General features: G+C 32.1%; 4 protein-coding genes across 4 annotated transcripts; 1 reads left to right on the forward strand and 3 right to left on the reverse strand.

Annotated features, from left to right (window-relative positions):
- Positions 1 to 22,666: 22,666 nt before the first annotated feature.
- On the reverse strand, positions 22,667 to 23,515 carry LOC140433759 (uncharacterized). Its single transcript, XM_072521736.1, has one exon. It carries the CDS (start codon positions 23,513 to 23,515, stop codon positions 22,667 to 22,669), a length of 849 nt encoding a protein of 282 aa, XP_072377837.1.
- A 7,950-nt stretch (positions 23,516 to 31,465) lies between these two features.
- LOC140433762 (uncharacterized) lies at positions 31,466 to 32,518 on the forward strand. Its single transcript, XM_072521739.1, has one exon. The coding sequence runs from the start codon at positions 31,466 to 31,468 to the stop codon at positions 32,516 to 32,518; it is 1,053 nt and encodes a 350-aa protein (XP_072377840.1).
- A 3,352-nt stretch (positions 32,519 to 35,870) lies between these two features.
- On the reverse strand, positions 35,871 to 37,088 carry LOC140433767 (uncharacterized). The gene has a single exon (XM_072521747.1). The coding sequence runs from the start codon at positions 37,086 to 37,088 to the stop codon at positions 35,871 to 35,873; it is 1,218 nt and encodes a 405-aa protein (XP_072377848.1).
- Positions 37,089 to 37,309: 221 nt separating this feature from the next.
- Positions 37,310 to 39,550, reverse strand: LOC140433774 (uncharacterized). Its single transcript, XM_072521752.1, has one exon. The coding sequence runs from the start codon at positions 39,548 to 39,550 to the stop codon at positions 37,310 to 37,312; it is 2,241 nt and encodes a 746-aa protein (XP_072377853.1).
- Between the last annotated feature and the right edge of the window lie 32,539 nt (positions 39,551 to 72,089).

Here is a 72,089-nt window from a genome sequence, read left to right on the forward strand (position 1 = left end):
TATTATTTTGACAAATTAATCAACCAATATCAAATATTATAGGGTATGTATATGATTACAGGGAAAAATAGTGCGATGCGCTTGGCCAAGCACCTAAGAGGTGGAGGCCAAGAGAGGTGTCAACGAGTACAGTCTGTGGAAAATCATTACACTTTCAACTTATTCGACGAATAACTAACTGTGGATTACAAATAGTTATTGAAACGGAATAAAATTTATTCTACTAATAAGTTTTATTCGACGATTAACTATTCAGTGATTTATTTGTTGTTGGTGAAACCGGCCCTAAGTGTTATTTAAAAAATAATAAGTCATTCACGGGCGTACAGTTAAAAACAAAAGTTTTCAGTGTTCTATTGCTTGATTATTATTATCTGGTATTCTGAAAATGTTGACATTTTTTCCTGGTCTGATCTCCCTCAACTAACGTCATCTTTCTTAATTGGTGGGTTGTATTGATCAGGTCTCTTTAAGTGTTTTGTTGCTATCCATAGTGAATGATCTTCTTTAGATAATGTACTACCTCTTGCTCTTTATTTTTCGACTATTAGTTGTATAATATAATTCGGAGTGTTATTTGTCTTTTCTTGATTTGGAATTGTTAATCGTGTAGCTCCATATGAAATAGTAGGAGATGAAAACGTCAGCATATTCATCCATAAAAAAAAGGAAACGCGATAAAGATATCTGAAACAACTGTTTTATGTTATAAGAGATGAAATAGTCCGAAATTACCAAGACAGGTGAACAGGGCACTATAAAGAGGAAGTAAAATTAGCTATGAAACAGTTTGAATGAGAAAAAGAAGTAAGCTTAGACCAAATACCAGCAGGAATTATTCAACTGAAGAAAAAAATTAAATCGATAACAATATTCACTCCATTTACAGAAAAGGCAGTGACCCGCAATTATTTTAAGAACTTCTTTAATAGCCTCCAGTCAACAATTTCCTAACCATGTTTAAAAAACGTACGGAATACACTGTATATACTAACCCAAGTCGTCAACATACTTGTTGTTGCAGTTATGTATTACGATCAACTTAAAGGTTATGCACGACTCCCCTTGTATAGGTACACAGGCAAGCACATGCGGGAGAAAAAAGATTTGTCATACCGTTACATTATGTCAAATTTTAACGTTGAATATTTTATGGTCCCCTTTGGGTTATAAAACGAATGATCGACTTTTTCTCGCACAGATCCCTGCTATGTAACTTTACAAAGCGAGTTTGCTGGGTATTAAAGAACCGTCTATGGCATCATATAATTTTACGCTAATATTTCACGTTCTGCGACGCATTCCACGTTTGACACATTGTCTTTTTTAGTTTTCTGTCATTCTATTTGTTAAATCCTATCTCATTCTCGTCACAGCGTCAAGGAGCAGTAAATGTGTGTACTGAACGGGAGGCATATGTCTAACAGTGAACGTTGGAGATTTTTCGAGTTTATCATATATTCTTCTTTGAGTGCCTCTGCTATCGGAGATTGGATATCATTAGGGCGATTCTAATTTTATTTACTGCTGTTTTGAATAATTCGTTAGTGGTACAGCCAAACCACTCTCTTAAATTTCTCATCCAGGACATTCTTCTACGGCCTGGATTTCTGCGTCCTTGGATTTTTCCATGCATTATATTTTGTAGGAATGTGTACTTTTGTCCTCTCATCAGGTGGCCAAACTATTCAAGTTTTCTCTTTTTTATATTCAGTATAACTTCTGGATCGTTATTTATTCTGCGTATTACCTCTTCATTTGTAATTTTAACCACCCAACTTATTTTTAGTATACGGCGGTAGCACCACATCTCAAAGCTTTCAAGATTTTTAACATTCTTCTGTTTAAGAGTTAATGCCTCAACAACCGTAAAGCAAAGTACTGAATACATACTAAGTAGTTAACTAAAAGTGGACGTATGCAAAGAGATGTATGACGTAATCGTATGGTATTCGCTAATAATCCTGTCACGTAATATGCCACACACTTCTGTGCGTTAATTCGTTTACGCAACTAAGCCTCTTTTGACATAACATATATAGGAGCAAAGATATATACCTATAGTCCTTTTAGTGTTGATGTATTTGATTTGTACGTCGTAGTATTCTATTAGTTAAATGGTACCATTTGAGGTACTTTACGTCACGATTGGACTAATAGGATCGAAGATACATAACTAAGGCCCTTTTGCCAAGCTACTCTATTTAATTTTTATATCTCATTGTATTATATTAGTTAAATTCTATCATTTAAGGTACGAAACGTCATGATTGGACTAATAGGACCGCAGATACATAACTTAGGCCCTTTTGACAAGCTGATGTATTTTATTTTTCTATCTTATTGTATTCGATTGGTTAAATCCTATCATTTGAGGTACTGTACGTCACGATTGGGCCACTAAAAACAAAGATACGTAACTAAGGCCCTTTTGACGTGATGCTGTATTTGATTTCTATGTCATTGTATTCTATTGGTTAAGTGCTATCATTTGAGGTATCGTACGTCACGATTGGACTAATAGGACCGAAGATACATAACTAAGGCCATTTTGACATGCTACTCCATTAAATTTTTATACCTCATTGTATTTTATTTGTCAAATCCTTTCATTTGAGGTACTGCACGTCATGATTGGACTAATAGAACTAAAGATACACAACTAAGGCCCTTTTGACATTGTTCTGCATTTGATTTTTCTATCCCATTGTATTATTTATGTTAAATCCTATCATTAGAGGTACTATACGTCACGATTGGACTAATAGGACCGAAGATACGTGACTACGGCCCTTTGGACATGTTGCTGTATTTAATTTTTTTATTTCATTGTTTTTAATTGGTCATTTGAGATACTGTACGTCACGATTGGACTTATTGAAACGAAGATATATAATTAAGGCCTTTTTGACATGCTGCTATATTTGATTTTTCTGTCTTATTGTATTTTATTGGTTAAATCCTATCATTTGAGGTGCTGTACGTCGCGACTGGACGAATTGGAGTGAAGATACAATAGGTAGTTGCAATATATCATAACCCGTTACTTTTAACCAAACATGATGCCAGAATGATTTGTAGATGAAAAAAATATATATATATTCTTAAATTTACTATTTCGTCGTGGGTAATATTATATTCAACAACGATGCCAAATTTCTGATGCTAAAATGATTGATAATGAAAGTGGGATATACATTTTCATGTATATAATGGCAGCGAGTAAACGGTAAAACCCTGAACTAAATATATATAATATTTTCACTGTACCATCATTTTAGACTCAAACATTTTCTGGAATAAACTTATATGACTCAGTAAGGGATAAAAAGAGAAAGCGGATATTTTAAAATACCAACACGGTATCAAGACTAATCAATGAGATGGTTAAAATTCTTGTAACAAGTACGGGAAAACAGTTATTAAGGTCTTGTAAAGTAGCGTCGATACACAGATGCTACTTTGCAAGACGATGCTAAATTGATGGTAAAAGCATAATGTATCGATGCGAAAATGATAGTAGGATGTATATATATATATATATATATATATATATATATATATATATATATATATATATAGGTATACAGATTGAACGAATTTAAAACGGAACATACAATTTAATATATGTCTGTTTGAACTGCATTTGAAATAGTGGACCAATATAAAACTTGAACAAAAATAAATCCATACACAGTGATAGACATTGTATAAAATATCGTTCAACTATCTGTCTCCTTTAAAGGAAAGAGGAGCTTGCCTAATAGTCGGAGAGATACAGCCGAAATTTTGGAATGGTCAGTAATATGACATTTCTCTATTGGAATATATTCATTGTAACTGGGTTAAGACTTTGCCTTACAGGCGGACGCCCCTCGTGGTACAGGGGGTGGCTATACAGGGATGAAGTTGTCATTTTTTTCGGAAAAATTAACGATCGATAATATGGCTGAAAATTTGCCCAGAGTAAGATCTTGGTATAACTAGACGAAATCCCAAAGGGCGGACGCGAGAGTGGATACATAAAGGGTGGCGGACAGGGGTGAAATTGCAATTTTTTGGGGAAAAATTAACGATAAGTAATATGTCTGCCATTTTAATGGCTCATTATTTAGCCCCTAAAAACTCTAAATCCAAAAGAGCGGACAGCTGGGTTGGTACAGAGAGCCATAAAACGGGGTCAAATGTACCACTTGCCTGCGCATTTTAGGTCTCGGTAACAATTTTCAAACTGATTTTATTATATTTTTATACCCATTGATTTGAAAATTTGTATGCCCACTTCTGTTACTATTCTGAAAAGCGTCAAGTAGAGTTTTCCTCAAAATTTTTCAAAAAAATTTCAGTAAATGAAAATTTTCGTAATTTTTTGAGGTAAAATCTAATTTGTAGAATCCTTTCGATTTTCTGTAAGTTATACCATGATTTTTTTCCAAAAATTTTCAAACGATTCTTCCGATAAGAAAAAAAAATTTAGAAAAACTTTAAAAATTTCGTCATTTTTCTCACTCTCATTGATGTCATCACATTTATCATCTTCGTCACTTTCACTTTCAATAATATAACATTCATTATCTGCTTCATTTTCAATCACTACTTCTCGAACTGATTCTGGCATCTGAGGTCCACTAAACCATTTGAATTTATATGTTTCATCTTAAAACTCCCAACCATGTTCTTCAACAATCAATTCTGTTGGTACATTTTTATGAGCATTAGATATTCGTCCAAATATTTGAAATATAATGGGCTCGCAGTAGATGTTGGTGTAATTCATCTTGACATGGTGGTAAGCTTGAAGCATCGAAATTTTTTAGTTTTTTTTTTAAAAGGCTCGTTTACATCATGCAACTTATACTGCCGGTTAAATAGTGAAAATCTGACATCGTTTACTTTTCTTTTTGGAATTATTCTCGTCAGTCCTGTTTCATATAAGTGACATATGAAAGTTTCTAAGGTTTCAAAATCTTCATTACAATCGAAGTCAGTTTCACCAAGTTGGATAAAAGCATCTTGATACTTATTACATTTAGCGCATGCGTCTAGAATTACTGATCTAAATGGAACGCGCATCATTATTTTTTTAATATTTTAAAATAATAATGATGCAAAATTAATGTCCAAACAGAATTTGTAAAATTATAATTAACTAATGAAAAAAAAATTCAATCAATTTGAAAGTTAAAAAAAATATTGAAAATATCTAAGTACAAAGTAAATTTCAAAACTTAAAAAATTGATAATTCCACTATTAAATTGATTTTTATTAATAATTATTTGTAAAATGTTAAAGGAATTCTACAAATTGAACTTTACCTATTGATAAATAGAAATAATATATTTTGTATTTGATTATTAATGTAATAATAAATCAAATTTTTCTTATATCTGAACAACCATTATTTATGCAATATAAATTTAAAAACCTTTTTATTGTAATAAAAAATAAGTAAAATTACTATTTGTTATACAAAAAAATATTTAATAGTTAACATTATAAAATTACTTTAATTTAATAAAATATCAAATATCAAACATTTATTCAATTAAAAATTAATTCGTAAAATATTTATATTTAAGAAAAAAATGTGATTTGTAAAGTAAATATGACTTTAGTTTGAAAAAACAACATTATCATAATATCATTTTAAAACTACAAAATATTCTACAAAAGATTCAGACGATGACGTAGAGTTTTATCAAATGTTTTAGAAAAGTTTTTCTAATTTTTTTTTTCTTATCGGAAAAATCGTTTGAAAATTTTTGGAAAAAAATCATGGTATAACTTACAGAAAATCGAAAGGATTCTACAAATTAGATTTTACCTTTAAAAATTACAAAAATTTTCATTTACGGAAATTTTTTTGGAAAATTTTGAGGAAAACTCTACTTGACGCTTCTCAGAATAGTAACAGAAGTGAGCATACAAATTTTCAAATCAATCGGTATAAAAGTATCATAATAAAATCAGTTTGAAAATTGTTACCGAGACCTAAAATGCGCAGGCAAGTGGTACATTTGACCCCGTTTTATGGCTCTATGTACCAACCCAGCTGTCCGCCCTTTTGGATTTAGAGTTTTAGGGGCTAAATAATGAGCCATGAAAATGGCGGACATATTACTTATCGTTAATTTTTTCCCAAAAAATTGCAACTTCACCCCTGTCCGCCACCCCTTATGTATCCACTCTCGCGTTCGCCCTTTGGGATTTTGTCTAGTTATACCAAGATCTTACTCTGGGCAAATTTTCAGCCATATTATAAATCGTTAATTTTTCCGAAAAAAATGACAACTTCATCCCTGTATAGCCACCCCCTGTACCACGAGGGGGTCCGCCTGTAAGGCAAAGTCTTAACCCAGTTACAATGAATATATTCCAATAGAGAAATGTCATATTACTGATCAGTTCAAAATTTCGGCTCTATCTCTTGGACTATAAGGAAGCGATAAGTGGTTTGACAGCATAATAACTGCTTGTGTAGTCTAGTTTTTTCAGTGATTCTAGGCAACCTATTTGGGTGGAGTTTTGATTTGTTCTTGAATGAATTCAAAATCCAGCAGCCCGCTGAAGTATTGGATTTTTATAATATAATTATTTACAACCTTTTGTTGGCCAACCACCTAGAGCGGAGTTGAGCCGAAATACATTGATTTCGTATGTTCCGTTTTAAATTCGTTCAATCTGTATATATATATATATATATATATATATATATATATATATATATGTATATATATATATATATATATATATATATATATATATATATATATATATATATATATGTCATACTTTTTCTTTCCCAACCAAAGAAAAATAAATAAAAATATCCATCGGAATAAAATTTTAAGATATCATTATAAACAAAAATGTATATATTAATTTAAGATAAGATTTAGTGTAGATAAGAATAGAAATTTGTTTGGCAAACGACCTTTTTCCGTTTCAAACAAAATTATCAAAAAACCTTTGTTTGGAATTAGAAGACATTTTACCTGTAAGTTAATCTTTTCATTGTTTGTATAGTCGAGTATTAAATGACCATATTCTAATCTTTTGAAATATGTATAAATGATGTATTAAAAAAACCAATTTTAAAGAAAGCTATTTAGTTTTCTCTGAAACCGAAATTAGGCTTTTCCAAAGTCATGGTATAAGTTTGTCTCACAATATATCGTTTTGACTTTCCCGTCGTTAAAGGATTAGTGGTATTATCGCCATTATTACTAGACAAATACGTTTTAAATTTCTACCTGACCGCTCAGGGTTGAATCAGGTACGGCTAATGTAATCAGTCATTAAAAATCTCTACTTGCTACTGTGTGTATAGTATATTAGTGAAGATTGTTCGTAACAAATATGTTTCGTCCACGGAAAAATAATCGCTCGAGATCTACTAAACATAATCAAAAGCATTTGTCATTCGACGCAAAAAAATAGTTAAAAATGTGTGTCATACTTTAATAGATAGGGGCCTAATCAAACAGAATGTTGTGAAAAGAACATTTACTTACAAAAACGTCGATATCGTCAACAAAGGCTATTGTAAGCGAAGAACCATTGACAAGACGAAAAAAAGTAGTAATTTTTAGTCTATATATATATATATATATATATATATATATATATATATATATATATATATATATATATATATATATATATATATATATATATATATATACAGGGTGGTCCTTAAGTAATTGTACAAAAAGAAACAGTAGATTCTACACTATCAAATATTACGATTTAGGCCAAATTGCTTTAATAAAATGTTGATATTAAGAAAGATACAGGGTGTTAAAGTGCAAAATTAAAATTTTATTTTTCGCTATAACTTTCACCTTTGAAAACATTTATATATAAAAATTTACAACTAGGTACTTTTAAATATGAGAAATTATAATTTGATGCACACTTTGATGTAACTGATAGAGGGCGCCACTTATGCCACATATGTAGTATAAATTTGCACTTAACTTTTTTGTTCTTTAAGTTACCTGTATTTGGGATAAAAAATATTAAAGATACATTATTTTAACAAATAAAAGGTATACTTGTTAATAACTTCAAAACTCAACAGTTTTTGAGATAATCGCATTTTAAAAATCAGTTGCCCAATTCTGATCTAAGGCAATTACTCCAGGCAACGAAGAAAAAATAGACAAAAACATTAATATTTGTGAATTTTGGTATAAAATACCTTTAACTAAAGTTAATAGTTAACCAAATAATTAATAAAATAAATATATCAGCAGGATAATTAATAATAGGATTTGACAAAATAACAGAATAATAGGATTTTACATCAAACATTTTTCGTTTTATGTTAAATTAAAGTCATAATTAAAACATTTTGTTTACAAACCAAATTAAGAAATAGTTAAACTAAATAACATAACTTTTTGTCAAAGTAAGTGTTCGATATGTCCACCATTTTCTTCAATTCATTTGTCAATATATTCGATAAAAGATCGTCTCATATTAAATAGCATCATTGGTTCTAAAGAAACTGCTGCAGTATTTATTTCTTCCCATAGTTGGTTGGTTGCGAATGTTTATGGGATTCTTATAGACACGTTGTTTTAATGCGCCCCATACACCAAAATCAAGCAGATTTAATTACCAAAATCTTATGGTACATTATGGAACTAAATCTTATTTGTCGCAGAAATTAAATAATGTATTAAACTTTGATGTATCTCGTTCATTGGTTACTTATACACACAGAATAACCTATCGATGACATTACTTCTTTATATGATTACAATACAGCTTACGAGTAACTATAATTACATCTCGAACAAATGGACTATTATGATTTACTAACGAACTAATATTATGCTGAACTAAATTGCCTGTGTGTTTACTATATTTATAACAATATCGGTTATTAGGACAATGATGATGTTTTTTGTAAAAATGCTGAGTCTTTCAGGTTAGATTTGTAGCAAAAGTATTATGAAACAGGACACATATGTGCTCTAGTTTCTATTTGTAAAATTTACGTAATGAACAATAAGTATTCTTTTCGAATTTTTTATGAATTAAATAATTATATCAATATCTCACCACATTGCCCAAGGAATATAACTACCACGACCAATCCAACGTTCAGAAAAGTTGTATTTAAGTAAGTTATAACTGTCTTCTCTCTAGAATAGAGAAAAAGTAATACAACGCTATTATAGAAACTTAAGAAGCGATAGCAAAGGAAAATTGTAAACTTAATGACGGCCAACGTCGGAATACAGACACGGTGCCTAAAAAAGAAGATGAAATATCTTTTCTTCAATAAGACATTTAGCACCCATAACAAAGCATTTTGTGATGTTACATTATCATCTTTAAGTTGTTTTAATAAGAATAAACTATGAATTATGCTTATCTACAGGTATTCAGTGCTTTACCGCACAAATATTAAACTAAGAATTATTGTGCAACTGACTTATAATATGCATTAATACGCCGTCAGGGAAGTGAATGGCTAACGATAGACCTCTGGGATCACATGTCTTACCGGAAGGTATGTGGTAATAAAACCTGGATGAATAGTTAAACATTACGTCTGTTAGCAAGTCCGATTCCCACCTCCACGTGGTACTTCCTGGGTAACGCTAACGGGAAAGGGCGAAAGGCGAGCTTCCGGCGCCTTAAAACTGGAACACTCCGGATAAAGGAGAAAACCCCGACAGAAAACATGAGGAAGGCAATGGGAAACCACCTCATTAATTTTCCCAAGAAAGTTATGATGGTAAATGGAACTAAATCGATGGCCCCCAGTGCCCGGCAGAACTTAAATGTTCAGGGGGTGCTAAGAATCCCCGGGAGGAACAAAAACAAATACAAAACTAAAACAAACAATGACGTCAAAGTAGCTACCTGGAACATCAGAAGCCTTTATGAGGCTGGAAAGCTAGCAAACGTGTGCCAAGAAATGAACAGATTGAATATAGATATTTTAGGTCTGAGTGAAGTTAGATGGCCTAACTCAGGAACAACAAAAATTATGAACAAAACACTCTATTATTCAGGCAACAATGATCCAAAACATTTCAATGGAGTAGGTGTAATAATAAACGATGAATTGAGTAACGCAGTTTCAAACTTTATACCACTCTCTGACAGAGCAATGCTGTTGCAAATAAGGAGTTCTCCTTTTAATGTGAATATTATTCAGGTCTATGCACCAACCGCAGATAAGTCAGATGACATACTAGAAGAATGGTATGAAGATCTACAAGAGCTCATGAAATTGACAAAGAAAGAAGATATTAACATCGTCCTAGGAGATTTTAATGCTAAAATAGGAAGAGGGAAATTCCAAAATATCGTAGGAGAATACGGACTAGGAGAACGAAATGAAAGAGGAGAGAGACTATTAGAGGTTTGCCAGCAACACAATATGATAGCAACAAACACTTGGTTTAAGTTACCTCAACGCAGGTTATACACCTGGACTTCCCCGCTACACACAAAAGAAAGAATAATAGGAAATCAAATAGATTATGTTTTAATCAACCAACGATTTCGTAACTCCATTACAAGTACAAAAACATATCCTAGTGCTGATGCAAATTCCGACCACAACCCTGTAGTAGCAAATATTCGCACAAGAATTAAAGTAATAAAAAATGCAAAGCCGAAGAACAAACCTAATATGGAACTACTAAAAGATGTACAGATTAAAGATAAAACCACTGTAAAACTAAATGAAAAACTCTCAGAAATAGACCGAACCCAAATAAATATCCAAAATATAAATACAACTTGGCAACAAATAAAATCCATCCTCGTCAATTCTGCAAGGGAAGAAATTCCAAATACACGATTAATGGCAAAAAAAGACTGGATGACACCAGCTATTCTAAAGATGATAGACGAAAGGAGGAAATACAAAAATAAGAACACAAGCGATTACAAACGATTAAATACAGAAATAAGAAGGAAAATAAAAGAATCAAAAGAGAAATGGCTCGAAGAAAAATGTAAAGAAATAGAAGAATTAGAACATAGACATGATTACTTTAATATGTACAAGAAGGTGAAAGAATTTTCATTCATCCACAAAAAACAACATTGCCCACTGGTAAATAACAACGGAGAGTTAATTCATAACACCAAAGATAAAATAGAAGAATGGGAAAAATTTATACAACAGCTGTTCCGAGATGAAAGAATAGACATTACAATAAATAATGTCACTGAAAGCCCACCAATTCTAAAAGTCGAAGTGGAATATGCCATTAAACAATTAAAGACCAATAAAAGCCCTGGACCTGATGAAGTTTATCCTGAAATACTTAAATTGATCGAAAGTAATAACATTGATTTGTTAGTAATTTTGTTTAATACAATCTACGAAGACAAAGACAGAGAAAACTAAGAATCGGCACATGGAATGTGCAGGGCTGGAGAACAAAAGCCAGTGAAGTAACATCAGAATTCGAAAAGATGAATCTCGATATCCTCATCACAACGGAAACATAAAAGAAAGGAAACGGCACGGAAAGAATAGGGGAACTAATCCATTGTTGGAGCGGAGTAGAAAAGAAAGACCGCGCAAAAGCTGGAGTTGGAATGCTACTAAAGAAGAAATGGGAAAAATCTATAGACGATTGGGAACCCATAAACGAGAGAATTGCCAAACTGAAAATCAAGATGTATGGCAGAGAAATTATAATACTAGCAACATACGGTCCAACGGAAGACAGTCCAGCCAATGAGAAAGAACGATTTGTCGAACAACTTCAAGAACAAATGGATAAGAGAAAACCTAAACAAGAAATAATAATAGTGGGGGATCTAAATGGAAGAGTCGGAAGAAAAGACAATGACAGAACAGTTGGTCCATTTGGAGAAGACACAATTAACGACAACGGAGAAAGATTGGTAGAACTATGTGAAGTAAATGATTTGAAAATTATGAATGGATTTTACAAACACAAAAATATACATAAATACACATGGACTCAAGAGACAAGAAAACTAAGATCCATTATTGACTACATTATCATGAACCACAAAAGCTCCATCAAAGTGAAAGACATCAGAGTGAAAAGAGGGGCAGAGTGTGGAACAGATCACAAACTTGTGGTGGCATGGATGGAATTCCCCTATATCTGGACAAAACAAAAACATACATCGATTGTTACAACGGGAACGACAATAAACGAAAAGAGGCTCAAATTACATCTATTGCAGGAAGAATCAATAAAAGATTTATACAAAAGAAGACTAGACCAAAAACTAGAAGAATTCAGATATGACACGTTAGATGAAATGCATGAACACATAAAAACCTGCCTGATTTCAGCGGCCTTAGAAGCTCTTGGAGAAGACGACCAAAGGAACACCTATCAGAATATCAAATTAAGGGAAGACACATTGAAATGCATAAAAGAAAAGAAAAAACTACACATAAAATACCTAAACACCAAAAAACAGGAAGACTTAGACCTATATAGAGCGAAAAACAGAGAGGTAAAGAAAAGAGTAACAAATGAAAAGAACGAACGATGGGAACAAGCATGCACAGAGATAGAACGACATATCGGAGGAACGAGAAATTCAGAATCATGGCGAATATTAAAAGCACTTCAACGAAATAAGACAGAGAAAACCCAGATCGGCAAAATTAGTGAAAACGAGTGGCAAGAATACTACGTAGAACTACTTACAGAAAACCGTCCCCAATTTCAGGAAGAGAATATAGAACATGCAGGAAATGGGGCATACGACCAGATAGAAATAAGCCTGGCAGAAGTTAAGAGAGCAATCAAGACATTGAAGAACAAAAAAGCCAAAGGACCCGGAGGAATACCAAACGAACTAATTAAAAACGGAACGGAAAAGTTATTCCGCATGCTACATAGAATGTTCGAAAGAGGACTAAATGGAGAAGAAATACCTGCGGAATGGACACAAGCATACATCACATCCATACATAAGAAAGGAAACAGGAAAAAATGTGAAAACTACAGAGGAATTAGTATAATATCGTCGGTAGGTAGACTTTACGGGAAAATTATTAAAGAAAAACTAGAAACTGAAATAATAGGAAAAATTGGAGAAGACCAAGCAGGGTTCACAGTAGGAAAATCATGCCTAGATCATACGTACACATTAGAACAACTGATAGAGAAGAAAATGGCAAAAGGTAGACCGGTCCATCTGGCCTTTGTTGATCTAAAGAAAGCATATGACTCAATACCTAGAGTCAAATTATGGGAAGCAATGAATGATCTCGGAATCCGACAAACACTAATAAAAGCAGTTAAAGCACTATACAAAGAAAACAAAGTAGCTATTAAATGTGGAAATAAAGCCTACAATCCATTTAAGACGACAAAAGGACTTCTACAAGGCTGTGCTACGTCCTCTACTCTGTTTAAAATATTCTTGGAAAAGACACTCAAACCATGGAGGAGAAAGTGCGAAGGAATGGGCATACCAGTAAGAGACGAATACCTATACACCTTAAGTTTTGCCGACGATCAAGTAGTCATCGCACAAGATGAAGAAGATCTCAGCTTTATGCTCAGAAAACTAGAAGAAGAATATAAAAACAACGGAATGGAAATAAACTTAGAGAAAACCGAATACCTAACAACAGAAAACAAGGATATGAGAAACCTAGAGATAGACGAGGGAAGACAAATAAATGGAACAGATAAATTCAAGTATTTAGGAACCATAATATCGAACCAGGGAACAACAGAAGAAGATATAAACAACAGACTGAGACAAACAAGAAACTGTATAAGACAACTAAACTCAGTGTTGTGGGATAAGAACATTACGATAAAGACAAAAAAGAGAATATATAACACCCTGACAAGAAGTATCCTGACATATGGGTCCGAAAACTGGACAATAAACAAGAGAAATAGAGGTAGAATAAGAGCAGTAGAAATGGAGTTCCTGAGGAGAAGCTGTAGACTTACAAAAAGAGACAGAATTGAAATCGCAGAGATTAAGCGGAGAATGGGAGTGCAATCAGACATAATCGACTATATAGAGGAGAAGAGACTACCCTGGTACGGCCACGTCAGAAGAGCGGACAGAGGACGCTGGATAAACAAAATCACAGAATGGAGCCCGATTGGAAGAAGAAAGAGAGGAAGACCCCGAAGGTCATTCAGAGATGAAATCGACGAGGCTATGGAGAAAAGAACCCTGCGAGATGGAGACTGGAATGACAGGGAAAATTGGAGAAAACGGTTGAGTGAAGGAAGACAGTGAAAACTGTGGAAATCCTTAGTAGTAGTAGTACAATCTACGATACTGGGGAAATACCAGAGGAATGGTTAGAATCTATTTTTATTCCCATTCCAAAACAAGCTAACTCCAGGCGATGCGCAGATTTTAGATTAATAAGTCTTATGAGCCAAATGCTTAAAATTCTATTAAAAATACTTCACAATAGGGTATACAAAAGGTGTGAAAAAGAAGTTGGATACGATCAATTTGGATTCAGAGCCGGAATGGGGACCAGAGAGGCCTTGTTTTCATTACAAGTACTGCTGCAGAAGTGTTACGACCAACAAAAGGATGTCTTTCTATATTTTGTAGACTTTGAAAAGGCATTTGATCCCGTAAACCATAATAAAATGTTAAATTCCTTGCAGAGGATCAACTTGGATAGCAAAGATCTCCGATTAATTAAGAACTTATATTGGAGGCAGAGTGCCAAGATTAGGATCGACGATCATACATCTAGAAATATTAGTATAAATGAAGGAGTAAGGCAAGGATGCATACTATCCCCTATGCTGTTCAATCTTTATTCGGAACTACTATTCAAGCAAGCCTTGGAAAACCTTTCCACAGGAATAAAAATTAATGGAGAACCAATATCTAGCATAAGATATGCAGATGACACTGTCCTACTGGCTGATACAGACACAAACTTACAGAGGGTTATAGACCACCTTAAGGATGCTTGTCGAGAGTTTGGAATGAAGATCAACGAAAAAAAAACAAAAGTAATGGTGATCCAAAGAAAACAGAATATCCCCTTACCTATAAAAATAAATGGGAATATTTTAGAACAGGTAAACCAATACAAATACCTTGGCTGTTGGATTAATTGCAAGCTGGACCCAGAACAAGAAATTAAAGCGAGAATTGCTCAAGCTAGGGATAGTTTCTTTAAGATGCGCGTTCTATTCTGCGATACACATATAAATATTAAATTGAGATTAAAACTTGTAAAATGTTTTATCTGGTCTGTTCTTCTCTACGGAGTCGAAACATGGACTTTAAAAATAAAGAGCCTGAATAGAATCGAGGCATTTGAAATGTGGGTGTACCGTAGAATTTTAAAAATTCCTTGGACAGCACGAAAAACAAATGAAGAAGTACTAGCGAGACTCAATTTAGAAAAAGAACTATTGAGAACAGTCAAAAGAAGAAAAACCAGTTATTTAGGGCATTTGTTGCGCAACGAGAAATACTACATCCCTCAGTTGATAATAAAAGGCAAAATAGACGGAAAGCGAGGAATTGGAAGAAAAAAATTGTCCTGGTTACGTAATATCAGAAACTGGACAGGACTTGGATTTGAGGAACTCTTAAGAACAGCTGAAGATAGACAAACGTTTGCCACCATAACCGCTAACCTCCATTGATGGAGACGGCACTTGAAGAAGAAGAATATGCCGTCGAAAACGGTTGAATTTTCAGGTTACTAACAAGTATACCTTTTCTTTGTAGAAATTATGTATCTTTAATATTTTTTAACACAAATGAAGCTAACTTAAAGAACAAAAAAGTTAAGTGCAAATTTATGCCACACATGTGGCATATGTGGCGCCCTCTATTAGTTACATTAAAGTAAGTATAAAATTATAATTTATCCTACTCAGAAGCATCCAACTATAAATTTTTGTCTAAAAAATTTACAAACGTAAAAGTTATAACGAAAAATAAAATTTTAAATTTCCTCTTTAACACCCTGTATCTTTCTTAATATCAACATTTTATTAAAGCAAGTTGGCTTAAATCGTAATATTTTAAAGTGCAGAATCTACGGTTTCTGTTTGTACAATTACTTAAGGACCACCCTGTATATATATATATATATATATATATATATATATATATATATATATATATATATGGCTTTAAAATAATTAACATTTTTTAATAAAGACTCATAAATTTCAGTTTTAGTACTTGTTTGGCGCTTTTTGTAGCTGTAGACTGTAGTAGCTTGCATTATCCATGACGATTACACTACTTTCAGGAATATTTTTCAAAAGAGAATTTTGAAACCAATTTTCAAAAAGTTCTGCACTGGTATCTTCATGATAGTCTAAGCTGAGGCCTTTGATATTCTTTGCAGATAAGAACAAACAGTTTCGAACCCACATATCTTTCGAACTGGCGTGAATTATTGTTATGCGTTTTCCTTTATTTAAAGATGCTTTCGTATGACATTTTTTACTAAAATCGACCTTCTTTAACATACTATATCATAAGTATCAAACCATGTTTTATCCAGATATATGATAGATTTGTTTTCTAACCTATAATTTCAGAGAGATACTCAGTTCTTCAAGTGTTTAAAACTTATTTTAGAAAGGACTGTATGGAGAGTGGTATCTATATTTGTTTCTTCTTCCTATAACTTCAATTTAATTTATCTAACGTAGGAACTATCTGATTTTCGTAAAGAACAACTTATTGTTCTTCTTATAATATCTTATTGAGTACTGTCCAAATAATGAGACTAAAAATTACTACTTTTTTTCGTCTTGTCAATGGTTCTTCGCTTACAATAGCCTTTGTTGACGATATCGACGTTTTTGTAAGTAAATATGTTCTTTTCACAACATTCTGTTTGATTAGGCCCCTATCTATTAAAGTATGACACACATTTTTAACTATTTTTTTGCGTCGAATGACAAATGCTTTTGATTATGTTTGGTAGATCTCGAGCGATTATTTTTCCGTGGACGAAACATATTTGTTACGAACAATCTTCACTAATATACTATACACACAGTAGCAAGTAGAGATTTTTAATGACTGATTACATTAGCCGTACCTGATTCAACCCTGAGCGGTCAGGTAGAAATTTAAAACGTATTTGTCTATTAATAATGGCGATAATACCACTAATCCTTTAAGGACGGGAAAGTCAAAACGATATATTTTGAGACAAACTATAAACACAATTTGAGCTTTTTGATTGGACAGTCGTTTTTAAATGGGAATTTGGGAGTCGATCATGAGACAGGAGAAGTTAGTCATATTTTGGTAATCGAAAGAAAAACAGTCGTTTTGTCTCAAAGTAGGGTGTGGTTCGTGAGTTTGGATACCGGCGTAACGAAAAAAAGTGAATAGTTTGAAGAAGGAGATAACAAGTAGATTAAAAGAGGTCCTTGTATCTACCGTGGGCATTTTATGAAGTATATGTGATGATTAAATTTGAATTGTTTCTATTGGAAATTAGGGTGGAAAAAAAAGGGTGCTTAAAAGGGGTATAGGGTGCTTATAAAAGAACAAATATGGAGGAGATATGTCTTCCGACAGTTGACATAAAAATGACAGGCAAACTTTTAATACATTGTTGCCAGACATAAAATATTAATATAATATAATAAAATATTAAATTGAACATAAATTCCCCCCTTTGAAGAGAATCTTCAAAGTTAAACCAATTTATAAAACTAATACACTAATGTCAATGTCACTACTATAGTGTCTCATTTTCCAATGGTAGTGGACACAAATGTCTAACAGAACGGGTCACTACACGAGTGGCGGTTTTCACTTCTGCTACTCTGGAGATGCCGTCCTTTCCTGGAATTAATTGAAGAATTCGCCCCATAGGCCATTTACATGGCGGCTGCTGATCATTTTTAATTAAAACTAATGTTCCAACTTTGACTGATGTGGGTGGATCCTTCCATTTATATTGTACATGTAGTTGGGAAATATACTCCTGCTTAAATCTCGTCCAAAACTGCTGGTACATACGCTGAAGCTCTTGTGGTTTAGTTAATCGATTCAATGGAACTTCTGATAGGTCAGGATCAGGAAGTGTAGTTATAGGTCGACCAATAAGAAAATGGGAAGGAGTAATAGGTTCAATATCATTGGGATCATTAGATAGGGCATACAGTGGGCGTGAGTTTAGGATACCCTCAATTTGAACAATTAGAGAATTGAAATCTTCATAAATAAATTGTTTATTTAACATAATGCGTTTTAGGTGGTGCTTTGTGCTTTTTACTGCAGCCTCCCAAAGACCTCCAAAGTTAGGTGTATAAGGAGGTATAAAATACCACCTAATGTTTTTATGAGAAGAATAGTTGCTTATTTGAGTTTGATTAGCATACAAAAATTGACCTAATTCATTTAACTCATTTCTAGCCCCTATGAAAGTACTTCCATTATCAGAATAAATATCTAATGGTACTCCTCTACGTGAAATAAATCTCCTAAGACAAGATAGAAAACTATCTGTTGTTAAATAAGATACTAGCTCTAAATGAATAGCTTTTGTGCAAAAGCAGACAAAAACACAGATATAACATTTTAATAGTTTACATCCTCTACCATTTTTGTCCTTCAGTGAGAATGGTCCAGCATAATCAATACCAGTATACTGAAAGGGTAGAGATGGCGTTACTCTATTGTCAGGTAAACTTGACATTGGATAAGAAGCAAATGATGGGTTAAATTTAAAACATGCTAAATTTCGTCCTCCAACAGGCCAATAAAATTGTCTTATAGCTGAAAGTAATAAGTTAGGCCCTGGAGGAAGTAATACTGAGTGTTTATGTGCAAAGATAAGTTTTGTCAATGGATGTTTTGACGACAACAAAACAGGATGTTTTTTATTAGATTCTAAGGATGTAAATCGTAATCTTCCACCAACTCGTATTAAATTGTCTTTATTTAGAAATGGAGCAAAACTGCTAAACTTGTGCTTAGAAGGTAAATAGGTGTGTAATTTTAACAAGGAAAATTCTTCATGGAATGAATCTAATTGTGCCAATTTTAATAATAGTATATGAGCACAATTTAATTCTGAAACTGTTAAACATCCAAATACTCGCTGCTCTGAAGCTTTGCGGCTATTTGAAATAAATCGAAGAAGATAGCTAGTTACTCAATGTAATTTATTAAAAGTTGAAAATTGTAGAAATAAAGCAGATGGCTCTTTAATTTTAGTTGTGAATATAGCAGATGCTTTCTTTAAATCCGGAATTACTAGATTACATTCATTAATAGTAGATAATTGAGTAAATGGTAGTAGAAAGGGTCCCACTTAAGTCCACTTTTTGTCCCCAGATATAGGAAAAAACTGTTCCGGCCTTATGGAGAATAGGGCAAATTTCCTCAGCCCCGTATCTCAAATTTCCCCAGATTCCGACCGCAAACTCGGCAGTTTTTAATCAAAGTATTATTTACTAAATAAATAAAAAATTCTACCATGTGTAGGACTCGAACCCGCGACCCATACGTTCGTGACTAGACGCCCAGACTACTAGGCCAATCGGTTATTTGAATTATGTAGGCTTCAATAGGTATAAAAAAAAGTATTTATCAAAGATGGTCATGACGAAGCAACCCGTATACAAACCGCAGAGGATAATGCAAAAGCGAATAGTTTGACGATATGAATATTGCAATTATATTTTTAAACTTGTGTGTTAAATATGAAACGCCGCAAACTCAAAGTACGATAAAGAGAAACTAGTTTTAACAAAAACAGTTTTTAGTTGTAAAGAATTATGTTTTGAATGGAGTATCTAATTCGATTATTTACAAATTAGTAAAGATTAGGTTAAATATCAGTGTTACAGAAAACAGCAAAAGTTCTGTGGTATTGTAAGCGTAATATAAACAAATAGTTCATATCCCAATATTCGGAATGCAATACTTTTATTTATGAAAAGCAGAAAAAACACGTGAAATTGATAAAGTTGAAAGCAGGCTGTGATATCGACAAAACCGCAAACTGTTATCTATCGCTAGTTGTAGAACAACAGCGAAGAATTCATGGTTTAATTTTAAATATTATTTTTCAAAGAAATGTGCGTGTTATGGAGTATAGTGTATAAATCAGAAAAATGTGACAAAATGTAAAAATTTTGTGAAAAAAATATGTAAATATACATTTATAGGTGTGTAAGGACCTACCAAGAACAACGCATAACAGAAGAAAACAGAGGTAAGTAATATGCTGTACTATTATTTTTCAATGACTGACGCCTAAAATTATTCAAAAACGTAAGGAAAGTAAAAGCGCTAACATGTTTTATTTTGTAAAAAATGTAGATTTAATACACATGAACAAAATGGAAGCTGTACCGGCAAAATATTTCAAAACGTGGTAAAATAATTAAGAGATTAAAACAGTTTTACTTTTGCTTACAGAGTATACCAACGGTTACTATAAAAATCCCAAAAAGTTCTAAATTGCCAAAACCTAGGGCGTAAATACCGTAAAGGGCTCAGGAATAGACGAAGTATACAGATACTAAGGTAAGATATTGTTATTTTGCGTTAAGTATGTCTAGTTTTTTAACAAATACCGTAAATGTGCCTGGATTTTAACAAGCATGTAAATAAAATGCCTACGCAGCTTTTTTTTGCAAAATGCCCAATATGCAGATGTCCCAAATGCCTAATGAACATACGCAACAAAGCCATTGTATTTGTTGAATAAACAATTTTGTGTATCAAAAATTCTTAAATGTAACATAAAGAATACATGAGTACCTAGAAAAATATTACACAGTACAAGCATTGTACAAATTATGTAAACTTATAATTTTAGATGAGAAGCCGAGACAACACATGAAACATCAGTGCCCTCTGTAATTAATATTTGGAAATCAACAACAACAATTGACAACGTTAGACGCTGACTAAGTACGGGTAAGCAAATGTTTCTAAATTTTCTGCTTTAAAGAAAGGAATATAAAAAATGTGTAAAATTTTATTGTTTTTATTTATAAGCAATTGCGGTTTAAGTAACAGACGTCATAAGTTTGGACAATATGCGGACAAAATAATAAATTTATCGTTTTCACCGGTTAGATAATTTCCTGTTGTTTGTTTGAGAATTGTCGATCTTCTAATAGTATCAATTTATTGTACATAATAATTAAATGAAATATCACAAATGTTTAGTGCTTGTTTTTACATTAAGAGTAAAGGGAGATGATAAATAATAGACAAAAATATATTGATTTTTAACAGATGTGTTTGTTATTTATTCAGAGAAAAATACAATATTTCATTAATTAAAAGCATGTCCTATGAGCTATTATTTAAAAATTTTCACCTCTTTCCATGGCCTACCCAGGAGGCAATACGTCAACATTATATGACATATTAGTGGATATATCAAAGAATATTGAAGTATTGGAGATGCTTACGGCCTCGTTAAGATTCCCCGCCATATGTCTCAATATACAGAGCATAGAAAGACATAAGACAGGCCTACGGTATTTGGGCCCATCCATGCTTTGCTTATGTAGAAATCACATATAAGTAGTGTAAGGCCCAGTAAATATCTTTTAGTGATCTGTGCAGAGTATCTTTTGGGTATCAGGCAGCTAACGAATACATAGCTCCAGAGTTAACCAGATCGTTTCATTAAGTAGCCAGTGACTCATAGCAGATATCTTTTGGTGATTTATCTGAGCATCTTTTAAGATTTTTTATTATATAGAGGTGTGGTCAGGGCTTAGTTCAAGGTAAGGCTCAGTAAATATCTTTAAGTGATCTGTGCAGAGTATCTTTTGGGTATCAGGCAGCTAACGAACACATAGCTCCGGAGTTAACCAGATCGTTTCATTAAGTAGCCAGTGACTCATAACAGATATCTTTTTGTGATTTATCTGAGTATCTTTTAGGATTTTTATTATACCGAGGTTTGTTCAGACCTTAGTTCAATGGCTACTACTTTGGGGTAGTCTACCACTGACTAAATAGTACTGACTCTTGTTTTGGGAAGGTTATCAGGGATTAAAGCTAAAAGGATTTTTACACTTAAATATGTAGATATTCTTCGTAAACAAAGCGTGGATAATGTCAAAATATAACCTATGCAAAAGTACAGTAGCTCTTAAATATTTTTTAAAAACGGTAGATAGCATTTTTTAACATTGAAAATAAGATAACATTCTGAAATTTTTAATATTACCGATTTTTTTAAATTGAATGATAATTTTCAAAACAAATCATTTTACATAAAAAGTAATTAGCGAGGCATTTTTAAGATTTGAATGTCGAATTTCGTATCTTTAAGCTGTATGTAAGCATTAGAACTGGTTACATTTTCAATTTGTTCTAGTAACTTGGTCATATTGACATCTGCACTAGTTGATGTCGAAATAGGATGATTGAAATTGTCATTTAAAGCCACAATACGGATTCTGTCACCCTTTTTGTAACCAATTTGTTTTTTTATATCGTTAAGAGCAGAATCTAATTTATTTTTCAAAGTATCTTGATTAAGCGCGCCACCTACATAGTTTTCACAGCACAGTTGGAAAGTGCACTGATGAGCATTGAATTTTTTAATTTCTCGCTGATTTATAATATTTACAGACCACATTTTGATACGTGTGTACTCTACGAGTGTTCAACTGTGAATGAAGAGATTTTGACATGTGACACACTATTAACAGCAATCTAAGAGGCCTTGTAGCCTAGAGGCAGGGTATCCATAAAGTCATCATTTTGTACAATCTTTCGCTTCTTGTAATCCATCTTAAATGTCTTCGACACCCTCTTTCTCGTTACAATGTCTTTAGTGTGGACATCGCGGCATATTTGGTCATATGTGAGCTTGATTTGTTTGGTGGGGTCGTGTATGAGATCGTTCATCGTTGAGGCATTGAGGACTAAACTGTTCTCGTAGTTTAAAGTAAAGCCTTTGATTTTAGTCACTTCTTTACCCTTATAGGTTTTATAGTAATAACTTTTTGGACCAGTTGCCTGCCATTCTACAATATAATCATCTGCCCCAAGCTCATCGCTCCAATCACCTAACATTTCACCTGTTTCGACAGTGTTTAGGCCATCATCAATATAAACAATGGAGTCTGTGTCGAAATAAGTTACAGCCTCTCCTAGCCTATCAATCATCTCGTACAGTCTTAGACGAGCGTTACTGGTCGTAAATAATGCCACAAAAATATTCGTAGATGTTGGGTCTTCCACAAACACGTCTTTAAAATCATAAGAGACTTGTGCTATATTATCATTAATAAATGTGACGTTTGTTAAATTTATTTTATCGTTCATCAAAACTTCGTACCATCTTTTAACGTCCACAACATACTCTGTCTGTTTCATATTCATTCTTTGGCCAAATTTACCCCATAGACTATTTAGGCATATTTTAGCGACTGCTCGTTTACCGGGATTTGGTGTTATTTTCTCTAAGTCTAAGTCTATATCCATCTGCTCTTTTACAGCCCGAGCGTACTCTTCATTTGTGGCATACGTATGTGGACTAGTTTCTAATTTGATCTTCATAAAATCTTTGACATATCCCTTGAACAAATCCTTCGATGTTTGCTTAAAATGCCACACCTCGTGAATTTTTATTATTTTGTACCCTTTTTCTAAGGCCTTATTAATTTCTAGAGTTGTCCATCAGCATTGTTTCCGAGTCATCATGATCACAATTTTCGCAATCTTCCAAGACGCATTGATTACACAACGGAAGCATTAATTTGTCAGTTTTGACAGGTAATACAGGATGGTATAAATCAGTAGGTGGTAGTATTTGACAATATACTAGACCAAACCAATTAGGATCGTATACTTCAGGTGCATGTATTTTTGTAGGGTGGCCAACTGGATATTTTTGGCGAGACGTCTTTGTATGAGTAAGTATTAAACGTGTTGCAATATGTATAATATAATGTGGCTTTTGTTTCAGGCTTGATGGTTTAGACAGTAACGAAGAGGAGGAGGAGGATCAAACAACAACGCCACCACCCCCCCCCAAAAAAAAAGACGTAAAAATTAAAGAATAATTTTAAATAAAAATTTTAAAAATTTCATGTTTTTATTATTTTACACTTTTACAGTAAAACATACATATAATAGAACCATTAAATCATTAGAGACATTATAGCATTGTTGACAGTAGGCGTGAAAACAATGTACACAGTGCCAAAGGTAAAATAACCATCTTTTATAAACACTTCCTCCGTTTCACCCTCGTTCACATATAAGTTCTCAACGTAAAACACTTGTCCATCTATAGAAAACTGTAATTGAACCAAGTCGCCCTCACCATAATTATTGCCTAGCCATATCTCACCACTGTAGACGAAATTATTTATTGCGAACGTAATAAACACAAAGTCAAGATCTTGTGTGAATTGAATCAGATTTATGGTAACGAATTGAAAATTTTCAGATAAAATGTTAATTTGAACAAGAAACTCGCACTCAGCCATGTTCAAGCAACCAATAAAGATAAAATAATATCAAAGACTGTTACATTTTCAGGTCGAAATTCGAAATTTATATCTTTGTGTAGAAACAAACAAGAAACCACAGTCATTTTGTAAAGGATATCAGATAAGAATGGTATTGTTTAAAAGAAAAATCATAAAAGAGAATCAAATAAAGTGTTAATAGGTCAATGTCTATATACTAACAGATGGGTGCAGACTTACACAGAGACACACAGAGTGTAACAGAGGTTTGCAGAACATAGCAGGCACCATCAGTGACACGCTAACAGTTCAGACGCCATCAGCGACATGCAAGCAGAGGGTAGAAGAGGGTACCAGAGCATAACAGATGATAGCAGAGGGTAGCAGAGATACACAGAGGGTACCAGAGCATAGCAGACGCCATCAGTGACAAGTTAACAGTGCAGACGCCAACAGTGACATGCTACCAGAGGATAGCAGAGAGAAAGTGAAAAGAAGGATTAATAAATAGTGGAATAACATCACGCCATACATTGAAGATCGTATAAATGAAACGGCCTGCCTCAAATAGGTATTACGTAAAGTAAGCTTCGAGTTAGTGTCATGTTTCTACGACATCCTACGACATTCAGTCGTAGGATGTTGAACAGAGAACAACGTATTAAGCAGCTTGCTAAAATTATTGGAACAAAGTACAAAGCTCTCAAAAGAATGCAGAGTGATCAACAAGAACATCTCGAAACAATTTTAACAACTGAACCTCTTACAGAAATAAACAATTATCTGAAAACTACACATCAATTGGATAAGCATGAAGACACTAGCGACAATTATCAGAAAACTGTACATCAATCGGAGAAGCATGAAGACACTAGCGAACATCAAAACAATACACAGCAGAAGGATGAAGAGAGATCCGAACACCTTCAAAAATATTGGCATCATTCGACAGATATCGACCGAAGTTATGGGCCACAGTATGTTTGGACAACTAATAAATGGGTAATGGGCGATAAGGAGATAAAATTTACTCCTAAACATATATGGGTTAACAATAATCAGTATAAAGCTACTAATGGATTATATAATTTAATATTTTACAAGAAACCACAAGACTTTACGCCAAACGATTGCATTAACTATAAAAAAATATTAGAAGTCACAGGTATTCATCGAGATTCCCGAGGATATTTGAGACATCAAGCGTTCCCAAAAAAATTCAAGAAAATTATCAAACCCATGTATGTTGAGAAAGAAAGAAGAAGAAGAAAACCCTCGTCAAGACATTGTTTATCAACTAAAAACATGGGACGGGTAACGAAAAGTTCAAATAAAAACATTGAAGGGAAAACAACAAAGCAGTATTTGGAAAGCAGCAAAGCCGAAAACGAGTCAAAAACAAATCAGAGACCAAGTTCTGAAAGGGGACAGCTGTACGAGGAATTGAACAAAATATGGACCCTCTATAACGAAAATAACGATCCAAATACACTTGTAGAAGGCCTCAAAATTCTTTCGAAAAGCGATGCTCTAAATGGAAAAGAAGCAGAAGAAATAATAAGTGAATTGCGCTATCTAGAGCTTATTCATTAATTGTCTCCACCTAGCGATTACTAAGGAAACGGAATACTTCAGAATTCATCATCTCACTAACCGACGCCTTCCTTCAAGAATAACATGTAATATGTATTAATTTAACAAATAAAATAATATTGGGATTTAACATGCCTTTTTATTATCTAACAATTCACCGCTACGCATCATTATCTAAAAATATTGATGACATCATCTATCTTAATCGTTTTGGCATACCTTGATAAAAACAACAAGACAACACCTTAGATGTGTATGTTTTGCACACGGCACTATTTATGTCTAAAAGTAGCGATGACGTAATCCTCATTCGGTAGGCAAGATCTTGTTAATTTTGCAAAAATAGCCTAGCCAAAGTGCTACGAGTTCTCCCGAAGCGGGACAACGTCCTAAATTTTAGTATCATTTTCTGAAAAAATGATCGCCGTTTTTCGAAAAATAGATTTTGTTTTGTTCTAATAATTAATTATAAAGGTACCTGCTTTTATTATTTTGAATAAACTCACTTCAATTTGTTATATCACATTATGATAATAGCTAGCCGCAACTCGAAAAAACAGATAATTTACAACAGGGATTTCGTAAAATGACTAATTGATATGTTTTAAGTACTTTATACAGCTGTTTTTATGTAAAATTGAAAATAAACACCCCTGATTTTTCTCAAACAGCATTACCCTTTTCCTCATCATAGAGTGTCACGTGACCTAGGGTGAAAACGTATAAAAGGCGCAAAACAAGATTTACTCTCATTTCTTATCAGGCAGTCGTACTGATAAGACGTGCTTTCTCATATCAGCTCTTGCTCTTATCATCCTTTACAGTAAGTGTGCAATTTTTTTTGAATATTTGAAAAATAGATATTACATTTTGAATTTTTAGTTTTTTTTGAAAAATTTGTAAAGTTTTTTGATTTTTTTAAGTTTCTAATTTTTGATAATTTTCGAAATGGTTCAAAATTGGTCATTAAAGTTTTTGATGCGTAGGTTCATAACAACATTTTGTGCGTATCTACATAGTTTTCGACTCTCTGCGACAGGGGGTTCTCCTAGCCACGGCGAAGAGAACTTGAAAGCTCTGTTGGAGGATGCTATGGCTGATGCAAAGCAGATACCAATATGGACAGTTTATTACAGCATCTTGAAAACATATTGACGTCTAACGACACTGTTCTTTTGGCTGACACGAACTTCGATATTCAAATTTTCAAGATGTCTAGGGGTAGCGGTCGTCGTAGAATGATAAATTTGTCAGAGGACCGTCGCTCTAAAAAAAGCATTACTCAAATTAAAAACAATGACACCTTATGCGGGGCTCGAGCAGTTATAGTGGGCTTAACATACGTCACAAACGAGATTTTGGGTCACAAATTGATCAAAAGTGATATTCATAACATACGTATAGGTCGAAAATTACAGACTGTTTTGGCAGAAAAGCTTTGCAATCTGTTGGGTGGTTGTTATATCGAAGGTTTCACGCTGACCGATTTTAAACAGGTCGAAGAACTACTGGATGTACAAATAAAGATAATTTGCGCTGAAAATTTCAACACAATCATATACGAAGGCCCCGAACAAACAAACAAAATTTATCTATATAAAAACGGTAACCACTTCGATGTAACAACCACCCAACAGATTGCAAAGCTTTTCTGCCAAAACAGTCTGTAATTTTTGACCTATACGTATGTTATGAACATCACTTTTGATCGATTTGTGACCCAAAATCTCGTTTGTGACGTATGTTAAGCCCACTATAACTGCTCGAGCCCCGCATAAGGTGTCATTGTTTTTAATTTGAGTAATGCTTTTTTTAGTGCGACGGTCCTCTGACAAATTTATCATTCTACGACGACCGCTACCCCTAGGCATCTTGAAAATTTGAATATCGAATTTCGTGTCAGCCAAAAGAACAGTGTCGTTAGACGTCAATATGTTTTCAAGATGCTGTAATAAACTGTCCATATTGGTATCTGCAGTAGTTGTTGTCGAAATGGGGTGATTGAAATTGTCCGCTTTTTGTATCCGCTTTGCTTCTTTGCATCAGCCATAGCATCCTCCAACAGAGCTTTCAAGTTCTCTTCGCCGTGGCTAGGAGAACCCCCTGTCGCAGAGAGTCGAAAACTATGTAGGTACGCACAAAATGTTGTTATGAACCTACGCATCAAAAACTTTAATGACCAATTTTGAACCATTTCGAAAATTATCAAAAATTAGAAACTTAAAAAAATCAAAAAACTTTACAAATTTTTCAAAAAAAACTAAAAATTCAAAATGTAATATCTATTTTTCAAATATTCAAAAAAATTTGCACACTTACTGTAAAGGATGATAAGAGCAAGAGCTGATATGAGAAAGCACGTCTTATCAGTACGACTGCCTGATAAGAAATGAGAGTAAATCTTGTTTTGCGCCTTTTATACGTTTTCACCCTAGGTCACGTGACACTCTATGATGAGGAAAAGGGTAATGCTGTTTGAGAAAAATCAGGGGTATTTATTTTCAATTTTACATAAAAACAGCTGTATAAAGTACTTAAAACATATCAATTAGTCATTTTACGAAATCCCTGTTGTAAATTATCTGTATTTTCGAGTTGCGGCTAGCTATTATCATAATGTGATATAACAAATTGAAGTGAGTTTATTCAAAATAATAAAAGCAGGTACCTTTATAATTAATTATTAGAACAAAACAAAATCTATTTTTCGAAAAACGGCGATCATTTTTTCAGAAAATGATATTAAAATTTAGGACGTTGTCCCGCTTCGGGAGAACTCGTAGCACTTTGGCTAGGCTATTTTGGCAAAATTAACAAGATCTTGCCTACCGAATGAGGATTACGTCATCGCTACTTTTAGACATAGATAGTGCCGTGTGCAAAACATACACATCTAAGGTGTTGTCTTGTTGTTTTTATCAAGGTATGCCAAAACGATTAAGATAGATGATGTCATCAATTTTTTAGATAATGATGCGTAGCGGTGAATTGTTAGATAATAAAAAGGCATGTTAAATCCCAATATTATTTTATTTGTTAAATTAATACATATTACATGTTATTCTTGAAGGAAGGCGTCGGTTAGTGAGATGATGAATTCTGAAGTATTCCGTTTCCTTAGTAATCGCTAGGTGGAGACAATTAATGAATAAGCTCTAGATAGCGCAATTCACTTATTATTTCTTCTGCTTCTTTTCCATTTAGAGCATCGCTTTTCGAAAGAATTTTGAGGCTTTCTACAAGTATATTTGGATCGTTATTTTCGTTATAGAGGGTCCATATTTTGTTCAATTCCTCGTACAGCTGTTCCCTTTCAGAACTTGGTCTCTGATTTGTTTTTGACTCGTTTTCGGCTTTGCTGCTTTCCAAATACTGCTTTGTTGTTTTCCCTTCAATGTTTTTATTTGAACTTTTCGTTACCCGTCCCATGTTTTTAGTTGATAAACAATGTCTTGACGAGGGTTTTCTTCTTCTTCTTTCTTTCTCAACATACATGGGTTTGATAATTTTCTTGAATTTTTCTGGGAACGCTTAATGTCTCAAATATCCTCGGGAATCTCGATGAATACCTGTGACTTCTAATATTTTTTTATAGTTAATGCAATCGTTTGGCGTAAAGTCTTGTGGTTTCTTGTAAAATATTAAATTATATAATCCATTAGTAGCTTTATACTGATTATTGTTAACCCATATATGTTTAGGAGTAAATTTTATCTCCTTATCGCCCATTACCCATTTATTAGTTGTCCAAACATACTGTGGCCCATAACTTCGGTCGATATCTGTCGAATGATGCCAATATTTTTGAAGGTGTTCGGATCTCTCTTCATCCTTCTGCTGTGTATTGTTTTGATGTTCGCTAGTGTCTTCATGCTTCTCCGATTGATGTACAGTTCTCTGATAATTGTCGCTAGTGTCTTCATGCTTATCCAATTGATGTGTAGTTTTCAGATAATTGTTTATTTCTGTAAGAGGTTCAGTTGTTAAAATTGTTTCGAGATGTTCTTGTTGATCACTCTGCATTCTTTTGAGAGCTTTGTACTTTGTTCCAATAATTTTAGCAAGCTGCTTAATACGTTGTTCTCTGTTCAACATCCTACGACTGAATGTCGTAGGATGTCGTAGAAACATGACACTAACTCGAAGCTTACTTTACGTAATACCTATTTGAGGCAGGCCGTCTTCAATGTATGGCGTGATGTTATTCAACTATTTATTAATCCTTCTTTTCACTTTCTCTCTGCTATCCTCTGCTAGCATGTCACTGTTGGCGTCTGCACTGTTAACTTGTCACTGATGGCGTCTGCTATGCTCTGGTACCCTCTGTGTGTGTCTCTGCTACCCTCTGCTATCATCTGTTATGCTCTGGTACCCTCTTCTACCCTCTGATTGCATGTCGCTGATGGCATCTGAACTGTTAGCGTGTCACTGATGGCGCCTGCTATGTTCTGCAAACCTCTGTTACACTCTGTGTGTCTCTGTGTAAGTCTGCACCCATCTGTTAGTATATAGACATTGACCTATTAACACTTTATTTGATTCTCTTTTATGATTTTTCTTTTAAACAATACCATTCTTATCTGATATCCTTTACAAAATGACTGTGGTTTCTTGTTTGTTTCTACACAAAGATATAAATTTCGAATTTCGACCTGAAAATGTAACAGTCTTTGATATTATTTTATCTTTATTGGTTGCTTGAACATGGCTGAGTGCGAGTTTCTTGTTCAAATTAACATTTTATCTGAAAATTTTCAATTCGTTACCATAAATCTGATTCAATTCACACAAGATCTTGACTTTGTGTTTATTACGTTCGCAATAAATAATTTCGTCTACAGTGGTGAGATATGGCTAGGCAATAATTATGGTGAGGGCGACTTGGTTCAATTACAGTTTTCTATAGATGGACAAGTGTTTTACGTTGAGAACTTATATGTGAACGAGGGTGAAACGGAGGAAGTGTTTATAAAAGATGGTTATTTTACCTTTGGCACTGTGTACATTGTTTTCACGCCTACTGTCAACAATGCTATAATGTCTCTAATGATTTAATGGTTCTATTATATGTATGTTTTACTGTAAAAGTGTAAAATAATAAAAACATGAAATTTTTAAAATTTTTATTTAAAATTATTCTTTAATTTTTACGTTTTTTTTTTTGGGGGGTGGTGGCGTTGTTGTTTGATCCTCCTCCTCCTCTTCGTTACTGTCTAAACCATCAAGCCTGAAACAAAAGCCACATTATATTATACATATTGCAACACGTTTAATACTTACTCATACAAAGACGTCTCGCCAAAAATATTCAGTTGGCCACCCTACAAAAATACATGCACCTGAAGTATACGATCCTAATTGGTTTGGTCTAGTACATTGTCAAATACTACCACCTACTGATTTATACCATCCTGTATTACCTGTCAAAACTGACAAATTAATGCTTCCGTTGTGTAATCAATGCGTCTTGGAAGATTGCGAAAATTGTGATCATGATGACTCGGAAACAATGCTGATGGGTACATGGACAACTCTAGAAATTAATAAGGCCTTAGAAAAAGGGTACAAAATAATAAAAATTCACGAGGTGTGGCATTTTGAGCAAACATCGAAGGATTTGTTCAAGGGATATGTCAAAGATTTTATGAAGATCAAATTAGAAACTAGTCCACATACGTATGCCACAAATGAAGAGTACGCTCGGGCTGTAAAAGAGCAGATGGATATAGACTTAGACTTAGAGAAAATAACACCAAATCCCGGTAAACGAGCAGTCGCTAAAATATGCCTAAATAGTCTATGGGGTAAATTTGGCCAAAGAATGAATATGAAACAGACAGAGTATGTTGTGGACGTTAAAAGATGGTACGAAGTTTTGATAAACGATAAAATAAATTTAACAAACGTCACATTTATTAATGATAATATAGCACAAGTCTCTTACGATTTTAAAGACGTGTTTGTGGAAGACCCAACATCTACGAATATTTTTGTGGCATTATTTACGACCAGTAACGCTCGTCTAAGACTGTACGAGATGATTGATAGGCTAGGAGAGGCTGTAACTTATTTCGACACAGACTCCATTGTTTATATTGATGATGGCCTAAACACTGTCGAAACAGGTGAAATGTTAGGTGATTGGAGCGATGAGCTTGGGGCAGATGATTATATTGTAGAATGGCAGGCAACTGGTCCAAAAAGTTATTACTATAAAACCTATAAGGGTAAAGAAGTGACTAAAATCAAAGGCTTTACTTTAAACTACGAGAACAGTTTAGTCCTCAATGCCTCAACGATGAACGATCTCATACACGACCCCACCAAACAAATCAAGCTCACATATGACCAAATATGCCGCGATGTCCACACTAAAGACATTGTAACGAGAAAGAGGGTGTCGAAGACATTTAAGATGGATTACAAGAACCGAAAGATTGTACAAAATGATGACTTTATGGATACCCTGCCTCTAGGCTACAAGGCCTCTTAGATTGCTGTTAATAGTGTGTCACATGTCAAAATCTCTTCATTCACAGTTGAACACTCGTAGAGTACACACGTATCAAAATGTGGTCTGTAAATATTATAAATCAGCGAGAAATTAAAAAATTCAATGCTCATCAGTGCACTTTCCAACTGTGCTGTGAAAACTATGTAGGTGGCGCGCTTAATCAAGATACTTTGAAAAATAAATTAGATTCTGCTCTTAACGATATAAAAAAACAAATTGGTTACAAAAAGGGTGAGAGAATCCGTATTGTGGCTTTAAATGACAATTTCAATCATCCTATTTCGACATCAACTAGTGCAGATGTCAATATGACCAAGTTACTAGAACAAATTGAAAATGTAACCAGTTCTAATGCTTACATACAGCTTAAAGATACGAAATTCGACATTCAAATCTTAAAAATGCCTCGCTAATTACTTTTTATGTAAAATGATTTGTTTTGAAAATTATCATTCAATTTAAAAACATCGGTAATATTAAAAATTTCAGAATGTTATCTTATTTTCAATGTTAAAAAATGCTATCTACCGTTTTTAAAAAATATTTAAGAGCTACTGTACTTTTGCATAGGTTATATTTTGACATTATCCACGCTTTGTTTACGAAGAATATCTACATATTTAAGTGTAAAAATCCTTTTAGCTTTAATCCCTGATAACCTTCCCAAAACAAGAGTCAGTACTATTTAGTCAGTGGTAGATTACCCCAAAGTAGTAGCCATTGAACTAAGGTCTGAACAAACCTGGGTATAATAAAAATCTTAAAAGATACTCAGATAAATCACAAAAAGATATCTGTTATGAGTCACTGGCTACTTAATGAAACGATCTGGTTAACTCCGGAGCTATGTGTTCGTTAGCTGCCTGATACCCAAAAGATACTCTGCACAGATCATTAAAAGATATTTACTGAGCCTTACCTTGAACTAAGCCCTGACCACACCTCTATATAATAAAAAATCTTAAAAGATGCTCAGATAAATCACCAAAAGATATCTGCTATGAGTCACTGGCTACTTAATGAAACGATCTGGTTAACTCTGGAGCTATGTGTTCGTTAGCTGCCTGATACCCAAAAGATACTCTGCACAGATCACTAAAAGATATTTACTGGGCCTTACACTACTTATACGTGATTTCTACATAAGCAAAGCATGGATGGGCCCAAATACCGTAGGCCTGTCTTATGTCTTTCTATGCTCTGCATATTGAGACATATGGCGGGGAATCTTAACGAGGCCGTAAGCATCTCCAATACTTCAATATTCTTTGATATATCCACGAATATGTCATATAATGTTGACGTATTGCCTCCTGGGTAGGCCATGGAAAGAGGTGAAAATTTTTAAATAATAGCTCATAGGACATGCTTTTAATTAATGAAATATTGTATTTTGCTCTGAATAAATAACAAACACATCTGTTAAAAATCAATATGTTTTTGTCTATTATTTATCATCTCCCTTTTCTCTTAATGTAAAAACAAGCACTAAACATTTATGATATTTCATTTAATTATTATGTACAATAAATTGATACTATTAGAAAATCGACAATTCTCAAACAAACAACAGGAAATTATCTAACCGGTGAAAACGATAAATTTATTATTTTGTCCGCATATTGTCCAAACTTATGACATCTGTTACTTAAACCGCAATTGCTTATAAATAAAAACAATAAAATTTTACACATTTTTTATATTCTTTTTTTTAAAGCAGAAAATTTAGAAACATTTGCTTACCCGTACTTAGTCAGCGTCTAACGTTGTCAATTGTTGTTGTTGATTTCCAAATATTAATTACAGATGGCACTGATGTTTCATGTGTTGTCTCGGCTTCTCATCTAAAATTATAAGTTTACATAATTTGTACAATGCTTGTACTGTGTAATATTTTTCTAGGTACTCATGTATTCTTTATGTTACATTTAAGAATTTTTGATACACAAAATTGTTTATTCAACAAATACAATGGCTTTGTTGCGTATGTTCATTAGGCATTTGGGACATCTGCATATTGGGCATTTTGCAAAAAAAAAGCTGCGTAGGCATTTTATTTACATGCTTGTTAAAAGCCAGGCACATTTACGGTATTTGTTAAAAAACTAGACATACTTAACGCAAAATAACAATATCTTACCTTAGTATCTGTATACTTCGTCTATTCCTGAGCCCTTTACGGTATTTACGCCCTAGGTTTTGGCAATTTAGAACTTTTTGGGATTTTTATAGTAACCGTTGGTATACTCTGTAAGCAAAAGTAAAACTGTTTTAATCTCTTAATTATTTTACAACTTTTTGAAATATTTTGCAGGTACAGCTTCCATTTTGTTCATGTGTATTAAATCTACATTTTTTACAAAATAAAACATGTTAGCGCTTTTACTTTCCTTACGTTTTTGAATAATTTTAGGCGTCAGTCATTGAAAAATAATAGTACAGCATATTACTTACCTCTGTTTTCTTCTGTTAAGCGTTGTTCTTGGTAGGTCCTTACACACCTATAAATGTATGATTACATATTTTTTTCACAAAATTTTTACATTTTGTCACATTTTTCTGATTTATACACTATACTCCATAACACGCACATTTCTTTGAAAAATAATATTTAAAATTAAACCATGAATTCTTCGCTGTTGTTCTACAACTAGCGATAGATAACAGTTTGCGGTTTTGTCGATATCACAGCCTGTTTTCAACTTTATCAATTTCACGTGTTTTTTCTGCTTTTCATAAATAAAAGTATTGCATTCCGAATATTGGGATATGAACTATTTGTTTATATTACGCTTACAATACCACAGAACTTTTGCTGATTTCTGCAACACTGATATTTAACCTAATCTTTACTAATTTGTAAATAATCGAATTAGATACTCGATTCAAAACATAATTCTTTACAACTAAAAACTGTTTTTGTTAAAACTAGTTTCTCTTTATCGTACTTTGAGTTTGCGGCGTTTCATATTTAACACAAAAGTTTAAAAATATAATTGCAATATTCATATCGTCAAACTATTCGCTTTTGCATTATCCTCTGCGGTTTGTACACGGGTTGCTTCGTCATGACCATCTTTGATAAACACTTTTTTTTATACCTATTGAAGCCTACATAATTTAAATGATCGATTGGCCTAGTAGTCTGGGCGTCTAGTCACGAACGTATGGGTCGCGGGTTCGAGTCCTACACATGGTAGAATTTTTTATTTATTTAGTAAATAATACTTTGATTAAAAACTGCCGAGTTTGCGGTCGGAATCTGGGGAAATTTGAGATACGGGGCTGGAGAAATTTGCCCTATTCTCCATAAGGCCGGAACAGTTTTTCCCTAGATCTGGGGACAAAAAGTGGACTTAAGTGGGACCCTTTCTACTAATGGTTTATGTAAAAATTCTGGACCATAAAACCATAATTTTGAATTTGCAAGATTTTCTGGTAAGCCTCTCCGAGAAGCTAAATCTGCAGGGTTCTCCTTGGTGTTAACATAAAACCAGCCATATGGTTCAGTAATTTTCTGAATTTTGGAAACTCTATTAGCAACAAAGGTTTGCAATTGATTTGGCTCTTTTTTCAGCCAACACAGTACAATTTGAGAATCAGACCAGAAATATATTGGAATTGATGGAAAAGAGCCTTTAAGAAGTTGATCTACTAGCTGAGCCCCTAATAATGAAGCTAGTAGTTCTAAACGTGGGATAGTGATTGATTTTAAGGGTGCTACCTTTGCTTTGGAGCACAGTAAATGTGTTTGATATATACCTTTAGCATCTACACTTCTTATGTAAATGCAACTTGCATAAGCTTGTAGTGATGCATCACAAAAACAATGCAGATCCAATAATTTATGGGTTCTTCCGACTTCTAGTCTTGGAATTTTTAATTGATTTAAAATAGGCAATTGGTTGTAGAATTGAAACCATTTGATAAATATAGTTTCTGGAACTGGTTCATCCCAAGGTAATTTAAGTGACCATAATTGCTGTATAATTATTTTTGAAATGATTATCACTGGACTTAAAATTCCTAAAGGATCATAGATTTGAGATATGGTAGATAAAATTTGCCTTTTTGTAATATGATTTTCATGCTTGATGGAACATATTTTATACCTTAAAATATCTTGCTTGCTAGACCATTGAATACCTAGCGTTTTAAAACTTTCTGATTCTCCTATATTTAGAATTTCATTGGGAATGTCAGATGTACCAATATTGTTTAATACACGGGCATCATTGGAAACCCATTTTCTTAATATAAAATGAGCAGATTTTAAGATGAGTGAAATGTCTCTACATCTATCCTGGAGTTCAATAATATCATCAGACCCTGTTAAAAGATCATCCACATAAAAATCAGAAAGAATAGATTTAGAAGCAATAGGAAATAATTCTTGATATTCAATAGCTAATTGGTTTATACATCTTATTGCTAAATATGGGGATGAAGTAGCACCATATGTAACAGTATTTAATTGATATGTGGAAAATTGTTCATTCGGATTGTTTCGCCAAATTATTTGTTGTAAGGATTTGTGATCTTCGTGCATCAAAATTTGCCTATAAATTTTAGATATATCTGCTGAAACTACGTATATATATAGTCTGAAGCGAATTAAGATATCAAAAATATTATTTTGGACCTTGGGACCAACATATTGAAGGTCATTAAGAGAATATCCAGACTTGCTTGGGCATGAGAAATCAAACACAACACGAAGTTGTGTAGTAATACTTTCTTTTAAGACTCCATGGTGTGGTGCATAGTAATTTAAATTTTTTGAGTGTCTAAGATTTTTGTCATATGACCGAATTGTATGTATTCATTAATAAATTCCTTATAAAGACTATAAAATTTGGGCTTTGAACTGAATTTCCTTTCTAATGATAGAAATCGTTGAATAGCCATTTCTTTAGAATCCCCTAATAGTGAAGGAGATTGTTTCAAAGGAAATTTTACTACGAATTGTCCCGTTCTATCGCGATATGTATCTTGACTGAATAAATATTCACATTGACTGTCATCTTTTGACATAGAATTGGTAATAGGAATTTCATCTATCGACCAGAATTTTTTTAGTTGGTCATCTTCAGGAATATTCTGTGAAAAATTATAAATAGAACTTTGATGACACATACTTGAGAATCTACCAGAGATAATCCAACCTAATTTTGTATTCTGTAAAATAGGGCCAGCTTTTCTTAAGGTGATTTTGCCATCTATAAGCAAATCCCAAAATAGAGCTGCACCTATGAGCATGTCTACTTTATCTGACATATGAAAGTCTGGATCAGAAAGATGTAAATTGTTTGGTATATCAATTGAGGATATATCAATATTTTCTGATGGTATAGAAGTAATTGTAGGAACTACGTAACATGTGATATTATGTTGAAAACTGTTAAATTTAGAATAAATTGCAATATTAGTTTTCTTTGTTAAATTTGAAACAGTTTGATTAATACCAAGAATAGCTAAATTGGTTGTTATTAATTGTAAGCCTAATCTTTGGCAAAATAATTTAGTTACTAAATTAGATTGAGCTCCTGAATCCAAAAGAGCTCTGCAGGTATGAAAATTACCTTTATTATCTTTTACATTGAATGTAACCGTTGATAATAATACTGACTGACTCTTTTTGTGATCATTTGAAGAAGCAAAATGTGTTTGCAATAATATTGGTGATTGAGAAATATCTGAATTGTTATAAGTTGAAGAACTTTGAGCAACATTGTTTCTATCTTCATTTGACTCTGATGTAATTGATTGATTATTTGAATGTGAAGACCCTGAATTATAATGAAGAAGAGTATTATGTTTGCGTCTGCACCTTTTACAAGAGCCAATAGTGCAAGTATTTTTGGCATGACCAATTCGTAAACAATTCGAACACAACTCTAATGCTTTTATTTTATCCCATCTTTGATTTACTGATAATTTTAAAAACTCTTTACATGTATAAATAGTATGCTCACCTTTACATAGATTGCATTTAATTGCATTTAATGATAAATTTACTTGAGAACGTGGATAAAACTCCCTAGGTGGTTTATTAAATTGATTTGATATCTTTGTATTAGAATGAGGTTCCTCTATAGACTCTAATATATCTTGTCTTTCTTTTAAAAATTCAAGAAATTCTGATAATGTAGGCATATCTGATTTTGTATGGAACTCTTTCCACTTATTTTGATTAATTTTGTCCAGCTTGTAGTAAATTACATGAATTATAACCATGTCCCATAGTGCATCTTTAGTTAATTGCATACCTTCCAAGGCAGACAAATGCTTTGATACTTCATCTAAAAGATTTCTGAATTGTAAAAAGGTTCCTTTTTGCATAGAATTAATATTAAATAATGATTTTATATGTGTATTAACAAGAAATTTCTTTTTGTCAAATTTGTCACAAAGCATTTCCCAAGCCCTGAGATAATCTTGATTTTCATCACAACCTGAAATAGTTCTTTTAGCATAACCTTCAAGTGCTGCCTTTAAAAAATTGTACTTTTGACCATCATTGAGTGTTTGATTTGAATGAATAGTAGCCATAAAACTTTTTTTGAATTCCAACCAAATGTCATATTCTCCATTAAAAACTGGAAGCTTAATTTTAGGCAACAAAAAATTTAAGAGGGAATCATGAGTATTTATAGGATTAACATTACTGTTTGAAACTGAAACATTGTTGGAATTATTTTTGTCTATGAAGGTTTTTAAATATGCAACAACACTATAAAATTTATTTTCAAATTGTTCCCGTTCGTCAAATTGTTCATCTAATTCTGATTCATCGCACTTTTGCTCAATTAATTGTTGTATTTGTTCAAATTCATTAATTAAATTAATATTATTGTTGTATCTTAATTGAATGTCGGCCATATCAGCTATAATTGTTGCATCTCTAATCTTTATTATGTGGTTTTGTAAAATTGTTAACTTTTTCTTAATTGACCCACGAGTAAGTTTTAAAGTATCTAGATCTCTAAAGTCTCTGCCTGATAATGCCATTTTGTCTGATTTTTTTTATGTAAATTAGTGTTAATAGTAGTTTATAGTACCTACTTAAAAATTGTTCAAATCGAAAATAGCCCAAAGCTCAACCTTAGATAATATAAATGGCTAGGAAAGAATGGATATTTTAAAGGTTTAATGATAGTATAAATTGGTATGAACATGGAATGGACTGACCTTAATAATTGTTCCTTGAATGGCGTGATCGTGATGGTGATTCTAGTTCTCGCTTTTATATACTAGTAAACTTGTTTTCCACCCAATCCGGCTATATACGAAGGACCATGATTAAATTTGAATTGTTTCTATTGGAAATTAGGGTGGAAAAAAATAGACATCGATAGACAAAAATTAGCGTGTGTATTGCCTTGCTAAAATTGTTATTACAGTGCTTATAAAAGAACAAATATGGAGGAGATATGTCTTCCGACAGTTGACATAAAAATGACAGGCAAACTTTTAATACAGTGTTGCCAGACATAAAATATTAATATAATATAATAAAATATTAAATTGAACATGTGAAAGTATTCTTACGGCATCAAGTTGACAAAAGGAGGTCATGGTGTCATAAATAAGTAGCTGAGTTTGGAGAAGTGAATCAGGTGTTTTTTGTGTAGTCTGCAGGAGGTTTGCAGAGACGTTAAGAAAGAGCCGAGGTGCCAAAAAGGAGAGATCACATCGTTGAGGAGACTGGACTTTTCTGGGTATTTTCCAACATACAACTCAAGAAGAAAATAAGCTGTAAGTGTTTGTACAATTGAATTTTATATCTGTGAAGGATCGTTTCGACATCATGGTCATTAGCATTCAAATTTAAGAACTGAGGTTTTGTTAGGCTAATCAAAAGTTAAAGTTTTTTTGTTTCTTGTTTCAAGTAAAGAAAATTTTAAGTAAAATTGGTTTTTCACGTAATATAAATGTATGTAGCTTTATAATCTTATTATTATAAAAATTTGATTTATTTTCTTGTATGCTGATTGATAAGGGAACGACAGAATTTAATAATTGTTTTATTCGTTCATATAAAATAAAGAAACGTAAATCTTTGTAATATAATATATTTGTATTCTTATCCTTTCTTCTCTCCCGATAAAAGACAACTAGAAAATCTTTTGAATCCATTGAACACAGGTAATATAAGGATTATTTTACTTTTGATAACAAATAAATTATATTTCTTTTTTATTGGCTCAATAAACTAAGATTAAAGTCAAAATAAACAATCATAACAATATATATATATATATATATATATATATATATATATATATATATATATATATATATATATGTATATATATATATATATATATATATATATATATATATATATACATCCCGCTATCATTTAGAGCTCTTTTCACGTTGCAGTAATTTAGCATCACCAAGAAATGCTATTTTTCTATTTATAAGTCGTGTATGTTCGTTTAGTGCACCTTTGTAGACTTGGCACCGTTATTGGTTTTTCAATAATCCGATTTTTTTATATATTAAATTTTTTACATCAAACCATCATTGTAACCACGGGAGGTAAAATTACTGTATTTAATATCATTTTAAAGCCAATAGACGTTGCCAGTGTTAATACTTAGAATAATATTCGAAAACATAAAAATATCGATCGGTTTGGTTCAAGTTCAAATGAAGACATTGAATCTACCTGTCGACCGGCTGGTTTCAGCCGGCTGGGGTCAACCAACTAGTTTTTTATATCAACGTTCAGTTGTTTTTATTCAATTTAGATATTTTTTCCCAGAGAGTTGTTTAGGGGAATATTTTACATATTTTAATTTCCAAGCTGTTTAATCGAAGCTATCAGTGAATAGTTTAAGATAAATATTAGGTTTTTATGGGATTAAGTCAAAAATATTTTTCGTGATTGTGATGAGAATCACATTTTTAATTATTTAATGTTTGGCATTTTGATTTCCATTCAGGAAATCGTTCTCAAAAAACGTTATTTGTACAAAATGTGTATACACATTTTTACATAATTTGTACAATACAAGGTTAAATATTGGAAATCCTATCGTTAAATATTAGTTAATTAAAAATGTAATTTTCATCTCAATATCGACCAATAATTGTGGCTTAATCACATAAAAAAATAATATTTGACTTTGAACATGCCATAAGAAAGTAGTTCACGGAACCTCGCTAAATAGTTTAAAAAAATCTTAGACAGAAATTTAAATTCTAAATAGTATAAGGGGTAGCCGACAAAAATTCGTAAAGACGTACAGTTGATTTTGCTTTGTTTTTTTAAACAATCTTAAAAGGCAAAAAAAAATTTTTTGCTTATAAAACGTTTTGTATACATTCTAAAAAAAAATATTTCAAATAAAAGTTGTAGACCATAAAAAGTTTTTTATGTAAAGAAATACCAAATTTAAATACATAAATAATTGAGATAATTCCAAAAAACCGTAAACTCTAAGATATTATGTTTGTAGTAATTTATAAATGTTAATAACTTTGTTTTTTGCCTAACTACAGGTAATATAGCTACTTGAAATTAAATTATGGCAATTGATGAGTTATGATGTGCTAAATATCAAGAAGATCAAAAAATATTTTACAATTTATTCAATTTGTTTATCACAGAAAGCGATTATTTAAACAACTGTACTTGTCCAAACAGTATGACTCTACCAGTATTTTGTAACTTGCAATCGATTCTTTGCGCTTTTTAAAGTATATTTAAAAAACTTTAACATATTATTAAATTTATTGTTAAAAACCAGTTTCAATAAGGGACTTTTTAGTTTTTAGACCACTTCACGTTATTTTAGTTTCTTTGACAAGTAAGGATTGTCTATTTGGTTATTTCTTAATATGGGCTATGAGCAATTGTCTAGTCAAGTCAACACTATTATAGAAGTTACCCATACTTTTCCAGTAGTCATTCAGACGGTTCATCTTAGTTGTCCCCATATGGAACATACGCTCGAGAAAAGTCTTAAATTATGTTTGTGTTGTCTCTTTCCAAAACGCAATCCTCGATTTTTCTGAACGACTTTGTGCAAATATTTGGTCAGAGTCAATCAGAGTCACTTCCACCATTCATTTAATTTACATCGTCCTCGCCAGATGCTTCTAACAATGATTGTAATTCAGCAGTGGTCAATTTGCGTTTATTGTTCTGAAGCTATTTTCTTGTGGCATTTTAAAGTAATTACTATTTAAATGGGAATAAGCCACAATTAAAGGTTAAATTACGTTTATTGACGTTTCAAAATTTCCGATTTCTGAAAGTGGAGTTCCGAAGTGGAAATTGAAACGTCAATAAACGTACTTAAAATTTTAATTGTGGCTTATTCCCATTTAAATAGTACTTAATTTACGTTTATGTTCACATCTAGCTTTTTTAGATGTCGAAGGCATATTATTTACATCCATTTTTTTATAAATACTATAACTCACTTTTACGGAGGTAATTAACAATAACAGCGTTCTACTAGAAACTGTCAAATTACGACTTCCAATACTATAAGGCCACTTGAGGCACAATACGTTTTTACTCAATAATAGTTCCTGTATAAGAAAAATTGTTTTTTAATGTGCTTCAATGAAGCACACTAGACATATTGCAGTTTTGCCATCACATTCTTCAGAGTATGTTTTAACTTTTTTAACTTTTCTATCGGCTTTTCTACTAGTCACGCTTCTTCTTAAAATTTTGTAACATCTTGTACACTTTCTTCTCTTTGTATTATCTACATCGCTTTGCCTGAGATGGTGTTTTTGGGTGTAACTGGTCGTGAGGGTTACAACATTTCTTTATTTGCAAATGCCTTCGCGAACTCCAGTCTGAACTCAAGGATAGGTTGTCGCTTTTTTACGTTTTCTATTATTTAGCAACTAAGCATTGACTACTGCGGTATTAAATGCGGTATTAAATATTAATTCCACTGTCACTTTCCGGTACCACTTCAGAATTTTGCGTATTGGGCTTTGGTAAGAAGCCACTTGATCACTGAAATCAACACTCTTTTTCATTAAGTTATAACCGAGAATAGTTTGTGGTTTTAGTACTTGTGTATAATTTTTCTTTTCATTTGATTAAACCAAGATACAACTATGATGTTTAAATGTTGTAAGGATTAAAACTGGTCTTTTGTCGACCCATTTTATCACTTGTAAAATCAATAATAGGGTTAAGTTTCATCGTGAGTAACTGGTTGCAACTTTTTTAATCGAGATTTTGGTTTTACATGTTTTTATAATAAAACATCTGCACATGAATAATTCGTTTCTTGAACAATGATTTCAATTCATCGACCAATATTCTAAAATAAGGTGTTATTACGTCGTCCGGAATATTATAAACTGGTTCTCTTTCACAAAGCATTGGAAATATGGTTTACATTCTATATTTAGAAAAATCTTTTACTGCAACTCTTGTTCGACTAAACTAAACTAAACTAAATTAATACACAAAACAAATTAATCTATTTTTTTTTTTTATAGAAATACAGATTCCTGTCGGATTTTTAACAGTGCGGCATGAATCACTGGTGTCTCGTATATCCGGACCTCTTATCGCATTTCAAACATAATTCTCAATTAGCAGTGCGGTACAAGATACATATAGGTCGTATATTCTTAAAGCCGTAATAAGACCGTAATAAGCCATATGTTATAAATAAATATATCCCTATAAGAATTATCTTGAAAGATGAAAAAAATACAATAAAAAAGTGCAATATTAAGTGTTATTTAAAAAATGGTAAGTCATTCACGGACGTACAGTTAAAAACAAAAGTTTTCAGTGTTTTCATTCATACCGTTACATTATGTCAAATTTTAACGTCGAATATTTTATGCTCCCCTTTGGGTTATAAAACGAATGATCGACTTTTTCTCGAACAGATCCCGCCTATGTAACTTTACAACGCAAGTCGTTTGCTGGGTATTAAAGAACCGTCTATGGCCATCATATAATTTTACTCCAATATTTCACGTTCTACGACGCATTGCACGTTTGACACACTGTCTTGTTTAGTTTTCTGTCATTCTATTTGTTAAATCCTATCTCATTCTCGTCACAGCGTCAAGGAGCAGTAAATGTGTGTACTGAACGGGAGGCATATGTCTAACAGTGAACGTTGGAGATTTTTCGAGTTTATCATATCTTCTATCACTATCTATGAAATAGTAGGAGATGAAAACGGCAGCATATTCATCCATAAAAAAAAGGAAACGCGATAAAGATATCTGAAACAACTGTTTTATGTTATAAGAGATGAAATAGTCCGAAATTACCAAAACAGGTGAACAGGGCACTATAAAGAGAAAGTAAAATTAGCTATGAAACAGCTTGAATGAGAAAAAGAAGTAAGCTTAGACCAAATACCAGCAGGAATTATTCAACTGAAGAAAAAAATTAAATCGATAACAATATTCACTCCATTTACAGAAAAGGCGGTGACCCGCAATTATTTTAAGAACTTCTTTAATAGCCTCCAGTCAACAATTTCCTAACCATGTTTAAAAAACGTACGGAATGCACTGTATATACTAACCCAAGTCGTCAACATACTTGTTGTTGCAGTTATGTATTACGATCAACGCAAAAGGTTATGCACGACTCCCCTTGTATAGGTACACAGGCAAGCACATGCGGGAGAAAAAAGATTTGTCATACCGTTACATTATGTCAAATTTTAACGTTGAATATTTTATGGTCCCCTTTGGGTTATAAAACGAATGATCGACTTTTTCTCGCACAGATCCCTGCTATGTAACTTTACAAAGCGAGTTTGCTGGGTATTAAAGAACCGTCTATGGCATCATATAATTTTACGCTAATATTTTACGTTCTGCGACGCATTCCACGTTTGACACATTGTCTTTTTTAGTTTTCTGTCATTCTATTTGTTAAATCCTATCTCATTCTCGTCACAGCGTCAAGGAGCAGTAAATGTGTGTACTGAACGGGAGGCATATGTCTAACAGTGAACGTTGGAGATTTTTCGAGTTTATCATATCTTCTTCTTTGAGTGCCTCTGCTATCGGAGATTGGATATCATTAGGGCGATTCTAATTTTATTTACTGCTGTTTTGAATAATTCGTTAGTGGTACAGCCAAACCACTCTCTTAAATTTCTCATCCAGGACATTCTTCTATGACCTGGATTTCTGCGTCCTTGGATTTTTCCTTGCATTATATTTTGTAGGAATGTGTACTTTTGTCCTCTCATCAGGTGGCCAAAGTATTTAAGTTTTCTCTTTTTTATGTTCAGTATAACTTCTGGATCGTTATTTATTCTGCGTATTACCTCTTCATTTGTAATTTTATCCACCCAACTTATTTTTGGTATACGGCGGTAGCACCACATCTCAAAGCTTTTAAGATTTTTAACATTCTTCTGTTTAAGAGTCCATGCCTCAACACCGTTAAGCAAAGTACTGAATACATACTAAGTAGTTAACTAAAAGTGGACGTATGCAAAGAGATGTACGACGTAATCGTATGGTATTCGCTAAATCCTGTCACGTAATATGCCACACACCTCTGTGCGTTAATTCGTTTTATTGCTGCCAGTTTAAGGTGTTATTAGATGCCGTCATGTTTAATTTCTCTCCACCATCGTATTATCTCCGTTAAATCCTATCATTTTAGGCTCCATATGTCATGATTAGACCTATAGGATCGGAGATACGCAACTAAGGCTCTTTTGACATAACATATATAGGAGCAAAGATATATACCTAAGGCCCTTTTGACGTGTTGATGTATTTGATTTCTACGTCGTAGTATTCTATTGGTTAAATGGTATCATTTGAGGTACTATACGTCACGATTGGACTAATAGGATTGAAGATACACAACTAAGGCCCTTTTGCCAGGCTACTCTATTTAATTTTTATATCTTATTGTATTCTATTAGTTAAATTATATCATTTGAGGTACGAAACGTCACGATTGGACTAATAGGACCGCAGATACATAACTAAGGCCCTTTTGGCAAGCTGATGTATTTTATTTTTCTATCGTATTGTATTCGATTGGTTAAATCCTATCATTTGAGGACTGTACGTCACGATTGGGCCACTAAAAACGAAGATACGTAACTAAGGCCCTTTTGACGTGATGCTGTATTTGATTTCTATGTCATTGTATTCTATTGGTTAAGTGCTATCATTTGAGGTATCGTACGTCACGATTGGACTAATAGGACCGAAGATACATAACTAAGGCCATTTTGACATGCTACTCCATTTAATTTTTATACCTCATTGTATTTTATTTGTTAAATCCTTTCATTTGAGGTACTGCATGTCATGATTGGACTAATAGAACTAAAGATACACAACTAAGGCCCTTTTGACATTGTTCTGCATTTGATTTTTCTATCACATTGTATTTTTTATGTTAAATCCTATCATTAGAGGTACTACACGTCACGATTGGACTAATAGGACCGAAGAAACGTGACTACGGCCCATTTGACATGTTGCTGTATTTCATTTTTTTATTTCATCGTTTTCAATTGGTTAAATCCTGTCATTTGAGATACTGTACGTCACGATTGGACTTATACAAACGAAGATATATAATTAAGGCCTTTTTGACATGCTGCTATATTTGATTTTTTTGTCTTATTATATTTTATTGGTTAAATCCTATCATTTGAGGCGCTGTACGTCGCGACTGGACCAATTGGAGCGAAGATACAATAGGTAGTTGCAATATATCATAACCCGTTACTTTTAACCAAACATGATGCCAGAATGATTTGTGGATGAAAAATATATATATATATATATATATATATATATATATATATATATATATATATATATATATATATATATATATTCTTAAATTTACTATTTCGTTGTGGATAATATTATATTCAACAACGATGCCAAATTTCTGATGCGAAAATGATTGATAATGAAAGTGGGATATACATTTTCATGTATATAATGGCAGCGAGTAAACGGTAAAACCCTGAACTAAATATATATAATATTTTCACTGTACCATCATTTTAGACTCAAACATTTTCTGGAATAAACTTATATAACTCAGTAAGGGATAAAAAGAGAAAGCGGATATTTTAATACACCAACACGGTATTAAAACTCTAATTAATGAGATGGTTAAAATTCTTGTAACAAGTACAGGAAAAAAGTTATTAAGGTCTTGTAAAGTAGCGTCGATATACAGATGCTACTTTGCAAAACGATGCTAAATTGATGGTAAAAGCATAATGTATCGATGCGAAAATGATAGTAGGATGTATATATATATATATATATATATATATATATATATATATATATATATATATATATATATATATATATATATATATATATATATATATATATGAAATTAATATTTCTTGGGTTTAGGTTCAATAAAATATATATTACATGTGGAACTAGATTTTATTTTCCATAGCAATCAACGTTTCGGCAGGAAACCCTTGCCTTTGTCAAGATTCTAAAATGTACACGTATAGCAACAAACAGTTATTGTAAAATATGTATATATATATATATATATATATATATATATATATATATATATATATATATATATATATATATATATATGTTCGGAAAGATTTCCGCGGTTAGTACAATTAAACTTAGAGCTAAGATTAATATTATTATAAAAATTAATATTAAACTCACCAGTCTTCCGGGTTGAACCGCGTCGATATCCATTTTGCCGAGCTTTCGACATCCTCTCTGATGTCTTCTTCAGGGGTTCCGAGGTCTCAGTCTCCCGAGCCCCCAGACACTACTACACTCACTAGTCACTTCTAGTTCACTCACTAGTTCACTACTACGACTGGGACCAGGTATTTTATAATAATATTAATCTTAGCTCTAAGTTTAATATATATATATATATATATATATATATATATATATATATATATATATAATTATATATATATATATATATATATATATATATGTATATATATATATATATATATATATATATATATATAATAATATATTACATTATCTCTAATGTCACAAATAAAAATCCTTATTATATTAAAGATTCCAATGACCTTTTTTCTAAAATTAAAAACATTTACGTACCAGATAACCATAAATTAATATCTTTAGATGTCATTTCACTATACACTAACATCCCAATAAAACTTGCCACTGACATCATTAAAAAGAAGTGGATTGACTTAAAAGAGTACACTAACATCCCATTGCAAGAATTCCAATCATCGGTAGAGTTAACGTTAAACTCAACATACTTTTTATATAAGGACGAAATATACCAACAAATGGATGGATGTGCAATGGATGCGAGTATTTCTAGTGTCATTGCCCAACTGGTTCTGGAAGACATAGAAGAATCTGTCATGAGTTATTTAGATTTTAATGTACCATTCTTCTACTGCTGTATCGATGACTGTATCTGTGCTATTCCAACAAATAAAATAACCGAAATTTTAGATATTTTCAACAGCTACCATCCAAAACTAAATTTTACTATAGAAATTGAACAAAATACTAAAATAAATTTTCTGGATATCACCTTACATCGCATAAACAATACAGTAAAAACCATGTAGTTTACAAAAGAAACATTGTCTTCACGATATCTTAACTACGATTCTCATCATCCATTTTCCCATAAGAAGTCTGTAATTATAAGTCTTGCAGATAAATCTATACTAATTCTTCTTTAAGTTCCATCTTCTATCGAAGGTTGGAAATAATCATGGCTATGCGGACTATGTTGACTGCCGCTCTAAAAAGTTCTGCACTACTGCATTCAAACCAGTCCCTTCAGTTCTTAAGCCAGGATATTCTTCGTCTTCCCACATTTTGTTTTCCTCGGATTTTGCCTTGCATAATTAATTGTAATAATGCGTATTTTTGCCCTCTAATCACATGTCCCAAGTACTTAAGTTTTCGTCTTTTGACAGTTAATATTATTTCCGCCTCATTTCCTATCCTTCTAGTTACTTTCACGTTTGACATTCTTTGAATCCATGATATTCGTAAAATTCTTCTGTAACACCAAAATATTCTATAAAACTAACAGATCCAAAATACAGACCAAAATGCAATAAAAAAAGCAAAAAATGCCCTTCTAAAGAATGCATACCCCGAACATCTAATCGAAACTATTTTCAAATCAAGACTTAATAAATTTTATAACAACACAAATAACAACAAACCCAACAGTATCAAAACTAATTACACAACTCTTCTCTCTTCCATATATAAAAGGTTTATCCGAACAATTAACAAATCTTTTAGCCAAACATAATATAACAGTGGCCCACAAAGGCAACAACCTTTTGAATAAATATTTTACAAAACTAAAAGCACAAACTTCAAACCTTAAAAAATCAAATGTTGTTTACGGGATACCATGTATTAACTGTGAAGGTGTCTATATCGGTCAAACTAGTCAACTGCTTCAATCTAGAATTCGTTCTCACAAATATGACAAAACCAACGTCACTGCGCTCACAAAACATGAAAGTGAGAAGAAGCATAAATTTGATTTTGAAAACACCAAAATTTTAAAAACAGAACAAAACAAAAAGAAGAGGGAGATACACGAATCAATAGAAATAAAAAAAATACCAACGCAATAAATGACAAAAAAGATACACAAAACCTAAATAAAATATATTTCAATCTGATTTAAATAATAATAAATATAACACCATAAAAAGCTCTTAAAGTCATAACATATTACCACTTTACCTTTTTCGAAAACATCAATGATACGCTCATATAAAAATAATTATATACTAATGACAGTAAACCATAAGATATCAGATATCAACTTTTATTTTTCAGTTCATTAATGTCTGTGTTCCGTTTTACGTTTTGGTAAGTCATATATAAAGTTTGTTCCAGCAGATCTTTTCAAAACTAATTCTGAACCGATACGGAACTTTTCAGTGCGCATATCAATTCCTAGTTAATTCAGAACTGATTCATTTTTTGGCAGTGGCTGGAACGCATTTTATATTTTTAAATATTTTTATTAAATTAAAATTGGTATTTGATAGGCGACATATGATATTGTCAAATCGTTATTTTCAGGTATTTGGTTGATCTCCAGAAGTTGTTTATTAAACATAAAGATTTATTTTATTTTCATTTTTTAAAATGGAAAGCGGTAAGTCTCAAATCAAAGTATTTATTCTTTCTATTTGTAGGTAATTTCATAGAAGAAATTTTAATTTTACCATCCACATCCAATTGTAGTGATCATGATTTCACTACTGCATGGCATGATGAAGTCAAAATATAAATAACAAATTAATGATAATAAACAATGACGTTCGACATTTGTTTAATCAAGATTTACGCATGTGCGAACTGAAAATCCAGTTTAAAATCGAGGATCGAATTTACGATTCTAGATTGGTTTGGAATTAAAAGTTCTTTCGGCTAGAACACTGAACCAATAATCCCTGCGAACTGATAATCCTGAAATTCTCGTTGCTGGAACGCGTTTTATGTAATGTGCACGCTCAGTACGATTCTGAATCAGTTCAAGAGTTTGTTGGAACAAACCTATATACATATTTTACAATAATTGTTTGTTCCTATAGGATTGTTCCTATAAGTTTGTTCCTACATGTAGCTTTTAGAATCTTAACAAAGGCAAGGGTTTCCTGCCGAAACGTTGATTGCTATGGAAAATAAAATCTAGTTCCACATGTAATATATACACTCATGGACAAAAATATCGAATATTTTGGAATTTTCTAATTTTTGTTTTTTCAAAACAAATTCTGGTCAATCAAGTCGTTTATTGTAAAATAGAGTTTATTTCAACAATGTTTAATGAACAATTTTAAGTTTTTATCGGAGAAAACTGCGAAAAGAATAAATGTTTAATATTAGATAAATAAGTTTATTTTACTCTAAACTTAAATGATAATTTAAATTGCTTAAACAAGTCGTTTTAACTGAAAGAAGTGCATGATCAGTAACGAGTATTCTCTCTTCTAGCTCTTATTACTGCTTGCATCTTTCTCAGCATGCTTGCAAGTCAATTTTGGACATATCCTTGTGAAATTGCATTCCATTCATTATGTGCAGCAAGCCGAAGCCGCTCTATCGTATTTGGAACGGGATTTCTTTGTCGTATGCTTCGTTTTAAGTGATACCACATCTGCTCTATTGGATTTAAATCCGGGCTAAACGGTGGCCAATCCAATCTTCGAATTTGGACCTCATCAAGATAATTACTTACTATGGCAGCAGCATGTGGTCGAGCATTATCGTGCATTAATGTGAATCTTTCATATCCAATGTAACCAACTTATGACAAAACATGATCTTGCAGGATGTTTTAAACGTAAGAATTAGCAGTCATCCGTCCAATCACTTTCACAAGTACTGTACGTACCTCCCAACTAATACCTTCCCAAAGAATTATGCCATCAACTCAAAAGCTTACAGTCTGGGCGAGACTGCAGCTGGCGAATCGTTCTCCAACTCTTCTGTAGACGTAGTTTTGACCATCTACCTTCCATATTAGGATTCTGGTCTTATCAGTGAAAAGAACGTTTTTCAAGTTGTCGATATTCCACTAAATATGTGTTCTTGCAAATTCCAAACGACGAGCTTTATGATTTTGGAGGAGACGTGGAACTTTGCGGGGCATCTGGGCTTTAAGTTTGTTTCTTTTGATCTTCGTCTAACTGTTTGTGAACTTACATTAACTTGTCTAACATTTAATAGCTCATTTCTGAGGTGCATCGATGTCAATGAACGATTTCGTGTAGAATTAAGAACCAAAAAACGGTCATCAATTGCGATTGTGCACCTTGGGCGTCCTTGACCAGGCCTTCGTACAAAATTTCCTGTTTCGCGGTACCTTTTTAGAGTATTTGAAACTATAGATTCAGTTCTGCTGAGACGTCGTGCGATACCTTCTTGTGCATATCCTTCCTCGTACAAAATTACAATATGTGCTACCTGGACTTCATCGCAGTGTCGAATTGGTGGGATACTTGTTTTAAACTTAGTTAAATCAGAACAATGTAACGTTAGGCACCAATTTGTAACGTTCCAACGAACATTCATTGGGTGCCAATTTGTAGTCCTTCGAGGCTCAATTTGTAACTTCCCAACGTTGAGCTGCTGTTGTCAACTTGTAACCGCCAACCTTAGTTTGCTGCTACAACCTGACTAACATCACTAACAACGTTGGAGCGACAAATCGTTTCCCGTTGGGACCAATTTTTAACGTCATAACCCCTAATGTATCAATTGCAAAATTGCTACATTAGACGTTATACGAAACACTCCCTGGCTAGCTCACTCAGGACGTGAATATGGCCTACTCTGGAGCAACACACGCAAACAAGTAAAAAGAAGAAACAATACACAGTTAAATTAACACATGTTTATTAAAATATTAAAAAAAAATGAGAGAAAAATACATGTTTAAATATTATATTGAAATTAAATAAAAATTATTTGACTTCTTGCTACAGTGTTACATTATAGTAAGGAAAAATGCTTGTCACCAAATCCTAGGTTTTATCCTGGTCTTTTCTGCTATGGTTGTTAGCAAGCCATGTTGTGAGTTGTGGATTTTCTTCCCCTGGAGTCAACTCTCCTATTGGAATGATAGTGCCATTCTCAGGCCGGTTGGTCTTCTGGATGTTAATATAAATTGACCCGCACCTGAGAAATGTATCCAGGAGGTTGACTAAAATGAAGAAAAACACACCTTGCTTCAGAAAATGGTGAAACCAAAATGAGAGACCTTGCTTGGGGGATGAATAGGTGACCAATCAAATTTAACAAAATTTTATCATTATTCACCCAAGCAAGTCGAGAAACAATTCTTATTTATGTAGCAAATAAGTAAAAGTAAGGATATATAATATTTTTAAGCAAATGGTAATTACTTTTTACTACTGAAATATTCTAATATTAATTACAAAGCGGATTCGGTAAAAATGACAAGATATATTTATTGAAAAGTTAGATAATTTAGAATTTAGAAACATTTCTATATAGAAATGGTAGTTTGTCAAAAGTTAATTATTATTAAAATCAAAAGATATTATTAAGGATTTAAATTTAATATTTAAAACTGTAAAAATATTCGTAAAACTTTTACATACTATGTATATTAAAGAAACTATATATTTCTTATCGCTAATTTTTTATTATAAGAAATAAAAAAAAAAACAAGAAATATCCACAAAAATATGTACCTACTTACATATGATAATCATAAATAATGAGATTAGACTTTTCAAAGTTAAAATTATAAAAAGATTTTTATACAACAGGTAGAATCAGGAAACCGATAAAATATATTAAACTCTTACCTCCTAATTCAGGAGACGACACAACAATTGGTTATTATACTAAAGTCATGAAGAAAATCGACATTTTTAGAAATAAAAGCCATTATATCGACTTTTGTATCGAACGGGAAGGGGGAAATGTCAACAAAAAGGAGTCTTTGTCACTAGCATTAAACTAAACAGAGAATAAAGATGGCACCTCTCGTTCCAAAGTAACAGAAATAGAGATGAAAATAAAATTCATTCTTTAGAAACTTGAGTAAAAGATAAAAATGATGATTATTAAGAAAATAGGAAAGGTAGATACTGAAATATATATATATGTATAAAGAAGATAGATTTGGACGCCAACTGGTTTTTATACCAAATACCAGTAAAAATGAAAAGAGAATAATGAATCAATTAAGTAACGACATAATTCTGATACAATCTATATCTGAGAAAATATATAGAAAAATAAGAGATACAATGGAGGATATAGAAGAATATGAATTATGACAGAAGATATGGAAATTGGAGAATAGAATTAACGAAATATATTAACATAAGAAAGAAAGCAGGCAATGTAGCAGTTATAACGCTACAACAATATTTAATTAAACTTAATAAATTAAACTAAAAATTACCGAATTAGTATGATTGTTACTTTACGTGAAGAAGGTTGTTTATGATGAAATGTACGAATGACACTAACCACTGAATAAACGTCAAAATAAACATCAAAATATTTCAAACCAGTTAAGTACATCAGCCTACTATATGAGTATTATCAGTAATCTAAAATTATTTTGAATTTTTGATTACCCTTACTCTGTAGTATCTGCGAGATGTCACTGTTCCATTCTTTAATGGGTCTTCCTCGTCTGTTCTTCCCTATTGGTTTGGCGTCCCACACTCTTTTAACTTGTCTATTATTGTCCATCCGGGTTAGATGTCCGAACCATGCCAATTTTTTCTCTTTGATTGTCTCGAGTATCGGTTTGATTTTGAGTCTTTCTCTTATTTCTTCATTTCTGATTCTATCAGTTCTTTTTACTCCTATCGTTCTTCTGAGGTATTTCATCTCTGCTGCCTGAATTCTGCTCTGATGTCTTTTGTTTAATATCCAATTTTCTGCTCCATATGTCACTGTAGGTCTATATATTGTTTTGTATATTGTCATCTTGGTCTTTGTTGATATTTCTTTGTTATTAAGGAATCCTCTATTTAGTGCTTGGAATAGTTTTCCTGTGTTTTCCATTCTGTTGTTAAGGTCATCCTCGATGTCTCCTTTGTTGTTGATTACTGTTCCTAAGTATTTGTATGAATTTGTCTGTATTATTTTTTGTTGGTCTATCATTACTTCTATTTGATCTTCCGTCCCTTGTTTCCTTGATATTTTCATTATTTGAGTCTTCTCTTTGTTTACGTTTAGGTTGTATTTGCTTGCTTCTAGGTTCCATTTCTCTAAGTTGTATTTCAGTTTTTCTGCAGTTTCCGCAATTAATACTATGTCGTCTGCAAATATACACATCTCAGGATTTATCATTTGCATTCTGTTCCAACCGATGCAGTATTTCTTGAATGTTTTCTTACATTCTTTCACTATCTCATCTATAACATTTATGAATAGTAGTGGGCTGAGACTTTCCCCTTGTCTAACTCCTTGGGTTCCACCAAGATGTTCGTTTTCCTCTGTTGTTATTTCTTGTGGTTCCACATATTGATTTAGCTGTTTTTATCATAGCATTTTTAAATTTTACCCATTCTTCTTCTATTGTTTCTGTTATTTCATGTTCATTATCCATCTCTTTCTCTAGTCCTTCTGAGTATCTTATTCTCGTTGTTTCTTCCCTTAGTTTATAAATTTTTATTATTTCTTTGTGTTTTCTGTTTATGTTCTCATTTCTTTTTATTTCTTTTCTTTTGCTTTTGAATGTGGTTTCTAGTAGATAGTGGTCACTACCAATTTCATAACTTCTTTTTACCCTTACGTCTCTTATCCAGTTCTTCTCTGTTTTTTGCACTATAGTATAGTCTATAATTGATTGTTCGTCTCTTGATTTGACTTCTCTTGTGATCTTGTGTATCCTTTTATGTTGGAAGTGTGTGTTCATAATCACCAGGTTATTGTCTAGACAGAATTCGAGTAGTAATTTTCCATTTTTGTTTAGTTTGTCCTCCCCATAAGGTCCGATGACATTGTTCCATTTTTCTGTTTCTTTCCCAACTCTACTGTTCAGGTCTCCTGTGATCACAATTTTCTCTGTACAATCATTTATCACTTCTTGTAATTTGTCCCAGAATTCATTCTTTTCGTTTTTTGTTGCGTCTTCATCTGGTCCATAACATATGATTAGGTTTGTATTGGTTTCCTCTGTATCCATATCTATGTCTACTCTTAGTATACGTTCGTTGTAATATATCCAATTTTTTATTTTGTTGATACTCTCCTTCTTTATCATGCACGCTACTCCTGCCTGAGCTCTCTTCGTTTCTTCCACTCCACTGTATATTAGTAACATTCTGTTTTCTAATATTATTGATCCTTTTCCTTTTTTCTTTGTCTCTGTTATAGCTACTATTTCAATGTTCTTATCTCTAATTTCTTCCCCCAGTTCTATTTCCTTCACATTTATACCTCTCACATTCCATGATGCCATTTTCCAAATTGTTTTGTTCTTTTCTGTGTTTAAGTTGTACTTCAATTTGTTTTTACTCCCGTTTGTGTTATTATCTTTAGATCTGTTCATGTCCCTGTTCTGTGCCTGTTTTGTTTCTCGGTCCGTTATTGTGTTTTCTTCAGCTAGTTTTTTGAACTAGTTGGTTCTGTATTGTTATTTTTTCTATCTGGCTTGTTTTTTGATTCCATTTCCACTTAATGCCTTCAATAATTATGAAACCATATCCAATTTTTGTCCTTTTTCCATTAGTCTTTTCATCTGCTGCTATCTTCCTAAGATTTCTTTGTATCTCTATCTCTTTTAATGTTAGGTCACATTCTATATATACTCTATGTTGCTTATAGTTTATTAGTTTACCCTTGGCTTTCAGTATTTTCATTTTATCTTCGAATTTTTTACATTCGATAACACACATTGTTTCATTTATCTTTTGTACCCTATTTATTTCTGATTTTACTCCCATTTTTGTTTCTATGAAGTTCTCCAGTTGCTCTACTTCTATTGTGTCTATTGGTAAGCCTCTCGTAATTAGGTTATTTTTCTTCTTTTCTTTCTGACATGCTTCCAATGCTATTTCTATTTTATCTATTTTTTGTTTCATCGCTGTCATTTCTTTCTTTAGATTTTCATTTTCTCTTATTATTTCTTTCATTTGCAATTTGTATTCACTATTTTCCTTCCTAATTTCTTTTAGTTCCTCAATCATATTACCCATTGTATTTTTTATCTCTTCCAGGTCATTGTTTTTCTTTTTATTATCGCTTGCTATTTGTCTCATTAGTTCCATCATTTCGTTCTGGCTGCTGGTTTCATTCGTTGTTGGTTTCGACCTGTCTGGCGTTCGGCTCACTTTTCTGCTCCTGCTAAATATATCTATCTCCTCTTTGCTTTTTCTTTTACCATCTTCATCAATCTTAGCATCCGCCATTTTTCTTCTTATTCAAGTAATTAAAGTATTTATAAATATAAATATTATAAATGTACGAATGACACTAACCACTGAATAAACGTCAAAATAAACATCAAAATATTTCAAACCAGTTGAGTACATCAGCCTACTATATGAGTATTATCAGTAATCTAAAATTATTTTGAAATAACAGTGACTACAAAAAAAAAATTGGAAAATTCCCAAATATTCGATATTTTTGTTCATGAGTGTATTTTATTGAACCTAAACCCAAGAAATACTAATTTTATACTAAATATAGTACGGTTCAAGAAACTCAAAACTAATATATATATATATATATATATATATATATATATATAAATATATAAATATATATATATATATATATAAATATATATATATATATATATATATATATATATATATAAATATATAAATATATATATAAATATATATATATAAATATATATATATATATATATATATATATATATATTTTATGATGTATTGTTTGTTTGAATGATGAGCAATGAGTATTTTTAATAATATAATATATAGGGTTTTTATCGCGGTTCTCAAAGAATTAGTTTGTAAGTACTTTTTTTAAATTATCTTTATTATATCTATAATGAAAAACACATATATATCTAACCTAGCCAATGTAAATTTAAAATAAACTATCTTTAATTTGAAATTCTTATGAAACTAATTAAATTCTATAGACAATGTAAAATTTAAACAAACTATCTTCAAAATTGAAATTGTTATGACACTAACTAAATTAGGTATATTAACAAATTTTTGTACCTTTCTGTCACTGAATGCCTAAATGAACTGTTTTCCACTATATAGATTCTAATCACCACTATGCTTCACACAACTGCTTCGGTTATCCTTGGTTTTGTGAAATTACTTTTTCCAATTATTAGCTTCTACCAATTTAAGATATTTTTCTTCACCAGCATTTATAAACCACCAAGCAAACCAGCAAACAGCATTTATATTTATTCTTCTTTTCAATATACTAATATCCAACCAATATTCTTCTAATATACTTTTTTAATCTTCAATAATTATTTGTGTATAATTATAAATGTGCATTAACAAATATATGCATAATTTTTAATCTTCAATATTTTCTTTATACTGTTTCTTAATCTTCATTTAACTCACCATATTGAACAATTGGACTTTCTGACTATCTTGAAAATTCTGAACAATTGACTTCACTAACTAAATGTGTCTACTAACTTTCATAATAAACTGGACTCATAGTAACTGTAACTCATAACTGATCGATTCTAATCCAAATCACCGGGTATTTATATCTTTTTTTCTGTTCTAGAATCATCTGGCAATAAATCATGTTCGATTTGTTCCATCTATATCTAAAGAATTTTCTGGAACAATACATTTCGCAAACAAAGCCATTTTCGGTGATCTAGAGAATTCCTTACTTATCTATCGAGAATTTTGTTGGCATTTAGGCTTTTCAGATCAGAATATACACTTAAATTAGTAACTAACACTCTAATTTAATAAAATACACATTTTAAACAACCTATTATTATAACCCCACTTTATATTCCCAATTATTACCTAAAATGTCACTTGGAGAGTATGTATAGTTGGTTGCCTAGTCACATGGTTCACTTAAATATATCTACAACATCATAATTACTAAAATACAACTTTTTACAATTATTATATGCTAATTTCTTAAAAATGCCCTCACATAAATATATTTTTATAAAATTCTCTAGTATATAACTTATTAAAATAACCAAATTTAATATCTAATATTATCTAATGTGTAACTAATAAATTAATTTCTATATACACCAATCATATCAATATATATATATATATATATATATATATATATATATATATATATATATATATATATATTGGTGTAGTTTTAAAATTGACATGAGAAGTTAAAAGCCTTTATTAATATTTTTTAAATAATAACTTTTATATTTCTCAACCACGAGCATATAAGTTTTTGGAACACCCTGTATAAGACAAAATTGCGTACAAATGATTATATTTAGTTTTAAGAAAGTTTATTCGGAAATTGTGTATTAGCCTCAGAAACAGTAAAGTCCACATTAGAGAATAGGTAATTTAGATAGAAAGTTTTTGTTTGAACTAAGTACCCAAAGCCGAGGTCGAGGGTAAATCTATGTAACAAAGGAATCGATTATTGATTTTTCAAGAAATACAGTTAGTAGACATTATCGGTAGTTAAATTATACCTAGATATTATTATTTGTAATGATAGAAAAAATACGTTTGATGTTTAGATTAGGATTAAGATAGTTGGAAATTTTGATTTCTTTTGAAATCCCTAATGGCATTTTTGAAAAGATAAAATAGTTTGGTAGAAAAATACGTCATGACTGAAAGTTGTTTGATTGGCTAAAATTGGTAAAGAGGAAAGGGAAGGACTGGAGAAGGAGTGAGAATGAATGAGACGAAAAGGCAGTCTGTTTTGTTCGATTGAAAGGGATGGTCCTGTTTGGTGGTTAGTGTACGAAAAAAGGAAATTGCCGTTTTTTTTTGTCGAAAAGTGACCAGTGTAAGATAATTGGAACGAAGAATTAGGTCAAGTTGAGAGATAATACAACTCCTTGAATCAAAAGCATACAGGAATCGTTAAGTACTGTAAAAGGCGGTAACACTGCAGCAGGAGAAAGCCGGAACGATTGCAGGTGCGAGGCATAGCAGGAAAAGGAAAACGAGGTGACAGCAAGCAGGGACATATTTCGAAAACGTGGATCCAAGGAAAAGTTTCCTTGGATCGCCACAGCAGCAACTACGGAGAATTGTTTTTGGTATGAGGACATTTTCGAAGCTACAGTGAAAAGGTCAGTCTTAATTTGTTATGACAGAAATGAATGGTTTTTGCGTATTAAATACCACAGTGCATATTTACATAAACATTTCAATATTATAAAATTTTTTTTTATCTCAAGAAAAAGTTATGGTTTGGACATCATTATAATTTCTTGTATTCGTAATATTGATAAATCAAAATATTTCATATCAAACTAATTTGGGTCACAAAAGAAAACAAGATTCATAGTTTTATTATTGGTTACATACAATAAAAGATAAAGGAGTCATTGATAAAACTTATATGATTGAACATTTAATACAAATTGATAAAATAAACGAATTTTGTTATATCAACTTTGAAATTCCTGTGTATTATTTATGTCGTTTTTACCTAACCTTTTATTAGGAAGCCACTAAGAAATCTTTTTTGAACCTACGAAACAAAGTAACTACTAAAATTATTAATGAGCCCTGAGATATATAATTTTTTGTTTTGACTTTGATTAATTAGATAGTTAGTAAATTAATTAATTGGAGTAAATTATTTTCACAAGTAAAAATAGAGTCAAAGATAGAACACAACAATATATATATATATATATATATATATATATATATATATATATATATATATATATATATATATATATATATAAATATATATATATATATATAAATATATAAATATATATATATATATAAATATATAAATATATATATATATATATATATATATATATATATATATATATATACATCCTACTATCATTTTCGCATCGATACATTATGCTTTTACCATCAATTTAGCATCGTCTTGCAAAGTAGCATCTGTATATCGACGCTACTTTACAAGACCTTAATAACTGTTTTCCCGTACTTGTTACAAGAATTTTAACCATCTCATTGATTAGAGTCTTGATACCGTGTTGGTATTTTAAAATATCCGCTTTCTCTTTTTATCCCTTACTGAGTTATATAAGTTTATTCCAGAAAATGTTTGAGTCTAAAATGATGGTACAGTGAAAATATTATATATATTTAGTTCAGGGTTTTACCGTTTACTCGCTGCCATTATATACATGAAAATGTATATCCCACTTTCATTATCAATCATTTTAGCATCAGAAATTTGGCATCGTTGTTGAATATAATATTACCCACGACGAAATAGTAAATTTAAGAATATATATATATTTTTTTCATCTACAAATCATTCTGGCATCATGTTTGGTTAAAAGTAACGGGTTATGATATATTGCAACTACCTATTGTATCTTCGCTCCAATTCGTCCAGTCGCGACGTACAGCACCTCAAATGATAGGATTTAACCAATAAAATACAATAAGACAGAAAAATCAAATATAGCAGCATGTCAAAAAGGCCTTAATTATATATCTTCGTTTCTATAAGTCCAATCGTGACGTACAGTATCTCAAATGACAGGATTTAACCAATTAAAAACAATGAAATAAAAAAATTAAATACAGCAACATGTTTAAAGGGCCGTAGTCACGTATCTTCGGTCCTATTAGTCCAATCGTGACGTATAGTACCTCTAATGATAGGATTTAACATAAATAATACAATGGGATAGAAAAATCAAATGCAGAACAATGTCAAAAGGGCCTTAGTTGTGTATCTTTAGTTCTATTAGTCCAATCATGACGTGCAGTACCTCAAATGAAAGGATTTGACAAATAAAATACAATGAGGTATAAAAATTTAATGGAGTACCATGTCAAAATGGCCTTAGTTATGTATCTTTGGTCCTATTTGTCCAATCGTGACGTACGATACCTCAAATGATAGCACTTAACTAATAGAATACAATGACATAGAAATCAAATACAGCATCACGTCAAAAGGGCCTTAGTTACGTATCTTTGTTTTTAGTGGCCCAATCGTGACGTACAGTACCTCAAATGATAGGATTTAACCAATCGAATACAATAAGATAGAAAAATAAAATACATCAGCTTGTCAAAAGGGCCTTAGTTATGTATCTGCGGTCCTATTAGTCCAATCATGACGTTTCGTACCTTAAATGATAGAATTTAACTAATATAATACAATGAGATATAAAAATTAAATAGAGTAGCTTGGCAAAAAGGCCTTAGTTATGTATCTTCGATCCTATTAGTCCAATCGTGACGTAAAGTACCTCAAATGGTACCATTTAACTAATAGAATACTACGACGTACAAATCAAATACATCAACACTAAAAGGACTTTAGGTATATATCTTTGCTCCTATATATGTTATGTCAAAAGAGGCTTAGTTGCGTATCTCCGGTCCTATAGGTCTAATCATGACATATGGAACCTAAAATGATAGGATTTAACGGAGGTAATACGATGGTGGAGAAAAATTAAACATGGCGGCATCTAATAACACCTTAAACTGGCAGCAATAAAACGAATTAACGCACAGAAGTGTGTGGCATATTACGTGACAGGATTATTAGCGAATACCATACGATTACGTCATACATCTCTTTGCATACGTCCACTTTTAGTTAACTACTTAGTATGTATTCAGTACTTTGCTTTACGGTTGTTGAGGCATTAACTCTTAAACAGAAGAATGTTAAAAATCTTGAAAGCTTTGAGATGTGGTGCTACCGCCGTATACTAAAAATAAGTTGGGTGGATAAAATTACAAATGAAGAGGTAATACGCAGAATAAATAACGATAAGTTATACTGAATATAAAAAAGAGAAAACTTGAATAGTTTGGCCACCTGATGAGAGGACAAAAGTACACATTCCTACAAAATATAATGCATGGAAAAATCCAAAGACGCAGAAATCCAGGCCGTAGAAGAATGTCCTGGATGAGAAATTTAAGAGAGTGGTTTGGCTGTACCACTAACGAATTATTCAAAACAGCAGTAAATAAAATTAGAATCGCCCTAATGATATCCAATCTCCGATAGCAGAGGCACTCAAAGAAGAAGATATGATAAACTCGAAAAATCTCCAACGTTCACTGTTAGACATATGCCTCCCGTTCAGTACACACATTTACTGCTCCTTGACGCTGTGACGAGAATGAGATAGGATTTAACAAATAGAATGACAGAAAACTAAAAAAGACAATGTGTCAAACGTGGAATGCGTCGCAGAACGTAAAATATTAGCGTAAAATTATATGATGCCATAGACGGTTCTTTAATACCCAGCAAACTCGCTTTGTAAAGTTACATAGCAGGGATCTGTGCGAGAAAAAGTCGATCATTCGTTTTATAACCCAAAGGGGACCATAAAATATTCAACGTTAAAATTTGACATAATGTAACGGTATGACAAATCTTTTTTCTCCCGCATGTGCTTGCCTGTGTACCTATACAAGGGGAGTCGTGCATAACCTTTTGCGTTGATCGTAATACATAACTGCAACAACAAGTATGTTGACGACTTGGGTTAGTATATACAGTGCATTCCGTACGTTTTTTAAACATGGTTAGGAAATTGTTGACTGGAGGCTATTAAAGAAGTTCTTAAAATAATTGCGGGTCACCGCCTTTTCTGTAAATGGAGTGAATATTGTTATCGATTTAATTTTTTTCTTCAGTTGAATAATTCCTGCTGGTATTTGGTCTAAGCTTACTTCTTTTTCTCATTCAAGCTGTTTCATAGCTAATTTTACTTTCTCTTTATAGTGCCCTGTTCACCTGTTTTGGTAATTTCGGACTATTTCATCTCTTATAACATAAAACAGTTGTTTCAGATATCTTTATCGCGTTTCCTTTTTTTTATGGATGAATATGCTGCCGTTTTCATCTCCTACTATTTCATATGGAGCTACACGATTAACAATTCCAAATCAAGAAAAGACAAATAACACTCCGAATTATATTATACAACTAATAGTCTAAAAATAAAGAGCAAGAGGTAGATAATCAGACAATTAAGATGAGCGCTACATGATGTACGCAATGCCACATTTGAACACTACATTAGTACATTGTCTAAAGAAGATCATTCACTATGGATAGCAACAAAACACTTAAAGAGACCTGATCAATACAACCCACCAATTAAGAAAGATGACGTTAGTTGAGGGAGATCAGAACAGGAAAAAATGTCAACATTTTCAGAATACCAGATAATAATAATCAAGCAATAGAACACTGAAAACTTTTGTTTTTAACTGTACGCCCATGAATGACTTATTATTTTTTAAATAACACTTAATATTGCACTTTTTTATTGTATTTTTTTTCATCTTTCAAGATAATTCTTATAGGAATATATTTATTTATAACATACGGTCTTATGGGAACAAGAGTTGCAGTAAAAGATTTTTCTAAATATAGAATGTAAACCATATTTCCAATATATTTGTGAAAAAGAACCAGTTTATAATATTCCGGACGACGTAATAAAACCTTATTTTAGACTATTGGTCGATGAATTGAAATCATTGTTCAAGAAACGAATTATTCATGTGCAGATGTTTTACTATAAAAACATGTAAAACCAAAATCTCGATTAAAAAAATTGCAACCAGTTACTCACGATGAAACTTAACCCCATTATTGATTTTACAAGTAATAAAATGGGTCGACAAAAGACCAGTTTTAATCCTTACAACATTTAAACATAATAGTTATATCTTGGTTTAATCAGATGAAAAGAAAAATTATACACAAGTACTAAAACCACAAACTATTCTCGATTATAACTTGGTGAAAAAGAGTGTTGATTTTAGTGATTAAGTGGCTTCTTACCAAAGCCCAATACGCAAAATTCTGAAGTGGTACCGGAAAGTGGCAGTGGAATTAATATTTAATACCGCAGTAGTAAATGCTTAGTTGCTAAATAATAGAAAACGTAAAAAAGCGACAACCTATCCTTGAGTTCAGACTGGAGTTCGCGAAGGCATTTGCAAATAAAGAAATGTTGTAACCCTCACGAACAGTTACACCCAAAAATACCATTTCAGGCAAAGCGATGTAGATAATACAAAGAGAAGAAAGTGTACAAGATGTAACAAAATTTTAAGAAGAAGCATGACTAGTAGAAAGGACGATAGAAAAGTTAAAAAAGTTAAAACATACTCTGAAGAATGTGATGGCAAAACTGAAATATGTCTAGTGTGCTTCAATGGAGCACATTAAAAAACAATTTTACTTATACAGGAACTATTATTGAGTAAAAACGTATTATACCTCAAGTGGCCTTATAGTATTGGAAGTCGTAAGTTGATAGTTTTAGTAGAACATTTTAATTGTTAATTACCTCCGTAAAAGTGAGTTATAGTATTTATAAAAAGATGGATGTAAATAATATGCCTTCGACATCTAAAAAAGCTAAATGTGAATATAAACGTAGATTGACCACTGCTGAATTACAATCATTGTTAGAAGCATCTGGCGAGGACGATGTAGATTAAATGAATGGTGGAAGTGACTCTGATTGACTCTGACGAAATATTTGCACAAAGTCGTTCAGAAAAATCGAGGATTGCGTTTTGGAAAGAAACAACACAAACAGAATTTAAGACTTTTCTCGGACTTATGTTCCATATGGGGACAATTAAGATGAACCGTCTGAATGACTACTAAAAAAGTATGGGTAACTTCTATAATAGTGTTGACTTGACTAGATAATTGCTCATAGCCCATATTAAGAAATAAGCAAATAGATAATCCTCACTTGTCAAAGAAACTGAAAAAACGTGAAGTGGTCTAAAAACTAAAAAGTCCCCTATTCAAACTGGTTTTTAATAAAAAATTTAATAATATGTTAAAGTTTTTATAATATACCCTAAAACTAAAAGCGAAAAGAAGCGATTGCAGGTTACAAAATACTTGTAGAGTCATACTGTTTGGACAAGTACAGTTGTTTAAATAATCGCTTTCTGTCATGATTTGATCTGCTTGATATTTAGCACACTTTAATAACTCATCAATTGCCATAATTGCCTGTCGTTAGGCCAAAAACAAAGTTATTAACATTATTTATAAATTACTACAAACATAATATCATAGAGTTTACGGTTTTTTGGAATTATATCAATTATTTATGTATTTAAATTTGGTATTTCTCTACATAAAAAACTTTTTATGGTCTACAACTATTATTTGAATTATTTTTCATTAGAATGTATACAAAACGTTTTATAAGCAAAAAATTATTTTTTTTTGCCTTTTAAGATTGTTTAAAAAAACAAAGCAAAATCAACTGTACGTCTTTACGAATTTTTCGTCAGCTACCCCTCATACTATTTAGAATTTAAATTTCTGTATAAGATTTTTTTAAATTATTTAGCGAGGTTCCGTGAACTACTTTCTTATGGCATGGTCAAAGTCAAATATTATTTTTTTATGTGATTAAGCCACAATTATTGGTCGTTATTGAGATGAAAATTACATTTTTAATTAACTAATATTTAACGTTTTGATTTCCACTATCATTTTACAATAGCTTTGTTTATTGTACTAATTATGTAAACATGTGTATACACATTTTGTACAGAAAAACGTTTTTTGAGAACGATTTCCGGAATGGAAATCAAAATTTCAAACATTATCACAATCACAACCAATAATAAAGGCCTTAATCCCATAAAACCATAATATTTATCTCAAACTATTCATCGATAGCTTCGACTAAACAGGTTGTAAATTAAAATTTATGTAAAATATTCCCCTACACGATTCTCTGGGCAAAAATATCTAGGTTAAATAAATATAACATCTAAACGAAGAAAAAAACCTGTTGAGACTGCAACTTGTGAGCAGGTAGTTTCAATGTCGTTATTCGAACTTGACCCAAACAACCGATGGATATTTAGGTATCTAAAATATTATTTTAAGGATTAATACCGGCAACATCTACTGGCTCTAAAATGATGCCAAATACAGTGATTTTACCGCTCGATGTTAAAACGTAGGTTTGATGTAAAAATTAAATATATAAAAAAAATCGGAATATTAAAAAACCGACAACAGTGCCAAGCCTACAAAGGTGCCCTAAACGAACATACACAATTTATAAATAGAAAATGATAGCAATTCTTGGTGATGCTAAATTACTGCAACGTGAAAAGAGTTCAAAAGGATAGCGGGATGTATATATATATATATATATATATATATATATATATACAGGGTGGTCCTTAAGTAATTGTACAAACAGAAACTGTAGATTCTGCACTTTAAAATATTACAATTTAAGCCAACTTACTTTAATAAAATGTTGATATTAAGAAAGGTACAGGGTGTTAAAGTGAAAATTTAAAATTTTATTTTTCGTTATAACTTTTACATTTTAAATATTTTTGGACAAAAATTTACAGTTGGATGCTTTTAAGTAGGATAAATTATAATTTTATACTTACTTTAATGTAACTAATAGAGGGCGCCACATATGCCACATGTGTGACATAAATTTGCACTTAACTTAAGTTAGCTCTATTTGTTTTAAAAAATATTAAAGATACATTATTTTTACAAAGAAAAGGTATACTTGTTAGTAATCTGAAAATTCAACCGTTTTCGAGATAAATGCATTTTATAAGTCAGCTGCACAATAATTCTTAGTTTGATATTTATGCGGTAAAGCACTGAATACCTGTAGATAAGCATAATTCATAGTTTATTTTTATTAAAACAACTCAAAGATGATAATGTAATATCACAAAATGCTTTGTTATGGGTGCTAAATGTCTTATTGGAGAAAAGATATTTCATCTTCTTCTTTAGGTGCCGTGTCCGTATTCAGACGTTGGCCGTCATCATGTTTACAATTTCCCTTTGCTATCTTTATTGTAAAATGCTAAATTCCCAAAATATGTGGTTTATGCAAGATGGTACACCACCACATTCTAGAGAGAAGGCAGTTAGAACATACTTAAATACAACTTTTCTGAACATTGGACTGGTCGTGGTAGTCATATTCCTTGGCAATGTGGTGAGATATTGATATAATTATTTAATTCATAAAAAATCCGAAAAGAATACTTATTGTTCATTACGTAAATTTTTTACCCATTTTTATTAGGACAAATAGAAACTAGAGCACAGGTATTAAATAACACATATGTGTCCTGTTTCATAATATTTTGCTACAAATCTAACCTGAAAGACTCTGCATTTTTACAAAAACATCATCGTTGTCCTAATAACCGATATTGTTATAAATATAGTAAACACACAGGCAATTTAGTTCAGCATAATATTAGTTCGTTAGTAAATCATAATAGTCCATTTGCTCGAGATGTAATTATAGTTACTTGTAAGCTGTAACGTAATCATATAAATAAGTAGTGTCATCGATAGGTTATTCCGTGTGTATATAAGTAACCAATGAACGAGATACATCACAGTTTAATACATTATTTAACTTCTGCGACAATAATAAGATGTAGTTACATAATATAGCATAAGATTTGGATATGTATCCAAAATAATATATTCATCCATTATACATTATAGCCACCACGTAGCCCCGAATTTAATCCGCTTGATTTTGGTGTATGGGGCGCATTAAAACAACGTATCTATAAGAATCCCATAAACATTCGCAACCAACTATGGGAAGAAATAAATACTGCAGCAGTTTCTTTAGAACCAATGATGCTATTTAATACGAGACGATCTTTTATGGAATATATTGACAATTAATTAAAGAAAATGGTGGACATATCGAACACTTACTTTGAGAAAAAGTGATGTTATTTAGTTTAACTATTTCTTAATTTGGTTTGTAAACAAAATGTTTACAAACTGTTGAAAGTTGGCAGCCTGGAGCTGATAGTGTCAATATCAAATTCTGTAGGTATTGCTCCTTATTTTTATAAAAGTTAATTTCTAATTTGGAAAATTAAATACTAGATTTAGTGCTGTCTGGTGAAGTTTATTGTCGTAATTATTTTGAGTCGCTTGTATTATGTTTTCAAGGTGATGATCAACTAATTACAGAAAACAAATATTTTGAGATTCTAAATCAGCTGATTTTACTGACAACCTGTTTACCAACTTTTAACAAAACATCAATTTAAACTAAACACTACGAAATTCGGCCCCTTACATATAGGCAACACAAATTACAGGCTGTTTATTTATTTTATGGTATGCCCATATTTTATACAGAAGTTATTGTAATTACTACATAGCACCTATATTTCTTAAGAGATAACTCAATGAATAATCGAGAAATAACTGATTTTTTTACTCCCAAACCTAACCAAAAGAGACGAAAGAGTGAAAGTTCACCACAATTAAATAATATGGAAATGGATAGTATTAGTATAAATAAGGAGGAACTAAAGTCAATTATTGAACAATTTCTGTACAAATCATTAAACCCGGTTAACAAAAAATTGGAAAATGTATCCACTAAGGATGATGTAAACAGGCTGAGTCAGGACATCCAGTCACTGAGAGTAGGGAACCAACAATTAACATTAAAAGTTCAGATGTTAGAGGCTAAAGTATCTGGGATATCTGAAGAGTTAGAAGAGTTGAAAAGGAGGGACACAGTTAGGGGAAGAATGCTAGAGGATCAAGAAGGAAGACAAAGGAGGAATAACCTTATTTTTAGAGGTGTTCGTCATTCTGGTAGAGAGCCTTGTGCTTTAGTAATTTCAGATTTTTGTAAAAACCTTTTAGGTATTGAAGATCAAGTTATGATTATTCGAGCACACCCACTTGGACCCCCAAAGCCAAATGGACCCATAATAGCTCATGTGCCGTGGGATACCGATATTTCTAAGATTCTGGGACAGACCAAAAAATTAAGAGGTATTGAAATTTACATTGACAGAGACTATACCAAAGAAGCCAGGGAGAAAAGATTAAGACTGAGAGCAATTATGAAGAAAATAAAAGAAAAGAATAATGCGCTGAAAATGAAACTGGTCTTTGATTCGTTATTGGTGGAATCAGTTAAGTACAGTTGGGACTCGAGGGATGGATTAAAGTGTGGAAAGGATAATGGTATGAATCGTTTGAAGATGGATTGGAACGTCGATTTAAACTTCTTGTTTAATTCTCCAAGTAATAATAGTGATCAAGCAGAAGTGATGGATCATTCAGAGAATATAAATCAAGAAAACTCCAATATCCAGTCGGGGGAATCAGGAAGAGGATTGGTGAACCAAATCTAATAGAGAGTGAAGATGATGATATCGTGGATTTGGAACATGGAATGGCTATTGGTAATATGGCTATTGATAATGAGAGTTGGAACACAATAAAAATACTTATGTATAACATAGTAGGTTTGAAATCAAAACTTAATCAAATAGGATTTATAAAATATGTAAGTAACTTTAAAATATTTATATTATGTGAAACGCAAGTAGAAACTGTATTTACTGATAAGGTTTTTAATAATAGATATAACTTATATACACAGGCAGCTGTGAGATTTTCCAATTTTGGTAGAGCGAGTGGAGGGTGGTTGTGTAGTGTTAATCATAAGATACAACATAAGTTGAGGGAAGTGGATGGTCAAATGATTATAGATATAAAAGTAGGTGATGAAAAAGTAAGCATTATTCCAGTGTATCTGAGGCCAGAAGAGTACTGGGCGGAGTGTTTTGAAAATGTTGAAAGGGTTTTAGTAGAAAATTTAGATTAGAATGTTGAAAATAGTTTAGTTGTAGGTGATTTTAATGCAAGGTTGGGGGAGGAAGGAATTCTAGGTGATGAGCTTGATGAAGATGGGGTATACAGAAGGACAAGCCTGAGTGAAAGGAGAGTTTCTAAAGATAAGTTGATTAATCATCATGGGAAAAAGGTAATTGGACTATGTTACGACTTTAATTTGGTTGTTTTGAATGGTAGAACAAAAGGCGATATAGAGGGGGAGTACACATTCTTAGGGCCGTTAGGCAGTTCTGTCATAGATTTTGCATGTGTATCAAGACCGATGTTAAATTTAGTAGATAATTTTTTTATAGGTTGTGAATATTATTCTGACCATATGCCTCTAATAGTGGAGCTGACCTTCGATGATGACGGTCAGGGATCAACGAGTAAAGTTTTGCCACTGCTTCCTAAAATTAATTGGACCCAAACTGATTCGGAAAAATATAAAAAGAAAGAATGTCTTGTGAAATTAATAGGGTGAATGAGTGGACTGATAAACCGGAGACAACTTTAGAGTTACTACAGCAATGTATAAAAAAGTCAGCACACAAGGGAGAATGTAAGCTTTTTATGGCAAAGAAGGAGTGTAAACAAAGCCATCAAAGGTTTGATGGTGAGTGCGTAATAAAGAGGAAGCAAGTAATGTTATATCTCAGAGTATCTAGAAAAATTAGCTCAACTTATGCAACAAACATATACAGGAATGTTAAACAGGAATACAAACACCTTTGTGACTTTATAAAGAAAGAATTTTATAAGAATGCTGCATTGGGTTTAAGAAATATAAAAAATTCAAAAGAATTTTGGAAGGCTGTTGGACTGTATAAGTTTGGAAGTTCGGCCATTGGGGAAGTTCTTAACTTAAACAGTTTACTGCAACATTTTGCAAAACATTTTGAATACGGAGATAACAGCAGTGTTGTATGCAGAACCGTTTATCCTCAATGAACATTTAGACCGGTCGTTTAGTATGGAAGAACTTCAAATAGCATTGGATTCTTTAAAACCAAATAAAGCACCAGAAGTGGATAGAATTGCTGCTGAGTTCTACAAGTTTCTTCCAGAAAACGGAAAAGTGCTTGTACTTGGGCTCGCTAATAATTTTTTCGTCAAACCAAATTTTCCTGATTTTTTTTTATGATGCAATAATTTTTCCTTTTTTTATAAGAAAGGAAATATGGAAAGTGCAGGAAGTTATCGAGGTATT

The sequence above is a fragment of the Diabrotica undecimpunctata genome, chromosome 1 (assembly GCF_040954645.1).
Source record: "Diabrotica undecimpunctata isolate CICGRU chromosome 1, icDiaUnde3, whole genome shotgun sequence".
NCBI classification, from domain to species: Eukaryota; Metazoa; Arthropoda; class Insecta; order Coleoptera; family Chrysomelidae; genus Diabrotica; species Diabrotica undecimpunctata.

Bases quoted from the DNA above. Each gene is read 5' to 3' on its own strand.
- LOC140433762 (XM_072521739.1), top strand. From the start codon at position 31,466: ATGCTTCCGTTGTGTAATCAATGCGTCTTGGAAGATTGCGAAAATTGT.
- LOC140433759 (XM_072521736.1), bottom strand. From the start codon at position 23,515: ATGAAGATCAAATTAGAAACTAGTCCACATACGTATGCCACAAATGAA.
- LOC140433774 (XM_072521752.1), bottom strand. From the start codon at position 39,550: ATGGCATTATCAGGCAGAGACTTTAGAGATCTAGATACTTTAAAACTT.
- LOC140433767 (XM_072521747.1), bottom strand. From the start codon at position 37,088: ATGCACGAAGATCACAAATCCTTACAACAAATAATTTGGCGAAACAAT.